A 72,089-nucleotide genomic window follows, 5' to 3' on the forward strand; every position below is an offset into this window, starting at 1 on the left:
ATCAACTCTATTAAAATGAACATTCTGCCCAGACTCTGGTTTCTTTTCCAGTCCCTTCCAATATTTTTGCCAAAATCATTTATTCGAATGTTAGACAAAACAATTTCACAGTTTATTTGGGCTGCCAGGAGTCCAAGGGCTCGTAGATCAGTGTTGCAGAGGGGTAAACGGGATGGGGGCCTTGCGTTGCCTAACCTTTTATTTTATTATTGGGCGGCCAACCTTCAAAAAAATTAATGCCTGGTGTAACTCTCACAACCTCGATTGGTGCATAATAGAGGATAACTCCTCCCGTCCTTCATCTCTGAGGGCTTTGGTCTGTGCCCCTCTGGCTTCTTGCTGTCCTAAATACATTAAAAATCCAATTGTACTCTACTTTGAAAATTTGGAAACAATTTAGGCACCATTTCAAACTTTCTGCCCCCACTCCATGCAGCCCCATTTGTAATAACCACTTGTTTCCTCCCTCTAATTTAGATACAGCTTTCAATCTGTGGAGAGAGAGAGGCCTGGCCCATTTCTCAGATTTATATTTAAAGGGCTCATTCAACACTTTTAATGATCTCTGTTTAAAGTACAATTTACCTCAGTCTCATTTGTTCCGGTATCTTCAAGCTTGTAATTACACTCGCACACATTTCACATCTTCCCCTCAGCTTCCAGTAGGCTCTCTTGTCTATAAGGTACTTTTTCTCCCTAGGGCACGTGGCAGGATCTCAATTTTATATGACCTTATATCATCCTCGGATTTGACTTCTCTAGCGGGGGTTAGGGGTAGTTGGGAACAGGAGCTAGAACGTGATGTGACAGATGAATGGTGGGACAGGGCACTAGCCAGGGTCAACTCTACATCCTCATGTTCCCGTTTAGGTTTAATGCAGTTTAAGGTCTTGCATAGGATTCATTTTACAAAAGCTAAGCTTTGTAGGCTGTTTCCATGTGTGAGTGATACCTGCGATAGACGTGGCTCATCACCAGCAAATCATAGTCACATGTTTTTCTCCTGTCCAAAATTAGTTGAGATCTGGTCCCTTTTCTTTAAGATAATAGGAGAAGCCCTCAAAATTACACTGGATCCCTGCCCCTTGATAGCCATCTTTGGGGTACCCCCTATGCCCACCAATCTTACCAAGGAAAATTCTAATGTTGTTGCCTTTGCCTCACTCATTGCCTCTAGACGCATTCTGTTACAGCGGAAAAGCCCAAATCCACCTTCCGCTACCTCCTGGTTAAAGGATTTAATGTCATTTCTCCCATTCGAGAAGCTGAAGTATTCATTAAGAGGCTCAACTGCTAAGTTCTACAAAAAATGGCAGCCTATTATCTCATATGTAAATTATCTTACCTCTCTGGACCCCAACTGATTGAATCCATTCCTCAGGGTGGGCATCCCAAGCATCCTTTTTATTGCACTGACCTCCCTACTTTATTTTATTTCATTTTATCAACCCTGTGTGTGTGTGCGTGTGTGTGTGTGTGTGTGTGTGTGTGTGTGTGTGTGTGTGTGTGTGTGTGTGTGTGTGTGTGTGTGTGTGTATGTGTGTCTTATTTACTTACTCAATTCTGTATGTGCATTATTTATTTTTTTCTTCCGTTTTCTTTAAGAATGTTGGATGGGTGGGGGGTTGGAACAAGGTGTTATTGTAGCTCTCTGTTCTAACACACCAAAAAAAAGGGGGAAAATGTTGTGAAAAACTGATCTGTTCTTTGTGTCTAACATGTATGTAACACTGGTTTCCAATAAAAAAAATAAAGAAAAAAACTTTCAGGGCATCTATAATGAAATTGAAGCAGATCTTGATAGATGGCCTTACCTCCCAAAATCACTACAAGCTCATATGTCAGTTCTTAAGATGGACAGACTACCATGGATAAATGTCTTCTTCTCCATGTTATCTGTTCCCCAACTGATTCCTGGGATAAAATTCACTCCTTGGTATCTACAACTGCCCATAAGGCTGAAAACTCCCCAGCGTCACAAATCAGAGGGTGGTGTTTGAGTTCATAATTTTAAATATAATTTTTGGTCATTTGTCTTGAGACCATTATCAGTTTGGCTTCTGTGTTGTGCCATCCTCGTCGCCAGCATCTGTTTGGTGTCTTCAGTCCATGTACTTCACATACAGGGGGCAGTACTACAGGCAGAAGCATGGGTGTGCTCTGGGTTTTCCATAGCACATGGGTTGCCTATGGGTTTCATAATCAGACTCACAAATGATTCATTCAAATGTGATTTATTTGTCCGTTCTGGCCACCATTATGAGGTGGTGGTACAGGGAATGTGGTTTATATGTGATGATGAAATGCATGGTGGTGGCCTTATGTTACAGAAAAGTAAGAGGTACAAAACATTCACTTTTAAATATAATTTATTGGCTTTATCCCCAAACACAGTGTTCCTCCATAAGACTTATTTAAGCAGACTAAATGCATCTATATCCAGCGATACAAAAGACCATGGGAACAGATAAGCAAGTGATGGTGTGACTTGAGAACAGTACTGAATAAGGTTTCACAGGAGTGAAATATATGAAACGCTTTTATCCCTCAGAATCCCTTATCTAAAGTCTCGTAACTTTCTGTGGAAATATGTAAAAAAATGTAAAAAAAAAAAAAGAAGCAAGGCTGTCCAATTCATTGTCTATTTCTGAGGACTTGTGATGTGTTTTTGGAGCAGATCGCAGATGCCATAGTTTCCAGTTGTTGACCTATTGTTTGTTTGTGTGTTTACTCTGTCTTTAGACCCTCTTTGATAAGATTGAGCTCATAACAGAGGGTCTCATAACGATATGCCATGCGGATCTGGGGAACGTTGGTCTTACAGATGTCATTGCCCTCTGGGCCCTCCTTCAGGTAGTTGGGACCCAGGAAGTGTTTCTTCTCCTGTTTCAGATGGGAATTAAAGGAGCATGTGTTGGTGCCACTTGTTGTACAAGGTCACTTCTTCATGGCATGTCATACACATTAGAATGGAATGTTACTTGTGTGGTCAGAAAGTTGTACAACATTTTGCTTAAATCTTTGTTCATGTTGTTGTATTGGGGAAAATGACATGAATCTGTCACCACGAGCTAATTAAAATGGCAAAGTAAATTAAATTAATTAAAAAAACTAATTAAAATGTTAGTCAGAACGTTGTTGTACGACCAGACATCTGTCATGCTGCATTACCTCGTCAGACAGACTGCTCTGCAGCACGCTGTTCTTTGAGATTTCACACATGTCACAGGTGCTGAGCTTGAACACTTGGGCTGCAATGGCATATTCCTCCATCAGAGGTTCCTGTGGACATAGTGACACATCGTCAAACAAATACGCGAGACACTGCACATCATTGGATTCTGATGAACTTTGTTCAGTTCTCCAATGGAGTACCTTCTCTTCCATGCAGCCAAAAGAGAATTCAGTGCTAGTGTGTTGCACTGTGTGTGAAGCAGGTAGGTGGACTGTGTGTGAAGCAGGTAGGTGGACTGTGTGTGAAGCAGGTAGGTGGACTGTGTGGTGGGTTGCGTGTGAAGCAGGTAGGTGGGTTGTGTGTGAAGCAGGTAGGTGGGTTGTGTGGTGGATTGTGTGTGAAGCAGGTAGGTGGATTGTGTGGGGGATTGTGTGTGAAGCAGGTAGGTGGGTTGTGTGGGGGATTGTGTGTGAAGCAGGTAGGTGTGTGTGAAGCAGGTAGGGCTAAGTTTGTTTTTTTGTTTTGCCTTAATTAGACAGGTATGTTGGTATAGGAATTATGCATATGCATATGTGATATACACCACGTCAAGTCAGTTTTATTTGTATAGCCCAATACCACAAATTACAAATGTGCCTCAAGGGACTTTACAGCAACACAACATCCTGTCCTTAGACCCTCACATCAGATAAGGAACAGCTCCCTAAAAAAAAACTTTAACAGGGAGAAAAATAAGATGAAAGTGGAGAAAGTGTCCAGTTTGTTTCTAAAGTGCCCTAGGAAGTGTGGTGTCCCTGTGCTCCGACCTTAGTGTAGTGGAACTGCATGGGATCGTCAGTAGACAGGGAGACCACCAGGCCTTTCTTGTGGAACTCCAGCAGTGGATTCTTGGCATACTCAAGGAACAGGCTGTTGTTGCTCAGAGGAGACATGGCAATGGGAATCTGGGCTAGGAAGTACAAGTACTGGAGGACAGGACTCTGGTGGTGAAAGATGGAAGGAAACAATAAATTCACAATTTCTTTGTTTTGATTTTTTCCTTTGAATGTTTTATTCATTTGCTCTTTAAACACTCACACAATCAATACAAAATTTGTGAATGTCAACCTCTGACATTACGTATCCCATCCATCCATTATCTGAACCGCTTATCCTGCTGTCAGGGTCGCGGGGATGCTGGAGCCTATCCCAGCAGTCACTGGGCGGCAGGCGGGGAGACACCCTGGACAGGCTGCCAGGCCATCACAGGGCATTACGTATCCCGTCCATTATTATTATTATTATTAATGAATGGGATACATAATGTCGAGGTTGACATTCACAATAATATCCAATATTCTGTTCATTCAGCCATTTTTTTCTGATGTCTGTTATTGACAGTTGCTAACAGATATACTACACTGAAACATTTAACATTTGTATGGATCACATAACCTAATAAATAACATCTGTGGCTTTTAGTTAGTCTTATAAAATGAACTCAAATGAAAGTGGTTGGAGCTGATGACACCACAGCCAGTATTTGTGTGCTAAGTTAAAAATGTTCTACTGTACCTATACCATTTGGACTAACTATGGCATTAAGGCAAGGAATGACTTTTTAGAGGATAAAACACAAGTGTTCTTAGTCTTAGAACATACTGAGAGGATAATTTCCCTTGGTTTTATGTATTTTATGAAAGTGTGTTTTATGCAACGTATGTCCACTTCATCTGGTAATCTTTTAAATTATGACAGTATTGGTCGGCCATTGTTGAAGAACTAAGAGCAATTTTGAAACATATATTAAGTAGGATGCAATGTGACTAATTCTGGGTTCTCTTCTGACCATATTATACAACACCATCACACAAAGCTTGTTCAACATTAAACATCTACTGCAAAGAAAAATAAACATGTCATGGCTTGATGAAAAGATATCTAGACAGAACTTCTCAACTTCTCATCCATTACTCTGATCTTGAACATTCTCACTTCTTCATTTCTCTTCCTATCTTTTCTAATCACTCCCAAGGACCAACACAGTATGTTCATCTCTGCTACCTGTCATGTCAAGTCTAGCCTCTCTGTTGCTGTCACTGCTTCCATACCATACAGCATGGCAGACCTAACCAGTGATTTGTATACCTTGCCCTTTTTCCTCAAGGCATTCTTTTGTCACAAAGTCCTCCCTTTCTCCACCCAGATCGTGTCCTTTTCTCGACTTCCTTCTCACCACCACCTTCTGTCTGTATTGTTGATCCTAAGTACTTGAATTCCTTAACTTCTGGGACATCTTCTCCTCCTAAGGTCAATCTTGGACTTTCTACTTGCTTATTTATACTCAGTCTTTGTTCTGCTGATCTTAAGTCCTCTGATCTCTAGTGCTTCTCTCCAGTCTTCAAGATCTCTCTCCAACCATTCCCTGTCCTCGTTTGCTAGCATGATGTCATCAGCAAACGTCATGCTCCATGGTGGCTCTTAAAATGCTCTGTGAGGCTGTCCATCAGTATCACAAACAGCAAAGGGCTCAACACCAATCCTTGAGGCAGTCCTACCTTTACCTCAAACTCGCTTGTTGTTCCCACTGCACATCAAACTATGGTCTTACAGTCCCTGTACATATCCTGAACTACACTGATGTAATTTTCTGCCACTCCTCTTGCTCTTAGGCAATACCACAACTCCTCTGTTGGTACTGTCACACGCCTTCTCCAAATCAATAAATACACAGTGCAAATCTTTTTGGCCTTCAATGTATTTTTCAGCTAAGGTCCTGAGTAAAAACATCGCATCTGTGGTGGTACTTCTTCCAGGCATGAATCCAAATTGTTCTTTCCATATAGTCACTTCCTAAATCTCACTTCAAGCACTCTCTCCCATAACTTCATTGTATGCGTATCAATTTACCCCTCCATAGTTGTTGCAACTTTGAGCATCACCTTTTTTCTTATAAACTGGTGACAATATGCTCTTTCTCCATTCATCTGGCATTTTCCCAGGCTGTATGATGTTGTTGAAGAGTCTAGTCAGGGACTCTATGCCAGTATAATCTAAGTATTTCCAGATTTCTGCTGGTATCTTGGCAGTCCCACAGCTTTGCCATTTTTGATTGGCTGCAACACTTTTATCACCTCATCCCTTGTGATCTCTGCCACATGCTCTTTGTTCCTAGGTGGTTCATCTGTCCTTCTTTCTCTGTTATTCTCTTGATTAATTTGGTGACTCAAATAATCCCCCAAACTCTATAAAATATATTCCATCTTTTGACAATACTCTTCCATCTGTGTCCTTGATCAGTTTTGTTCAGCATCCTTGCTTCTCCGTCTCTCTGTTTGTGTGTGTGTGTGTATAGTGTTATATTTTGTGCATTGTATGTCTGAGCCACTGACCAGTTTTGTTTGTGATGTTAAAAAGGGGTAAAACCTTAAGAGAAATATGTGTAAAGTTTTCTTCTTAAGTGAAATGTTGTATCCTAGTAGCCATTTTATTTTGGAAGGAAGCCTAACCTTCTTGAGGTTGAGGCCATGAGAAATATTATCAGCAGTCATGAAGGCGGCCAGCAAGTGGGTGACAGCACCAGCCTCACCACAGTGAGGCCTAAATGTGAAGGTATTCATCCCCCTCTGCCTATGAAAGAGGTCAGAAACAGGAGAGAGACTTTAACATGGGGTACAACCACTTCTAAAACACAAACAGAGGAAATATCAATCATTCACACTACTACCAGGAAGAACTTGTCATGAAAAGATAAGCTGAAATCATAGGAATACTATCAGGATCAGACACACAAACAGCTGAAAAAGAAATGAAAATGACTGGTGAACCCAAACACCCCTGAAATCCACCCAAACAACCCGATACCAGTACCCTTATCAAACACCCCTAAAATTCACCCAAACAACCCAATACCAGTACCCTTACCAAACACCCCTGAAATCCACCCAAACGACCCGATACCAGTACCCTTATCAAACACCCCGGAAATCCGTCCAAACACCTCGATACCAGTACCTTTAGGAAACACCCCTGAAATCCACCCAAACGACCCGATACCAGTACCCTTATCAAACACCCCAGAAATCCGTCCAAACACCTCGATACCAGTACCTTTATCAAACACCCCAGAAACCCGCCCAAACACCTCGATACCAGTACCCTTATCAAACACCCCGGAAATCCACTCAAACAACCCGATACCAGTACCCTTATCAAACACCCCGGAAATCCACTCAAACAACCCGATACCAGTACCCTTATCAAACACCCCGGAAATCCACCCAAACGACCCAATACCAGTACCCTTACCAAACACCCCTGAAATCCACCCAAACAACCCGATACCAATACCCTTATCAAACACCCCTGAAATCCACCCAAACAACCCGATACCAGTACCCTCATGTAGAAATACAAAAAAGAACAGCCTGCTGTGGCAGGAAAGACTCTGACCTGCGGAGCTGGTTGAGCATAGTGATGTTGGCATACATGTAGTAGATGTAGTAAGTGTAGGAGGGGTTTTTGACAATGTCCCACTCTTCTGGCTTGGGGCTCTTTGTTGAAAACATGTGCCCACTGTGCTTGGACTCATCATCCACGCTGTCGAAACCTGTAACCTGCACAACGGGAATAAAAGACAGTAAAGTGAAGCAACATATCAAGTTGTCTTTCTAAAACTTCTTCATTTTAAACATAAACCTGTTCATTTCTCAACATGTCTGGAGGACAAATGTAGAGAATTTTGTGGACCCCTTCTGTGAAGTCTCTGTTGACATGTCTCTGTCCTGTTGTACCCAGGCATGTGTGCTGTACTGACTCACATGCTTCAAGAAGATACTCAGTTCAGGGTTGGATTGTGGGTCAATGGTGGCTTGGAACACGGGCAGGAAGATGTTCTCCAGCATCTTTCCAAAGTGGGGCACAAAGTCCCTGCCTCTGAAGATGTCACTGAAGAAGAAGACAGAACAAATCAAACACCTACCAAAAGAAAACCTGACACCCCTTTCACACGTGACTACAAAGCTGAGTCGTTACTGGGACCTCTTTTGGGTTTAAGTATCTATGGTTGTCCATCCTAAGACGCTTGTCCTCGGTATGGCACAGCCGTTTCCTGGAATGCCTCGGTATGAAAACGTCTCAGCGTCTGCATGTCTGACCTACTGAATTTGACTCGGTAAATACAAACATGCGGTGCAAAGACAGCGGGGTCTGCATTCTAGTGACAGAACACCCACCCTCTTCTACTGCACTGGACACCTGATGCTATAACAACAGCAAAAAGAGGGGCATCTGGGTCACGTGGCGGGGTATTCCGTTGCCTACCAACATGAGGAACGCCGGTTTGAATCCCCATGTTACCTCTGGGTTGGTCGGGCGTCCCTAGAGACACAATTGGCTGTGTCTGCGGGTGGGAAGTCGGATGTGGGTATGTGTCCTGGTCGCTGCACTAGTGCCTCCTCTGGCCGGTCGGGGCACCTGTTCGGGGGGGAGGGGGAACTGGGGGGAATAGCGTGATCCTCCCACGCGCTACATCCCCCTGGTGAAACTCCTCACTGTCAGGTGAAAGGAAGTGGCTTGCGACTCCACATGTATCAGAGGAGGCATGGGGTAGTCCGCAGCCCTCTCTGGATCAGCAGAGGCGGTGGAGCAGCAACCAGGATGGATTGGAAGAGTAGAGTAATTGGCCAAGTACAATTTCAAAACAAAAAAAAACAAAAGCAGAAATTAACTACATGTTGTACAAATATTGGCAACATGTTGGAATAATCTGGTCCTGCTGCCAGGATGCAGTACATACAGGAAGTCTGAAGTAACTGGAATGCAGGGATTCATCAGCGGTGTGTGAAAGGGGGGTTTATCAATAATCCTAGTACTTGAAACCCAGGAACATAGCAGGAATTCGCTGTGAAATAGACTTGAATGTACTTGAATAAATTTGGAATGTATTGAATTTACAAGTATAGAGTGTGCAGGCGCTTTGTGTACACACATTGTGCTAATGAGTCACGTCCCGTGCCCTTCAGGAGACAGTGTCCTGTCCCTTGTCCTTCATGAGATAATATGTCCTGTCCCTTGTCCTTCATGAGACAATGTGTCCTGTCCCTTGCCCTTCACAAGACACTGTGTCCTGTCCCTTGCCCTTCATGAGACACTGTCCTGTCCCTTGCCCTTCACGAGACACTGCTGGTGGTGCTTAGAATTAGTTCTGACGTAACAGAGAAAGAAACTTACTAGATCCTCGGTATTTGAATCATCCACTTGAGGTTAGGGGAGAAGACCCTTTGCTTCACGAACCAGCCGGACAGTTTGCTCCACTCATCTGGCTTGCAGCCATAAATGGACAGACGTGGCTCAGCATACTGGTACTTAGCATCTTCCAGATCACTGGCAACCTCCTAGATATCACCCAGCACAATTTTACAAGTCTGCAGGTCAGCACTCGATCAGTGGTCACATGTGTAGTTACACACACAACACTGCATGGGTTAAGTTGGTTTACTGGTCTGGGACACTCCCACAGTGACACGTTTACATCGGGTCATGGTTATGAGTTGGCTGAACGCTCTCATAGTGACACGTTTACATCAGGTCATGGTTATGAGTTGGCTGAACGCTCTCATAGTGACACGTTCACATCAGGTCATGGTTATGAGTTGGTAGAATGCTCTCATAGTGACATGTTTACATCAGGTCATGGTTATGAGTTGGTAGAATGCTCTCATAGTGACACGTTTACATCAGGTCATGGTTATGAGTGGTTAAACGCTCTCATAGTTACTCGTTTACATCAGGTCATGGTTATGAGTTGGTTAAACGCTCTCATAGTGACACGTTTACATCAGGTCATGGTTATTAGTTGGCTGAACGCTCTCATAGTGACACGTTTACATCAGGTCATGGTTATGAGTTGGTTAAACGCTCTCGTAGTTACTCGTTTACATCAGGTCATGGTTATGAGTTGGTTAAACGCTCTCATAGTGACACGTTTACATCAGGTCATGGTTATGAGTTGGTAGAATGCTCTCATAGTGACATGTTTACATCAGGTCATGGTTATGGGTTGGTAGAATGCTCTCATAGTGACACGTTTACATCAGGTCATGGTTATGAGTTGGTTAAACGCTCTCATAATTACTCGTTTACATCAGGTCATGGTTATGAGTTGGTTAAACGCTCTCATAGTTACTCGTTTACATCAGGTCATGGTTATGAGTTGGTTAAACGCTCTCATAGTGACACGTTTACATCAGGTCATGGTTATGAGTTGGTTAAACGCTCTCATAGTGACACGTTTACATCAGGTCAAGGTTATTAGTTGGCTGCAGTGTAGAATAATACCTTGATGATGGTAGCAAAATACTCTCCACTGATATGGTTCTCTGTCTTCAGGTACAGGTCACGCAGCTCACTGGCTCCTACAGGGTTGTACTTGGCATTGAACTTATCAAAACGCTGAAATGTTTGTCTCCCCTTAACACACAAAGAAAAGGTGGGTAAATAGAGAAGACATTTAAAATGACTAATTATTGTTTATCATCACTTCAGTTATTTGTTGTATTATTCAGAATGCCAGAGGTTTGTCAGCGCTACATGATGACACCTTATGTCAGGGTGCTCGTGGAGCTCAGCTATGAGCCCAAAAGTCAGTCTGGGTCTGTGCTCAAACACGCCTTCGTGTAAGACAAGTGTCGGTTGCATGGAAGTCACGACATGTTTCTCAACAGTCGGCGGGTCTCCATTAAGCTGTTTCCATTGATGCACAATCTGAAATTGCAAACTAAAAAACAAGTAATGGAAACGTGTATTTTGAAAAAACTCAAACATGGCAAAAGAAAAAGTACACACTCGCATGAATGACCTGGGTTTTCACACGAGTCGACAAAGCAATATTTCACAAAACGGAAATGGAAACATTTTGGGACGCAAGTCAAGGTAGCCATACCCTAAAGGGGGACGGCCCACTTTTGCGACCTCCCATTATTCCGAAACCCCAGTAGCCCGAAAAATACCCCACTGGACCAAAAGCCCATGTGTCCGACAGCCCTCCATCCCGGAAACAAGGCCCGCCGCTCCGCAGGCCTGCTGTCTCGCCCGGCAGCGACGCAACCGAGCGCTCTCCCCGCCCGCTGCGGGACTTGAACCGGCGACGTCGCTAACCGCTCGACTAAAGGGAGCCGCCGCCCGACACCGTCGGCCAGTGAGGCTTCTGGTAGGTTACTGTCGTCACACGCTCCCGGAAGCGCGCCCTCACGCCTGCGCCCTCACGCCTGCGCGCTTCCGGACACTTCCGGATCCCACCGACGTAACCGCGCGTGATGAGTGCGCCTATGCTTATTAAAGGGAGAAAACAGCAACGCGGAGCTTTAAAGACTGAACCGGGACGGCATGTTTTATTTTTCTCACATTACACGTTTCATATTGACCGCTCCCCCCACATAACAGACACCACTTTCGTTTATACCCTTCGCAATAAGAGCCCCTAACTCTTATTGTGAAGCTTGTGTGACTCTTATTGTGGTAACTGACGTGGGTGTATTTTGACGTGCAGACGCGAACATACCATTTACTACCAGTTCGCATGAGTAGGAGGCGTGACATTAAAAGTAGAAAGTAATCTCTATTTCACCCGAAATTCAACTTTCTTGTATTTATCTCTGGCCAGTTCAGATCAGTGATTCACAACGGAGAGCTTGTATTTCCGGAGCAGTGGGCTTTAGTTTTTAGGATATCAGGCTGTCGGACAAATGGGCTTTCGGTCCAGTGGGGCATTTTTCGGACTATTGGGGTTTCGGACTAATGGGCTGTTGGATGTGGCATGGCACCTTATAAAGAGCGATGGCTATGTACTTCTCGGTTAGAACTGGCTCCTCCCTCGGGCATGATGTGGCAGGAGCCATGAGGGGTCTTATTGCAGACAATGACCTCCCACAACTCCCTGATACGTGGCCACTGCCAGGTATAATGGATTTGCCTTTCTGTCCTAGAAAGTTGAATCAGTTTATCTGGACACAGTGTTTAGTGGGAGAAAAGATTCATCACTCACTTCTTCAGTCTCAGCTGACTGCAGGTACCCCAACCTTATAAACACACACTGCGTCACAACCATAACCAGCTATCGATTGCATATGGAAATTGCTGTGGCCATTAATTAGAGTTAAAATGAGGATTCACAGAGGATTAGGGAATTAGGGAGGATTAGGGAATCAGAGGATTAGGGAATCGTTACAATCACAGCATTGTAAAATGGTTACAGGTGTACTCTTACCCCCCCCCCCTGAACTGGGGGGGCAGGTAAGGATGGTCGTTTCCTCTTCACATAGATGGCTTCTATGACTCCCCGTTCAAATCAGCATTCTTCTCTATCAAGGATGTGCACATCCTCATCCTCGAAGGAGTGGTCACTGGCCTGTAAATGGTGCAGACCATGGAGTCTTGGCTTGACAAAGTAGCTCTTCTGTGTTGTGCCATCCTCTTCGCCAGAGTCTGTTTGGTTCCCCGATGTACAATTCATGGTAATCCTCCTGGCACTTAACAGCTACACTATATTGCACTGTTTGTGGCGGGGGACCCAATCCTTGGGGTAGACCAATTTCTGGCGTGGTGTGTTTTGGGGTTTGAAAGTAACTGAGACGTGATGTTTGGAAAATACGCATCTAAACTGTTCCGAAACTCCTGCCACATACACCACTGGTTTATGCTTAGGCAGCTGTTGTCCTCCTCCTCTCTTCGATCACCTGGTGCACTGTTTAGGCCTCTGCCTGGCTTTGAAAAACACCCAGTTACGATAACCACACTTAACCAGGGCCTGTTTAATGTGGGATTTCCCCCCTTCCCCGGCCGCTGTGTCGGTGGGGATGCTGTCAGCTTGGTGGTCCAGCGTCCTGATGACTCCTAGTTTGTGCTCCAGTCAAACCTTAAGTACTGGATCAGTATGTGTTGGCTTACGGTAAACACCAATAATCAAATGCCTCCCACCCCATCAACTGCAATTTCAGTCTAAGAAGGTTAACCTGTCATGTTTCACATCCTCCCTGGTGAACATGATGTGGTGTCTACCAAGTTAATGTGGTCGGTGAAATGCGCTACATCCTGAGATTTAATTTTAACCCAGGTGTCGTCCACAAATCTGAGCCAGTGGCTAGGTGGTGTCCCTGGATAGGACATCAGAGCCTCTTTTCCACTTCCTCCATATACAAGTTGGCCACTATAGGTGAACCCAACCCATAGCGCACCCATATTTCTACGTACTGCCCCCTGTATGTGAAGTACGTGGATTGAAGACACACTTGGTCAGTGTTAAGGGTGGTTCTATTGCTAAGGGTGGGGTCGTTTTGTAATTTCATATGGACAACCTCCACTGCTTCATCAACAGGAATGCACATGGAGAGGGAAGTATCGTCATAAGAGACCGTTGTTTCATTCTCCTCCATAATGGTGTCCCTCACCTTGTCCACAACATCCACAGTGTTCTGAATGTGATGTTTATTACTACCTACCAGCGAGTTAAGAATAGATGCCAGAAACTTAGAGAGGTTATAGGTCACTGAGTTAATCATACAAACCATAAGCCATGATGGCACATCCTGTTTATGTATCTTGGGTAAACCATACAGACTAGGTATAGCGCCCTCTGGGTATAATCTGTGGTACAAAATTCTGTCCATAGCATTGTCCTGTTCTCACAGCTTCAGACAATCTGTCACCTTCTTGTCACCACTGCCTGGATCTCGTTTCAGGGGCTCATTTATGTCAATGAGTAAAAACACAACTTTCTGGCGGCACGGTGGCCCAGTGGTTAGCACTGCTGCCTCACAGCAAGAAGGTCAGAGGTTTGAACCCCAGGCCATCCCAGGTCCTTTCTGTGTGGAATTTGCATGTTCTCCCCATGTCTGTGTGGGTTTGCTCCGGGTACTCCGGTTTCCCCCACCATCAAAAAGACATGCATGTTAATACTCCTGTCTGTGGCGTAAGACTACAATTCGTTATAAGAATACAATGTTGAATAAAGTGACTTTCATTTCATTTGGTGGCACGTGGCAGCATGGTGGCCCAGTAGTTAGTGCTGTCGCCTCACAGCAAGAAGGTCCTGGGTTTGAACCCCAGGGTTGTCCAACTTTGGGGGTCATCCCACGGGGAGAACATGCAAACTCCACACAGAGGACGCTCTGTGTGGAGTTTGCATGTTGTCCCCGTGTCTGTGGTAGGTTTTCTCCGGGTTCTCCAGTTTCCCCCAACATCGAAAAGACATGCATGTTAGAGTTAATACTCCTGTCTGTGTCCCTGACCGAGGCATGGCAAGACCAACTGGAGTTGGTCCCCGGGCGCTGCACGGCAGCTGCCCACTGCTCCTAGCTCCACAGCTAAGATGGGTTGAATGCAGAGAAAGGATTTCCCAACGGAAATCAATAAATTAGTAAAAAACAAACAAACAAACAAAACATTTTCTCGCAATAGTCTGTCTGGTTCAACAAAACAGTGCATCTACCTTAATCTGGATGATGATGTAATTGTCTTTACTGTGGATCACGAGTGCATTCCTCTTGTCTCTGCTGACGTTGGACGGTGGTGTCTTTGCATTGCTGAGGCAGGATGAGACTTCTGTCCGCAGTTGCTCTGCCTCCGGGTCTGTGATGTAGTTGTCAGATTGCTGATTCCGTGGCTGTGATCAGTTCCGCTAGTGGGACTTCCCTCGGCGTGACAACAAAATTCAGCCTCTTGGCAAGGAAGTCTTTCTCCGTCTGGGTGAGTCGTTTATCAGAAAGATTCCTCACCTACTTGTCCACATCATTGGCGTGTGTCTCTCCACCTGCTGTTGAGGGCGCCTTCCGTTGTCTTTGGCAAGCATCAAGTAGGTTGAACTTCTTTTGCTGCCTGGTTTTCGACTTCCCATGTTGTGCTAGACAAGCCTTCTCCATGAACTCAAGTCACATGTTGGAAGCCGGTCTCACCTTGATGCAAAGTAAGTAAGGCGTAAGGGTGGGGACACCTGCAGTCAGCTGAGACTGACGAAGTCACTTATGTGAGTGATAAAACGTTTCTCCCACTAAACGTTGTGTCCAGATGACCTGACTAAACTTTCTGGAATTTCCTCACCTGGATTATTAAGCATGCATCAAGACACCTGCCTCCCCATAATTGTGTGCATCACATGTCCTCACTGCCTTCGATTAAACTCTACCATGGCAATTGCGGTGCAAGCAATGAAAATCACTGTGCCGACACTTATCAGGTCCTGGAGACTATTGCGAGAGGAGAAACCCCAGCTTTACCCACAAAACATCACTCAGTGGAAATACATACCAGTCGCAATTGTGTTTTGTCGACTTTTTAAAAAAAAAATGCTTCTATTTTGCGCAAAACTGCAAGTGAATATTCTGTACTTTCTTTCCCAATCAAATTCACTCGTTTCATGGCTGCTAATGATCCAACAGCTGGTTTGAACTTACGGCATGCACATCCAGAGAATCAACAGTGAGATCATAGGGGTGCAGGTTGAGAGACTGAAACAGCTCCTTCATGGTGACCTCCTTGCCCTTGAGGGTGTGCACAACACGGTCAGCATCCACTCGGTAAGACTTCTTGATGAAGCGCAGCAGATGCTTCTGGTTCATGCAGGCAGCTGCGTGGATGTGGGTGTCCACCTATGTATAGTTGGAGAGACATGTGCACAGGCTAACTGGGTTTATGTTGCTTGATGTTGCAGAAGCTGCACTTGGCCAAAGGAGAAAGTTGAATGCACACATGATGCTACCAGCTTGGTGTGTAGAACATGAATTGTCAGACAGCGCACCAACATGTCAGAAATGTGTATTCATAATTGATATTTTACTACTTGTAGGACAGTTCTTAAATTTGCACATTTAGAATGTGAAGCACACTATTTTTGTGCATATTCATTTGTTAAAAAATAGATCACAAATGTTAAGTTGTTCTATTTCCTTTGTTTGGTTTTAATTTTGTATCCATATTTTGTGTGTATGAAGGACAATGATGTATTTACTATAACAACTATGTGCGGCCTATCAACACTAAACTTTAAAGACAGAAGGTTTCATTATAGTTTTCATTGTAAATCTCTTTGCAATGCAGAATGCATATTGCATATCTACAACATGCAATATGCAACACTGCACATCTGTTTTTATTTCTGGCATACAAATTCAGGCCAGCCATCAGTCCCGGGAGTTGCATTACCTCCCAAAATTCACCAGAATCCAAGAGGTATTTCAAGAGACATGCTATAAATAATTTTAAAATGAGAGTATAAATAATTTTAAAGTTTATTTATCTCCATAATCTCACGTTTGTGGATAATGCAGCAATACCTTTAGTTGTGCATTACTGATATTGTCAGTACTGCACAACTAAAAGATACAGCAGAATTGTTGTTCTAACGTTGACTTTAAATTCACATGACCTGAAGCTGACTGACATTAATGGCATTGGCTGTGTTGACTTTATTTCAGCGGTCAGCCCACCTTCCTGCAGTTGTAGAAGTCCCTGTGGGGGTTTATCTTCAGTTCTTTCATCTCCTCCATCTCATTCAGCATCTCATGGACATTGAACTTGGACATGAGGAACTTCAGACGACGGTGTGTGTAAGTCTTGCTGTACAACAAACAGAAATGTACTCATAAACAAACTATATGGTCAGGTGCCATTTATTGTGTTAAAACACCATGGGTAATTATGTTTGAATGAACACAACACTTTGTTTGTGAAATATTTTAACAATCCATCTCAAATATTGGTATAAAATTTAAGGGACTTGCGTTGGGCCCTGTGCAATTAGAGCAATGAGGAAGTTCATGTCATCAATGAAAGTGTCGTAGTCGGGGCAGGGTAGATCTTTTGGCTGATGCTTGTCAGCAGCTGCAGCGTTGTTGTATACATAGATGACGCCATCCTTCATACGGGCAACATAGCCCAGGTTCTTAGGCAGATCCTTACTATCAAAGGGGTCTTCTCCATTCTTGGGTGGAGCTGTGAAAACTGAGAAAATACAATATACAGTTTGTGTTGTGAATTCATTGTATATTTAATTATTTTGCAAAAGAGCAATTTCTTTTTTTCCCTCCCCTATCCATCCCAGTTTGCCTTGTCCAAATCCTCATACTCCTAGGGCTCCACAATTCCTGCAGGAGTTTTTGTGGATATGTCCTCTTATACAACTGGAGCCAGCTGCAGTTTTCTGGTAGGGTGTAGCACATGCTGAGGCTCATGCCATTTCCCCCAAATCCACCCACCCCACCGCAAACAATGGTCTCTAATTGAAATGGTGGGACAGAATACCCTTACCAACTACCCACCCAAGGAGCCCTGTGACACCTGGCTGAGCTTGAGGGAACATCAGGGTCAAATCAGGAACCTGTGTTGGGACTAGGCCTGTTACAGTCATTTCATCATCGCCTGATCGTGATTATTTGACCTGACCTGACCTGACCGCGGTCCTTTTGCATAATGGTCAGAGTCGTTTCCATTCATTTGTATAAGAACAGCTGGATGAAGCGAAAAGAAAGGTCATGTTTCATCACTACTCCCACCTCGTTTTCCACCGTTTGCTGTTTGACCGGCGCTCTTTTAATGACGTCATCTTGTGGCGCCCCTGGCACGAGTGGTGAATTAGCGCCAACAAGCTGTTTATTTTAAGGCGATTATTCTCTAATATTCTCAAATATTGGACGACTGCATTTCAAGGAGTGTGTGTTGACATCAACGTCGTGGACGTAGTTGCAGAGCCAGACACCAAGCGCCGCTGGGGGACATGTTGGTTTTAAGCCGGATGAAGAAGGGGAGCACATTAACTTGGAGGAGACCGTTTGTCGGATTTGCAGCAAAAAGGTGGCGGTCAAAAGCGCGAATACCACACATTTAAAAACCATCTACGGATCCACCACCCCACCCAATTCGCCGACCTTGGAAAGACAGCCACCGCCGCAGCTCCATCCCGGCAACTGGCTGTTCCCAAAGCGCTCGGGCGAGTGTCTAACTAGAGATGCGACAGCATCAGATGGTGCGCGTTAACAGGCAGCGTAACGCCGTATACAGCCAAAGACAAGAAGGGTAATGGGCCAAATACAATTGGGGAGAAAAAGGGGGAGACACAAAAGAAAAAGACAAATCGTCAATCGCGATTATTTGTATGACAATTAACCGTCAGTTAAAATGTCGTGATCATGACGGCCCTGGTGGGGACACTAGAATATGAGTATGCTGCTCCACCCAGACGAAAACTTCACAACATGTCACGTTCAAACTGCATTCTCAGAGTTGGGGATGTGAAAGCTGTCCACCTGCTGAACACGTTTACCTGGCTGGATATGGTGTTCAGGGTTAAAGGTCTCTCCCTCAATGTCACGCAGGTACTTGGAGGCAGTCCAAGGGAAGCGCTGGTAAGCCAGTTTCATGTACTTCTCCCGGATGGTCATTGCACGGTACAGCCCTTTGCAGGACAGCTCAAAATCATCCATAGTCACCTAAATAGTCACATTATTGTTGGTTCACAAACAAAAGCCACCCAATTGAAAATGAGCTTCTCTGTGGCATGCTGAAAGTTCAGCAAGATAAGTATGTCTCATGTGGGCTTGGGCCCATTTTTCTCAGTTTTGAGAACAACTCAGAACCTTGGCTGTATCGTCTCTCCCTTTCACTGTATTTCTTGTCTTCCTCCACTAACCTATCTAATGAAGCAAAAATTGCCACAAAAAAAGGATAAATAAAAATTGAGATTTCCTGATTTCACTCATTACTACCACATTGCCAATTTAAAATTAAGTACACATAATTCAATAATAACAAGACAAAATTACCAGTTTTATAGTCAAGTAGACGCATTCTCAGTTTGTAGTGATGACAGTAACCAGGTGCTCGACCAGGATGACCGCATTATGGAACAAGCTAGCATCATGAACAGGCTAGCATTATAGAACAAGCTAGCATTATGGAACAAGCTAGCATCATGAACAGGCTAGCATTATGGAATAAGCTAGCATCATGGAACAGGCTAGCATTATAGAACAAGCTAGCATTATGGAATAAGCTAGCATCATGGAACAGGCTAGCATTATAGAACAAGCTAGCATTATGGAACAAGCTAGCATCATGAACAGGCTAGCATCATGGATCAGGCTAGCCTTATGGAACAGGCTAACTAAGCTGGTCAGGGTGGCCAGTAAGGAGATTGGGGTGGACCAGGCCCAGCTCCAAGATTTATTCTTTACACGGGTCACAAGGAGAGCCAACTCCATCTTGGACTGAGTGGATCACCCACTACTTAATGAGTTTGAGCTCCTCCTTTCAGGTCGCCATTATAGGGTACCTACATGGAAGACGTGGTGTCTTTGAGTCTGTCTTATTCTAGTGGCATTTAACAGTTTACACTCTAACGTAATGTGTGTGGATTATGTGACACTTGAATTTTATATTTTTAATTTTAATGTGTTAACAGTTTGAATTTTATTCTTTGAATCCTACATTTTGAATTTCAGTGTTTGTTATGTACATTCACTATTACACCAAGATGGCACCACAGATGGCAGCCTCGGTTCTGCATTGTCTGGTTTTTGCTTTTTTTAAAATTTTGTTAGGCTTCCAGCTCTCACTCTCCAATCACATTCAGCAGGGAAGAACTTTTAATCAGAATCAGAATCATGTTTATAGGCCATGAAGGTTTAGTCGCACATACATGGAATGTGGCTCTGGTTTCGTGGCTCTCTCAGTGTACTTCACATAGAATAAGAACACTACAATACAATAATCTTCACATATATAGACAAGGACTGACTTATACAGGTGAAAAAAGAGGCGATAAGGTGCAGTGGTGCAGAGAATATATGAGATGCTGAAATACATGTTAGCAGCTTACTGACATACATGTCTGAGGTAGATGGACATGACAAGAGTGTACCAGTATGTGTACAATGTACAGTACAGTATATACTACATGTACAGTACAGTATATACAACATGGTTGGATTTATTGACAGTGTTACGTGTTCATTTGAATGACAGCCCGTGGAAAGAAACTGCTTTTATATGTGGTTGTTTTGGTGTACAGTGCTCTGTAGCACCTACCAGAGGGGAGGAGTTGGAACAGGTTGTGACGGGTCTGCAGTGATGTTGCCTGCCCATTTCCTGACTTTGGATGTGTATAGTAAGTCCTGGATGGAGGGCAGATTGGCACCAATGATTTTCTCTGCAGACCTAACTGTCCGTCGTAGTCTGTCCCTGTCCTGTTTGGTGGCCGATCCAAACCAGACAGTGATGGATGTGCAAACCTCCGACTATCCACTGGTCAAATTTTTCATTATTTTTTCATTGAACCTGAACATTTTACTGAGCTTTTGATTAGAGAAGCAGCAGCTCTGTATGGGCTTCGCCGCAGCCAATGACAGGGGAAGCGAGCCTGAGCGCTTGTTAAACTGTGACAGCAGGGATTTCGAACTGCGCTCCTGTCAATCCACCTGGTGAATGTCCGCTTTCTGGCCAACAAGATGGATGAACTGCTACTCCTAAACAGAACAAATACAGACTTATCCATATCTGTCGTCTTGTGCCTCAACGAAACCTGGCTTGGTGAGCATATACCAGACAGCTCACTCCATCTGCCGCACTTCCAACTCCTCCGAGTGGGCCATGAAACAGCTAAAAAAACGGGGAGGCAGAATCTGCTTCTATATAAATGAAGATTGGTGTTACAGTGTTGAAGAAATCATACAGCCCTCACTTAGAGAACATTTTCATTTACTCTAAACCATTTTATTTACCGCGTGAGTTTTCATCATTTATTCTGGCTGGTGTTTACATCCCACCTCAGGCCTGTATTAGTGAGGCATTGCAACACATGACGGACCAGATGATAAACACGGAGCACAAACATCCACACTCCCTCCTCATTATCCTTGGGGATTTTAACAGAGCAAACCTCAGCCACAGGCTCCCAAAATAAAGTATCCCACTAGGGACAAAAACACTGGATCATTGCTACACAATATTAAAGGATGCCTATTGCTCTGCCCCCGTGCAGCTTTGGGACTTTCTGATCACAGTCTGGTTCATCATCTCCCAACCTATTGGCAGAAACTTAAAAGCAAAGCCTGTGGTTAAAACTGTGAGGAGATGGACCTACTGCTATGACTACCACTTTCGGCTGCTCCCATTAGGGGTCTCCACAGCGGATCATCCGTTTCCATTTCTTCCTGTCTTCTGCATCTTCCTCTGTCACACCAGCCACGTGCATGTCCTCCCTCACCACATCCATAAACCTCCTCTTTGGCCTTCCTCTTCTCCTCTTCCCTGGCAGCTCCATATTCAGCATCCTTCTCCCAATATACCCAGCATCTCTCCTCCACACATGTCCAAACCGTCTCAGTCTTGCCTCTCTTGCTTTGTCTCCAAACCGTCCAACCTGAGCGGTCCCTCTAATATACTCGTTCCTAATCCTGTCCTTCATCACTCCCAGTGAAAATCTTATCATCTTCAACTCTGCCACCTCCAGCTCCATCCCCTGTCTTTTCGTCAGTGCCACTGTCTCCAAACCATATAACATAGCTGGTCTCACAACCATCTTGTAAACCTTCCCTTAACTCTTGCTGGTACCCTTCTGTTGCAAATCACTCCTGAAACTCTTCTCCACTCACTCCACCCTGGACCAACAAGTTAAAACTGGAGCTTCAGGCCTGCTTTGATTTTATAGATTGGAGTGTTTTTGAGGCTGCATCTACAGACCTGGACAAACTTACTGACACTAAAATCTTATATCAGCTTCTGTGAGAACATGTGTATGCCCAACAAAATCCTCTGCATCTTCAACAACAGTAAGCCCTGGTTTACAGAAAAACTCAGGCAGCTTTGTCAGGCTAAGGAGGAGGCCTAAAGGGGTGGAGACAGGGCCCTGTACAATCAGGACAGAACCCCACTTACAAAGGAGATCAAAGTAGCCAAAAGGGGCTACACTGAAAAGCTGAAAAACAATGTTTCAGCTAACGACCCTGCGTCTGTGTGGGGAGACCTGCAGGACATCACCAACTACAGGAAATCCTCCACCCAAACTATAGAGACCCTTCAACTAGCTGACAATTTTAATGTGTTTTACTGCAGGTTTGATCAGCCTACTTCCACACCTCTCACCCACTCCAACTCAGACATTATACAACCAACTGCACCCCCTGCCATAACCCCTCCTCTCCCTCTTGACTCCTGACCAGAACTGATAGTCTGTGAAGAAGATGTGTGTCAGATATTCCAAAGACAGAAGATCAGAAAGACACCAGGCCTGGACAGTGTGTCACCCTCCTGTCTGAAAGTCTGCGCAGACCAGCTGGCCCCCCATCTTCGCACAGCTCTTCAACAAATTACTGCCGCTGTGTGAAGTCCCTCCCTACTTCAAGCGCTCCACTGTCATCCTGGTTCCCAAGAAATCCTCCATCAGTGGACTGAACAACTACAGGCCCATCGCCCTGATGTCTGTGGTCACCAAGTCCTTCAAGAGACTGGTGTTGACCCATCTGAAAAACATCACAGACCTCCTGCTGCACCCCCTGCAGTTTGCCTAATGGGCAATAGGTCAGTGAATGATGTGGTCAACATGGGACTGCACTACATCCAGCAACACCTTGACTCTCCAGGGACATATGCAAGGATCCTGTTTTTGGACTTCAGCTTGGCGTTCAACACCACCGTCTCAGAAATCTCACTCACCAAACTCACCGAGCTCACTGTGTCCGCCTCCACTTGTCAGTGTATCACAAACTTCCTGACAGACAGGAAGCAGCAGGTCAGGCAGGGGAGATTATATCCAGTACCCGAACAGTCAGTACTGACGCCCCCCAGGGATGTGCTCTCCCCACTGCTCTTCTCTCTATACACCAATAACTGCACCTCAGGACAACAATCTTTTTAATTCCTGAAATTTGCAGACGGGAGGTCAAACAGCTGGCCCTCTGGTGCGGTCAAAACAACCTGGAGCTGAACACGCTCAAAACTGTGGCGATGATAGTGGACTTCCGGATAAGCCTCCCATCACTGCCCCCCCCCCACCATACTCAACAGCACTGTGTCGGCTGTGGATTCCTTCTGGTTTCTAGGTTCTACAATCTCCCAAGGACCTGAAGTCATCAAAAAGGCCCCGCAGAGAATGTACTTCCTGCACAGGCTCAGGGAATACATCCTGCCTCAGGAGCTGTTGATCCAGTCTTATAGTGCAGTCACTGAGTTTGTTTTCTGCACTTCCATCACTGTCTGGTTTGGTTCGGCCACCAAACAGCACAGGAACGGACTACAACGGACATTTGGATTTGCAGAAAAGATTATCGGTGACAACCTGCCCACAATCCATGACCTGTCACCTCCAGAGTCAGGAAACAGGCAGGGAAAATCACTGCAGACTCTTCACACCCTGGACAAAACCTGTTCCAACTTCTCCCCTCTGGTAGGCGCTACAGAACAGTGAACACCAAAACCACCAGACACATGAACACTTTCTTCCATCTTGCCATCGCACTTATAAACAGTTAACTTACTGTGGTACTGTACAATAACCCTGGAACACTATAATACCCATTGTACCTACAAATGATATATATTTATTCCAGTCTAAAATTCAAATGTGAAATATATTTAACTCAGTACTGTATATCTGAACAGGCAGTATACTGTGCACAAAAAAAGAAGAAAAACCCCACCAACTATCAGAAATCAGAAACACTTTTTCATTTCACTTCGTGCACTTGCGTACATGAAATGAAACAAAATGCCATTTCCCCCAGCCCACAGCAGTACAACACAAAGACAAAAGCACTCCAAAAGCTACAAGAAAACACATATCCAAACTAACACATACACTCACTGGCCACTTTATTAGGTACACCTTGCTAGTACCGGGTTGGACCCCCTTTTGCCTTCAGAACTGCCTTAATCCTTCGTGGCATAGATTCAACAAGGTACTGGAAACATTCCTCAGAGAGTTTGGTCCATATTGACATGATAGCATCACGCAGTTGCTGCAGATTTGTCGGCTGCACATCCATGATGCGAATCTCCCGGTCCACCACATCCCAAAGGTGCTCTATTGGATTGAGATCTGGTGACTGTGGAGGCCATTTGAGTACAGTGAACTCATTGTCATGTTCAAGAAACCAGTCTGAAATGATTCGAGCTTTATGACATGGCGCGTTATCCTGCTGGAAGTAGCCATCAGAAGATGGGAACACTGTGGTCATAAAGGGATGGACATGGTCAGCAACAATACTCAGGTAGGCTGTGGCGTTGACACGATGCTCAATTGGTACTAAGGGGCCCAAAGTGTGCCAAGAAAATATCCCCCACACCATTACACCACCACCACCAGCCTGAACCGTTGATACAAGGCAGGATGGATCCATGCTTTCATGTTGTTGACGCCAAATTCTGACCCTACCATCCGAATGTCGCAGCAGAAATCGAGACTCATCAGACCAGGCAACGTTTTTCCAATCTTCTATTGTCCAATTCTGTGCGAATTGTAGCCTCAGTTTCCTGTTCTTAGCTGACAGGAGTGGCACCCGGTGTGGTCTTCTGCTGCTGTAGCCCATCTGCCTCAAGGTTCGACGTGTTGTGCGTTCAGAGATGCTCTTCTGCATACCTCGGTTGTAATGAGTGGTTATTTGAGTTACTGTTGCCTTTCTATCAGCTCGAACCAGTCTGGCCATTCTCCTCTGACCTCTGGCATCAACAAGGCATTTTCGCCCACAGAACTGCCGCTCACTGGATATTTTCTCTTTTTCGAACCATTCTCTGTAAACCCTAGAGATGGTTGTGCATGAAAATCCCAGTACATCAGCAGTTTCAGAAATACTCAGACCAGCCCGTCTGGCACCAACAACCATGCCACGTTCAAAGTCACTTAAATCACCTTTCTTCCCCATTCTGATGCTCGGTTTGAACTGCAGCAGATCGTCTTGACCATGTCTACATGCCTAAATGCATTGAGTTGCTTCCATGTGATTGGCTGATTAGAAATTTGCGTTAACGAGCAGTTGGACAGGTGTGCCTAATAAAGTGGCCGGTGAGTGTATATCCAAACTATATGTATATAAAGTAACTTTTTTAACAATTTCATATTTATCTCAGTACCCCTTGCACCCTTCACTTTGATGAGTGAAGAGTGCACTTTTTCCTGTTTACAGTTCAGAGAAACTGTTTCACCTTTATATAGCCATTCCTTGTATTTATTCGTGGAGATCTCTGTGTTGTTATTCTGTGTAAGTACACTGAGAGTCACTAAACCACAGTCAAATTCATTGGATATGCAAACATACTTGGCCAATAAAGACTATTCTGATTCTGATGTACCACGTATGTATTTGTGTCTTACTGTTTCTTGCACATTAGCTGCAAACCAATTAGAGTTTACTTCTCCTTTGAGACAATAAAGTTGAGTTGAGTTGTGTATCCTAAATCTCTTGCTGTGTTTGGTGATACTACAAAGCTGGCATGTATCAGACAGTAAACAATGAAAAGTCTGTTGTGTATGTTGTTAGTTTTGGGTATTAGATAAGGTATTAGATAAAGAAGCTCCTGTTAAAAAGATGTAAGGGATACCCCGGAGGCGTAGTCTCCAATGATGGCCACTCTCTGGAAATCAGGCACTTCAACATATGTGAGGGAATCCACCTTTGTTGCCCCAACAGGGGTAGCAGAAGCATGGGTAGTAGCCAGGTTGAGGCTGCGCTGATGTCTCTTCTTGCTGTGGATGAGAAATCATGACATATGTTGTGTTTAGTGGCTGCTCTAAACCATTCAGTCTCAGTATGAATAAAATGTTTGTTACTATTTTTTTGTTTGTTTGTTTGTTTGTTTGTTTTTATAGGACAATATAAGAAGGTATTGTCTCAGGTTTAGAAAAACATGAAACTAATGTGTTGCTTTTGGATTCCTAGCAGAACAATTGTGAAACCCCTGACCTTCGTTTGGCTTTTGAGATCCCAAAACAAACATTATGGAACAAAGTATAGTCAAGGGTTGAAGAGAAAAGAAAAAGAAAATACACTCACTGAAATTAAATTTACAATTTAATTGAGAGTAATGCCAGGCATAACAAAATCAGTACACACTGAAGTGTAGTTTAGCCATTATGCATAATATCATAATATAATAGCTGTGCCATGAGCCATCTCTACTTACAATACAGAAAATATTTTAGAAACTCCAAATTACTTTTGAATTACTCTGCAGGATTGTAATTGACATCTATAATGGCTTCCACACAATGTTACAAGACGGGTTAGGAATAGGATTGGGTTTTGTCTAAGGAAGTGTACCCCTATTTTTTATAGATACGCTGGTCTGAGATGCAACCCAGTCACTGAGGATGCACAAGCCAGTGCATTCTTAGTGCCGGTCCTAAGCCTGGATAAAGAGGAGCGTTGCATCAGGAAGGGCATCCGGTGTAAAACCTTTGCCAAATCAAACGCGCGGCTCATAAATCAGATTTCCATACCGGGTCAGTGGAGGCCTGGGTTACCAATGACCACCACTGGTGCTGTTGGCCAGCAGGGTGCTGGTGGAAACGATGCTACTGTTGGGCAAAGGAGAACGAGAGGGGGAAGGCATGTCCAGAGACAATAGGAGAGGAGGAAGGGTAGGAGTGTGGAGGTGAGAGTCAGAACTTGGACTGTTGGCACTATGACTGGTAAAGGGAGAGAGCTGGCTGATTGATGGAATAAAGAAAGGTAGGCATACTGTGTGTGCAAGAGACCAGGTGGAAGGGGAGTAAGGCCAGGAGTATCAGAGGTGGGTTCAAACTCTTCTACTATGGTGTGGCTAGGTGGAGAAATTGGATAGGGGTAATTCTAAAGGAAGTGTATGTCAAGAGTCTGTTGGAGGTGAAGACAGTGTCAGAGAGATGAGAATACCCCGCAAGTTGAGTGTGAGATGGAAGAGAAAGAAGAATTCTGGAGTGAGTTAGATGAAGTGGTGGAGAGTGTACCCAAGGAGGAGAGAGTGGTGATTGGAGTGGACTTCAGTGGACATATTGATGAAGGCAACAGAGCTGATGAGGAGGTGATGGGCAGGTATGGAGTCAAGGAGAGAAATATGGAAGGACAGATGGTGGTGGAGTTTGCAAAAATGATGGAAATGGCTGTGGTGAATACCTATTTATAGAAGAGGGAGGAACACAGGGTGACATAAGAGTGGAGTAAAGTGCAAACAGGTGGACTATATCTTATGCAGAAGGCGCAATCTGAAAGGGATTGGAGACTGCAAGGTGGTGACAGGAGAAGTTAGCTAGGCAGCATCGGATGGTGGTCTGTAGGATGACTTTGGAGACCAAGAAGAGGAAGCGAATGAAGGCAGAGCCGAAGATCAAATGGTGAAAGTTGAAGAAGGAAGACTGTTGTGTGGCGTTCAGGCAGGAGTTAAGACAGGCACTGGGTGTTAGTGAAGAGTTGCCGGGTGGCTGGGCAACCACTGCATAAATAGTGAGGGTGTTCTGGACTCTGTTAGTCATTGTTTAAGTTGAGACCTTTATTCTGGCGACGGACTTTTATTTTGAAGTACTTCCTTCACGACCGGCAAATTGCAATCAGGAAGTGTTATACCATCTTACCAGTGCATTGTGTGTGCTGCAAAAGGTTATCCGCCATCCTTGTTTCTTACGTCTTGATACACACAATGTTTGTAAGTATTTCAGTTTGTGTGGCCTATATTTACTACAGCATTACAAAGTCTATCCCATTCATTTTTTGTTTTAGCTGTAGTATGTTATGCCGTGTTGGTTTGTGCTAGCTTGCTATGTGTTAGCATGTTCCCTTTTGCTAGTCGTATGCTACGTTATACCTATCTGTATATTGGCTAGTCTACAGCTCTTATTTCATGCACTGAAGCACTCTTGTTTGTACTTTTGATAGGTCTTATGTGTTCATTTTGTGTACGTACTTTGTAGTACCTTCAATTTTGTAACTGTGGTGTTATATTGTGTTTGTATATTTCAGTTTCACCTTTTGGCAAGTAAACATCATAAACTTCACTCCGCCTCCTGAAATGATTGATTGCCGAATAGTTTAGCTGACTGAATAGTTGGGTTATTGCTCAGATCCTCCGAGACCAGCACAGAGAGAGACAGCTAGGAAGGTACTTGGTGTGTCATCAGGACAAGGGAAGGAGGACAAGGAGACTTGGTGGTGGAATGAGGAAGTACAACAAATTATACAGAGGAAGAGGTTGGCAATGAAGAAATGGGATAGTCAGAGAGATGAAGAAAGTAGATAGCAGTAAAAGGAGATGCAGCGTAAAGCGAAGAGAGAGGTGGCAAAGGCAAAGGAAAAGGCATCTGGTGAGTTGTATGAGAGGTTAGACACTAAGGAAAGAGAAAAGGACTTGTACCTATTAGCTAGACAGAGGGACCGAGCTGCGAAGGATGTGCAGCAAGTTAGGGCGATCAAGGATAGAGATGGAAATGTGCTGACAAGCGAGGAGAGTGTGCTAAGAAGGTGGAAGGAGTACTTTGGGGGGCTGATGAATGAAGAAAATGAGAGAGAGAGAAGGTTGGATGATGTGGGGATAGTGAATCAGGAAGTGCAGTGGATTAGCAAGGAGGAAGTGAGGGCAGCTATGAAGAAGATGAAGAGTGGAAAGGCAGTTGGTCCTAATGACATACCTGTGGAGGCATGGAGGTGTTTAGGAGAGATGGCAGTGGGGTTTTTAACTAGATTGTTTAACACAATCTTGGAAAGTGAGGGGATGCCTGAGGAGTGGAGAAGAAGCATACTGGTAACGATTTTCAAGAACAAGGGCGATGTGCGGAATTGTAGCAACTACAGAGGTATAAAGTTGATCAGCCACAGTATGAAGACATGGGAAAGAGTAATAGAAGCTAGGTTAAGAGGAGAGGTGATGATCAGCAGAAGCAGTATGGTTTCATGCCATGAAAGAGCACCACAGATGTGATGTTTGCTTTGAGAATGTTGATGGAGAAGTATTGAGAAGACCAGAAGAAGTTACATTGTGTCTTTGTAGTTTTAGAGAAAGCATATGACAGGGTGCTGAGAGAGGAGGTGTGGTATTGTATGAGGAAGTCGGGAGTTGCAGAGAAGTATGTAGGAGTGGTGCAGGAGATGTATAAGGGCAGTGTGACAGTGGTGAGGTGTGTGGTTGGAATGACAGATGGGTTCAAAGTGGAGGTGGGATTACATTGAGACCTTTCTTGTTTGCTATGGTGATGGACAGGTTGATCGACGAGATCACGGCCGCGATTATGGCGGCACAGTGTCGCAGTGGTTAGTGCTGTCGCCTCACAGCAAGAAGATACTGGGTTCAAACCCCGGGTTGTCCAACCTTGGGGGTTATCCCAGGTCGTCCTCTGTGTGGAGTTTGTATGTTCTTCCCATGTCTGGGTGCTCCCGTTTCCCCCACCATCAAAAAAGACATGCATGTTAGGGTTAGTACTCCTGCCTGTGCGCCTGACCAAGGCAACTGGAGTTGGTTCCCGGGCGCTGCACGGCGGCTGCCCACCGCTAGGGACACAACTAGGATGAGTTAAATGTAGAGTGTCATTTCCCTACGGGGATCAATAAAGTATCTCAAATCAGGCAGGAGTCTCTGTGGACTATGATGTTTGCAGATACCATTGTGATCTGTAGGGAGAGTAGGATGCAGGTGGAGGAGAGCCTGGAGAGGTGGAGGTATGCACTGGAGAGAAGAGGAATGAAAGTCAGTAAGAGCAAGACAGAATATCTATGCTTGAATGAGAGGAGGACAGTGGAATGATGCAGATGCAAGGAGTCGAGGTGGCGAAGGTGTATTAGTTTGAATACTTGGGGTCAACTGTCCAAAGTAATAGGGAGTGCAAGAGAGAGGTGAAGAAGAGAGTGCAGGCAGGGTAGAGTTGGTGGAGAAGAGTGTCAGGAGTGATTTGTGACAGAAGGGTACCAGCAAGAGTTAAAGGGAAGGTTTACGTGGTCCGCGGTGGTGTAGCGATCTAAGCATCGGCTTTGTGTCAATGCAGTTGCCCACTGGCGACTGGGGTTCGCATCTCGATCTCATCAGATCCAACTATGGCCAGACTCGATGAAGCAGCAATAATTGGCAACGCTGTCTTTGGGAGGGGGGCGGAGTCGGCTTGTGTTCATCACATGAATGCGTCTCTGTGTGTGTCGGAAAAAGCAGTGGTTCGGCCTGGATTCGCCTTGTCACAGAAGTGGCGAGGCGTCTCCTTCGAGACTGCCGGCCGGAGAGATGCAGTTGTCGAACGCATGCAGTAAGAGGGTGGTGTTTGAACTAGAATAGGGAGCGACTGGCCATTAAATTAGGAGAAAAAGGGAAAAATCAGAAATATATTAGAAAAAAAGGGAAGGTTTACAAGATGGTAGTGAGACCAGCTATGTTGTATGGTTTGGAGATGGTGGCACTGACAAATTGACAGGAGGCGGAGCTGGAGGTGGCAGAGTTGAAGATGCCCATCCATCCATTATCCAAACCGCTCATCCTGCTGTCAGGGTTGCAGGGATGCTGGAGCCTATCCCAGCAGTCATTGGGCAGCAGGCCGGGAGACACCCTAGACAGGCCACCAGGCCATTACAGGGCTGACACACGCACACGCACACGCACGCACACACACACACACACACACACACACACACATTCACACCTAGGGACAAGTTAGTACGGCTGATTCACCTGACCCTGTGATGGCCTGGTGGCCTGTCCAGGGTGTCTCCCCGCCTGCCGCCCAGTGACTGTTGGGGTAGGCTCCAGCATCCCCACGACCCTGAGTAGGATGAGCCGTTGTGATAATGGATGGATGATTCACCTAACCTGCATGTCTTTGGACTGTGGGAGGAAACCGGAGTCACTGGTCACCGGTTACCCGTTATATGTGTTCATTTTCAACCACTTCTGTGGGGCCCACTCACACTGGTCACTGAAAAACAACAATGTTGCATAAAGGCAGAGAAAAATTATGTTTTATATATTATTTGATGTCTCCCTGTGGCTCCATTATGAAGAACAACAGGATCTCCTGTTTTGTTCCCCCTGGTGGGAGTTTCGAAGCAGGACAGACCATATTGTCTGCTATTGCTTATTGTCATTTGTATGCTGCTTTGTTAAATCACAATAATTGTAAACGTGAGAGTAAATATTTGTTTTTCAAAAGGAGAATAATTTCCATTTTGGAGAGCTAAGTTCAATGATCAGACAAGTAAACGTTACTGACCACTTTTTGTCTTGAGACTGGGGAGATTGAGACTTGCGACTGGTGGTAGTGGCAGAGTTGAAGATGTTAAGATTTTAATTGGGAGTGACAAAGAAGGACAGAATTAGGAACGAGTATATCAGAGGGACAGCTCAGGTTGGACGGTTTGGAGACAAGGCAAGAGAGGCAAGATTGAGATGTTTTGGACATGTGTGGAGGAGAGATGCTGGGTATATTGGGAGATGGATGCTGCATATGAGGCTGCCAGGGAAGAGGAGAAGAGGAAGGCCAAAGAGGAGGTTTATGGATGTGTTGAGGGAGGACATGCACGTGGCTGGTGTGACAGAGGAAGATGCAGAGGACAGGAAGAGATGGAAACGGTTGATCCGCTGTGGAGAACCCTAACGGGTGTAGCCAACTATAGTAGTAGTAGTAGTAGTAGTAGTAGTAGTAGCAGAACTAGTAGTATTAGGGCTGGTATGAGACACAGAGTGTCACAACCCCTCTCCCTTGACGCCTGCTCACTCCTCCTCCTCCTTCACTCTGGCACACCTGTCCATGGTTTCAATCAACACGCCTGCTGGCCATCAAGCAATCACCCTCACCTTTAAGAAACCTCCACTGTGGACCAGTCTTCGCTGGAACGTAGCCATTCATGGGTTGTTGCCTAAAGGTTATTGCACGTCCAGTCCTAGTCTGCAGTCTCTGATGTTTATAGTTTTTGCATTTTTACCTGCCTGTCTGATTTTTTTTTTTTTTTTTTTTTTTTTTTTTGCTCTCTGCTCTCCGGGACTTCAGCCTGCCAGTCTCCCTGCCACTGAGCCAACTCCTGCTCTACTCCTGGGATCTGCCACTTCTATAAAGACTTGATTTCTTCCTTGCTTGTTTGTCCCGTCTGCTTTTGGGTCTTTCCAGATACGTGACAGTACGTTCCAGCTACAATGGACCCAGCAGACCAGTCCACCACAGACCTGGCCACGGTCTGCCAGGCTGTAGCCAACCAGGAATCGGTCCTCAGCCAGCACAGCCAGGGGCTACAGGGGATGGTTGACACCCTCCGTGAGCTCAGCTCAAGGATCTCCGGAATCCAGACCCAGCTTGGTGCCTCCGCTAGCCCGGATCCCGCCCCTCCAGCTCCGCCACCCTCAGCGCCATCAACTTCGGCTAAGGAACCACGGGTTGCCCCGCCCGATAAGTATGATGGAGATTTTGGACTTTGTCGCCCTTTTTTGATGCAGTGTGAGATTGTGTTTAACCAGCAGCCCCAGTCATATTCCACGGATGGAGCCAAAGTCGCATACATCATGGGTCTTCTCCGGGGAAGCGCTTGGGCTACAGCGGTGTGGGAGATGCGGGCCTCCACTTCCTCATCCTACGCTGAGTTCACCACTGCTTTTCGCCAGGTTTTTGATCATCCCGTGCGGGGAAAGGATGCTTCAAAAAGACTGATCTCTCTCCGCCAGGGTTCCCGCAGCGTCGCTGACTACTCGGTTGAGTTCCGTACGCTATCAGCGGAGAGCGGATGGAACAGCTAGTCCCTCCAGGCCGGGTTTGCCGACGGTCTAAGCGAATCCATAAAGGACGAATTGGTTTCCTACCCCCAGCCTGGAGGGTTGGAGGAATTGGTTACCCTGGCCATTTGTGTGGACAACCGTCTCTGGGAGCGGAGGGGAGAGAGGACGCGCCGCTTTCCTGGTCACGACAACTTTCCATGGGCCACACCTCCAAACTCTGGGGGCCGAGGTCGCTCGACTGAGGCTGACATCCTCCGAGAAAGCCCGAGGCGTGATTCTTCCCCCAGCTTCGGAGCTGATGCAACTCAGCCGCTTCCGGCTGGACTCGGAGGAGCGTCAACGCCGCATCACCCAGAACAGCTGCTTGTATTGTGGTCAGCCTGGTCACTTTCTCGCCTCCTGCCCTCACCGTCCGTCAAACTAGCAGGCTCACGAGGGAGGGGGAGGATCCTTGCGAGCCCAACTGTCTGCCCTCTTTCTCCTCGTCCACGTACCCAGTTGCAAGCTACCATCAGTTTTAAAGGTCAGTCCACTAAACTTTTGGCTTTAATTGACTCTGGAGCTGATGAAAGTTTTTTTTTTTGGATGCAAAGGTTGTGAAGCAGTTAGGTCTTGCCACTGTGAATCTGGACCAGCCTCTTGAAGCTAATGCCCTGGATGGACGTCTCCTGGCCCTGATAACTTCTGAGACCGAGCCTGTGCGCCTCCTGTTGTCGGGAAACCATCAAGAGGAGTTAAGTTTTTTTTGTTATCAATTATCCATTTGTTCCCATTATACTTGGTCATCCCTGGCTTGTTAAGCATAGTCCCCATATTGATTGGTCATCGGCCAGAATTTCAAGTTGGAGTCCCGTCTGTCATGCCACATGCCTCCAGTCTGCTCTGCCTCAGTCTGTCCCCTGTCAGGTGTCAAGCCCTGAGACCTCTGACCTGTCACTGGTGCCTCCTGAGTACCATGATCTCCAAGCCGTGTTCAACAAGCAGCAAGCTCTCTCCCTGCCTCCTCATCGCCCTTATGATTGTGCTATTGACCTGCTGCTGGGCACTCCCCTCCCCAGCAGCTGTCTCTATAGCCTCTCCAAGCCTGAGCGGGAGTCCATGGAGAAGTATATCAAGGACTCCTTGGCTGCTGGTCTTATTCCCCCTTCATCGTCACCCCTTGGTGCGGGGTTCTTTTTTGTGGCAAAGAAAGACAAGACCCTCCGGCCATGTCTTGACTATAGAGGCCTCAAGAATAAGTGCCCTCATGACTTCTGCTTTTGATTCTCTCCAGGGAGCCACAGTGTTGACTAAACTAGACCTCCGCAATGCTTACCCCCTGGTCCGGGTTCGAGACGGAGATGAATGGAAGACTGCCTTCAACTAGCCCCCTGGGGCATTTTGAATATCTGGTGATGCCGTTTGGTCTCACTAATGCCCCAGCTGTCTTCCAGAGTCTGGTCAACAACATCCTACGTGACATGTTGGATCGTTTTGTTTACCTGGATGATATCCTGATTTTTTTACCAGAGACCTGTCATGCACGTCCGCCAAGTCCTTCAACAGCTTCTGGAGAACCGCCTTTTCTTAAAAGCAGATAAGTGCGAATTCCATGCTCCTTCAGTCACCTTCCTGGGCTACATCGTGGCCGATGGGCAGGTGAGAATGGACCCCGCCAAGGTCAGAGAGGTTCTTGAGTTGCTAAGCCCGACCAGCTGTAAGCAGCTTCAGAGGTTCCTCGGTTTTGCCAAGTTCTACAGACGGTTCATCCGCAATTACAGCCGTGTTGCGGCCCCACTAACTGCTCTTACCTCCACCTCCAGACCGTTCCTGTGGACCCCTGTAGCAGAGGCAGCTTTCCAAGCCCTCAAGCACCGCTTCACCACAGCTCCTATCCTCATACAGCCAGACCCAACCAAGCAGTTCGTTGTGGAAGTGGATGCCTCTGAGATTGGGGTGGGGGCGGTCCTTCCTCAGCGATCCAGTGAAGATGGCAAGACACACCCCTGTGCCTTCCTGTTTCACCGTCTCTCCCCAGCTGAAAGGAACTACGATGTGGGGAATCGTGAGCTCCTGGCAGTGAAATTGGCACTGGAGGAATGGTGACATTTTCTGGAGGGCTCTTAGCTTCCTTTTACAGTGTGGACTGACCATAAGAACCTGGAATACATCCAGTCACCAAAGCGACTCAACGCACGCCAAGCCAGGTGGGCGCTCTTTTTTTTTTTGGTCGTTTTAATTTTTCTTTGACTTACAGACCTGGCTCCAGGAACGCCAAGCCCGATGCTCTGTCTCATGTGCATGGGAAGGAGTCTGAGCCCAAGCTCCAACCTGACACGATCATTCCCTCTACCCGTGTGGCTGCGGCTGTCACCTGGAACATTTAAAGGGAGGTCATGGCAGCACAACAGACTCAGCTTGACCCAGGTAACGGTCCCCCTGGGCGCTTGTTTGTTCCAGATGCGGTTAAATCTAGTGTGTTGCAGTGGGCTCACTCTTCCAAACTTACTTGCCATCCTGGAGTAACCCGTACCCTAGCCTTCCTCCGTAGGCGGTTCTGGTGGCCTTCCATGAAGGAGGATACTAGGTCTTTTGTTTCTGCCTGTCCTGTTTGTGCCCAGAATAAGCCCTCCACTCGGGCCAGTGCCAGTCTGCGCCCCCTGCCTGTTCCACACCGTCCCTGGTTGCATCTGTCCTTGGATTTCGTCTCTGGTCTGCCCGCCTCCGATGGTAATACCGTTGTACTGACTGTTGTTGATCGCTTCAGTAAATTTGTTAATTTTTTGCCCTTGTCTAAACTGCCTTTGGCCCGAGAGACTGCGGACCTGCTGGTCAGGGAGGTTTTCCGGGTCCATGGTCTTCCCCGTGATAGTGTCTGACCGTAGTCCCCAGTTCACTTCCGCTGTCTGGAAGGCTTTCTGCTCTGCCATCGGTGCCACCGTCAGCCTGTCATCGGGGTTCCATCCTCAGACCAACGGCCAGGCCGAGAGGGCCAACCAGGTATTCGAGACTGTTCTCTGGTGTCTGCCAACCCATCCTCTTGGTCTTCTCAACTTCCCTGGGTAGAATACGCCCATAACACCTTGCCATCGTCTGCTACTGGGTTGTCCCCTTTTGAATACCTTTACGGCTATCAGCCTCCCCTTTTTCCTTCTCAGGAGGTAGACATTCCATCTGTCCAGGCCCATGTCTATCGGTGCCGTAGGACCTGGCGGCAAGCCTGTGCTGCACTGCTCAGGGCCTCCGGCCGTTACCAGCGCTTAGCTGATCGTCATTGCACCCCTGCCCCGGACTACTCCCCCGGTGACCAGGTATGGCTCTCTACCAAGGACCTACCTTTGAAATCGGACGCTAAAAAACTGTCCCCCAGGTATATTGGTCCCTTTTCCATTGTCAAAGTCATTAACCCCTCTGTGGTCCGTCTGAAGCTGCCCCGCACTCTCCGGGTTCATCCTTCCTTCCATGTGTCCTGTCTCTACCAGCCCTCTAGTTCCTCCGGCCGCCCCCACCTCATCGTATGATCGACGATCATCCTGCTTACACTGTTCGTCGTCTCCTGGGCTCTCGTCGTTGCGGCCTGCAGTATCTCATTTACTGGGAGGGATATGGCCCGGAGGAAAGGTGTTGGGTCCCTCATCGCCTTGTCCTGGACGCAACCCTCGTCCGGGACTTCCACAGGACGCACCCTGACAGGCCTGGTGGGTCACCCGGTGGTGCCCCTTGGAGGGGGGGGGGGGTACTGTCACAACCCCTCTCCCTTGACGCCTGCTCATTCCTCCTCCTCCTCCTTCACTCTGGCACACCTGTCCATGGTTTCAATCAACACACCTGCTGGCCATCAAGCAATCACCCTCACCTTTAAGAAGCCTCCACTGTGGACCAGTCTTTGCTGGAACGTAGCCATTCATGGGTTGTTGCCTAAAGGTTATTGCACGTCCAGTCCTAGCCTGCATTCTCTGATGTTAATAGTTTTTGCATTTTTACCTGCTTGTCGGATTTTTTGCTCTCCGGGACTTCAGCCTGCCAGTCTCCGTGCCACTGAGCCAATTCCCGGGATCTGCCACTTCTATAAAGACTTGATTTCTTCCTTACCTGGTTGTCCCGTCTGCTTTTGGGTCTTTCCAGATACGTGACACAGAGCCATGCAGAGTTTTATGCAAGGTTTGCAAAATTTATCCCGCCACCCTTCTGCATCCAGGAGGATGAGGTGAGAGCTACGTTGAAGAAGCCGAACATCAGGCAAGCAGCAGGGCCAGACGGAATCAGTCCTGCTTTGCTGAGCCAACTTGCAGCTCAGTTGGCCCCAGTATTTACCACCATATTTAACACTTCTCTAAGCCAATGTACAGTGCTTCAATGTCTCTACCATAATTCCTCTGCCAAAGTTCACCTGCCTCAATGACTTCAGACCAGTTGCCCTAACTTCTGTGGCCAATAAAAGCATTTGAGTGCATCATTCTGTCGTATTTGAAATCTTGTATCTACCATCTTCGGAGCTTCCTGTGGAACATACCATGGAGTATGATGGTTAATAACCTAACCTTATATCCTCTTACCCTCAGTACAGGAGCTCCTCAGGGCTGTGTTCTCTGCCCATGGCTCTTCTTACTTTACACCATTCACTTAACATCCATGGACCGTTCTGTGAAAATAATAAATTATGCAAACGACACAACCCTTGTAAGCCTCATGTCTAACAGTGATGAAACCCAGTACCACATTGAAGTAGACCAAGCTGTCACTTAATGTGCATACAATGACCGCCTGCTTAATACAGCCAAAATCCAGGAACTCATTATTGATTTCCAATGCATGCTGAATCCCAAAATACCTATACAAATAAATGGAGATTCCATCAATACCACTGACTCTTTTAAATCCTTGGAACATACAACACATATAACCTGGCGTGGAAAACTAATACCGAAAAAAGCTCAGCAATGACTTTACTTCCTTGGGCAGCTTAAAAAGTACCGGATCAAGCATCAACTTGTCATTCTGTTCTACTCATCCATCATCGAGTCCATCATCACATCTATTATAGTATGATACGGCAGCGCGGACAGTCAGTCAAACGTGGAAAAAAACTACAGCGGACTGTCAACAAGGCAACCCCCCCCCCCCTCAGTTAAATCTCTATATACTTACCAGACTGTATAGCAAGCAAAGATCATCTCCAACCTCTCACATCCTGCTCATCACCTCTTCCAGCTCCTTCCCTCAGGGAGGAGGTACAGGTCACTGTCCACTAAGACTAAATGCTTAACAAACAGCCCCCCCCCAGCTATCAGGACTCTGAATTCCTCCCTCTAGTCCCCTCCTCACACACCACTGGCATATGTATGCATATGCATACGCACCATTCACCTAGTCTATATGGTTGTGTGTAATAAGTTCTGTATCATTGTTTTGTGATATGTCAAGTGTCTGCTGTTGTCCATATATGTACTGTGCTACAGAGTTTTTTTTCATATTGTATAGAAAACAAATTCGTGTGGCTAATAAACAATCTATGTTATGTAAAAGGGTTTGGGGGCATTGACCCTTGTGAAGAAAATTTTTACAATTCAACTGCCAACAGCTTTTGCAATATTGAAAATCTAATTTGACTTAAAAATGTTATCAAGTCAGGCATTCCTGCTAATAAATATGTGGACTGAATTGTGTTAAGATTAGAGTTAATTGAGGAACAAAATAAAAAAGGAAAAGCAAATTGCGCATCCAGTTGTTGGGCTTGGATAAAAATGTCAATTTAGGATAGAGTTCCGTTTCCTTATAGTCTTGGTCTTCCTGACCATTATGGTTCTCTTTACCATCAACCAAGAAAGAACATCAACTATGCTATCATTTATGAAACGTTAGCTGACATTAACACAAGACTACTTTGATCTGACAATGACCTGCCCCCTGCTTGAATAGTTTAACCAAGGACTCAGAGCAGGCATTTCTAAGGATTGTAAGGATTTCTAAGGATAAGCATTGCCACCATTGGTTCTCATTAGTGACAACGTTGTCAGAGACAAGTTTTAAAACACTGAAAATGGTTTTGAAAAAGGTTGAATTGACACTGACGGCACAGCATGTTCTACTTTTGCAAAAACAAAATGATTTGGAAAATATGTGTGGCTTGGTGGGTCATGCTATTTAAGAAAATGTCTTACTTATACAGAGGAGACGCAAGGAATACAACAGCTTCTTTTCTTAAACAAGTTAAAAACACGGCTCTACCAGAGGAGGAGACACTTGAGTTTGTTACGGCAGGTGCACCTCAGTGGGCATAGAGAGGGAGCGCTCCTCTAACAGCAGAAACTACATATTTCAAGTTAGAGAAGGGCGAGGTAGGGGCAAGCATGGGCTGTTTTAGGTGAAGTTAAGTAATGGGTTAAGATAATAAGCTTATGATACCCCTCATCATTTCCCCCTCCGTTGGTTTTCTAACCTTGCTCATGTTAGCTGGCTACTGCTGCACACGTATGTCATTAAAGAGGGATGGATCTCTAAAGTCAATCTTTTTTAGTGATTCATCCAACATGTATAGATGAAAACTGCTCTTGCCCAGCTCAATCAACCCCACACACACACATTCACACACACACACACCGAAAATTCAGTTCTCCTGCCGTGCCTCAATGGTTATGCAAGCCGGGAGTCAGGACCTTGGCTCAAAAGCGGGGTAGACACACGCTGATCCGGTCAGTGTGGCGCGCGTGCAGCCCCGGACATCTAAGGGCATCACAGACCTGTTATTGCTCCATCTCGCGTGGCTGAAAGCCACTTGTCCCTCTAAGAAGTTGGACGCCGACCGCATGGGGCCGCGTAACTAGTTAGCATGCCGGAGTCTCGTTCGTTATCGGAATTAACCAGACAAATCACTCCACCAACTAAGAACGGCCATGCACCACCACCCACAGAATGTAGAAAGAGCTATCAATCTGTCAATCCTTTCCGTGTCCGGGCCGGGTGAGATTTCCTGTGTTGAGTCAAATGAAGCCGCAGGCTCCACTCCTGGTGGTGCCCTTCCGTCAATTCCTTTAAGTTTCAGCTTTGCATCTTTTCAGCTTTTGGCACCGAAGAAGGTAGCCTCAGTTCTGCGTTCTCTTGTATTTTGTTTGTTTAGTTTCCAGCGCCCACTAACTGATCACAAACAGCAGGGAATAACTTTTAAGCCTCCAACTGTCCACTGGACAAACTGGACAGACTTTCTTTTTACTGACTTTAATTGAACATTTTAATGAAAGTCTTGCTGAGCTCTTGATTGGTACAGCCCTGTGCGGACTACTGAGGGTAAAAGTGAGCCGGAGCGCTCGTTAAACTGCCACAGCGGGGATTTAGAACCAACCACACTCCCGTCAAGTCACCTGGCGAATGTCCGCCCCTGGCCAACCACATGGACAGTTATTAGTGAGCATATCACGGACAGTACGCTTCATCTGCCGCAGTTCCAACTCCTCCGGGCGGACCGCAATACGGAGCTATCGGGAATGAAATGGGGTGGCAGCATATGCTTCTGCATAAACAAAGGTTGGTGAACGGACATCATAGTGTTGAAGAAACCATGCAGCCTTCACTTACAGACATTTATCACTGACCAGTTTCATTGAACATTCTATACGCCACGGGAATTTTCATCATTTATGCTGCTTGGTGTTGGCGTGATAGGTTAAGGTTTACAAGATGGTAGTGAGACCAGCTATGTTGTATGGTTTGGAGGCAGTGGCACTGACAAAAAGACAGGAGGTGGAGCTGGAGGTGGCAGAGTTGAAGATGATAAGATTTTCATTGGGGAGTGACGAAGAAGGACAGGATTAGGAACGAGTATCGAACTGCCAGCCCATGCAGACCGGCAGTTCCAACAGTCATCCTGTCATTCGCTCGGACAGAGGAAAAAAACATAATTTTTTTTGGACATGTTGGAAATATGTGTGTTTATAGTTTGGATATATATATATATATATATGTGTGTGTGTGTGTGTGTGTGTGTGTGTGTGTGTGTGTGTTCTTTTAGTTTTGATATGTGTTTTTGTCTTTGAGGGCTGGGGAAATGACATTTTGTTTCATTTCATGTACACAAGTGCATGAATTGAAGTGACAAATAAATGTTCCTGATTCCCGATTCCTGAGTATATTAGAGGGACAGCTCAGGTTGGACGGTTTGGAGACAAAGCAAGAGAGACAAGATTGAGATGGTTTGGACATGTTTGGAGGAGAGATGCTGGGTACATTGGGAGAAGGATGCTGAATATGGAGCTGCCAGGGAAGAGGAAAAGAGGAAGGCCAAAGAGGAGGTTTATGGATGTGTTGAGGGAGGACATGCAGGTGGCTGGTGCGACAGAGGAAGATGCAGAAGAAAGGAAGAGATGGAAACGGATGATCCGCTGTGGCGACCCCTAACGGGAGCAGCCGAAAGTAGTAGTAGTAGATTTTGGTTGGTGTCTACATCCACCCCAGGCCTGTGTGGTAAAGAGGCATTAAAACACCTGCTGATCAAATTACAAACATGGAGCGCAAATATCCAGACTCCCTACTCATTATCCTTGGGAATTTTAACAGAGCAAACCCCAGCCATGGACTGCCAAAATACAGACAGCATGTTAAATATCCCACCAGAGACAAAAACACTCTGGATCATTGACTAAACAATATTAAAGGACACTTATCACTCTGTCCCCCGTGCAGCCCTGAGCCTCTCTGATTACTGTCTGATTTATCTCATCCCAACCTACAGGCAGAAACTAAAATCTGCAAAGCCTGTGGCTAAAACTGAGAGGAAATGGACTAATGAGCCAAAACTGGAGCTCCAGGCCTGCCTCGACTGCACTGACTGGAGAGTTTTTGAGGCTGCTACTACAGACCTGGATGAACTTACTGACACTGACATCTTATATCAGCTTTTGTGAGAACGTGTGTGCCCACCAGATCTTCTGTACCTTTAAAAACAATAAGCCTTGGTTCACAGCAAAACTCAGGCAGCTTAGTCAGGCCAAAGAGGAAGCCTACAGGTGTGGAGGTAGGATCCGGTACAACAAAGCCAGAAATACACTCACAAAGGAGATCAGAGTGGGAAAAATGTGCTCCTCCAAAAAGTTGAAAAATAGGTTTCTGCCAATGACCCATCATTAGTTTAGAGAGGTTTGAAAGACATTACCAACTACAGGAGACCATCCCCCCACACTGCAGGGAACCATCAACTGGCTGATGACCTAAATGGGTTTTACTGCAGGTTTGAAAAGCAAACTTTCTTGCCCCTCACCCTCTCCAGCCACAACACACAACCAACTGCACTCCCTGCCAGCCACTCTGCCCTCCCCACCGAACCCCCACCCGCACTTAGGATCTGTGTTGAAGACATGCGTCAGCTCTTCTAGAGACAGAAGACCAGGAAGGCACCAGGCCTAGATGGCATGTCACCCCCCCCCCCCGTCTTAAAGTCTGTGCTGACCAGCAGTCCTCCATTTTCACACTGATCTTGAACAGATCACTCGAGCTGTGTGAAGTCCCCTCCTGCTTCAAGAGCTTCACTATCATCCCAGTTCCCAAGAAACCCCATATCACAGGATTAAATGACTATAGGCCCATTGCCCTAACATCTGTGGTCACGAAATCCTTCAAGAGACTGAAGGAAATCACTGGCCCCCTGCTCAACTCCCTGCAGTTTGCCTACCGAGCGAACAGGTCAGTGGAGGATGTGGTCAGCATGGGATTGCACTACATCTTCCAACACCTCGACTCCCCAGGGACATACGCAAGGGTCCTGTTTGTGGACTTCACCTCAGCGTTCAACATCATTGTCCCAGATAGCTTCCACTCCAAACTCACCCAGCTCACTGTACCAGCCCCCATCTGCCAGTGGATCAGAAAGTTTCTGACAGACAGGAGGTAGGTGGTGGGGCTGGGGAAAATCACATCCAGCACCTGGACAATTAGCACTGGCGCCCCCTAGGGATGTGTGTTCTCCCCTCTACTCTTCTCCCTCTAAACAAATGACTACACCTCAGGTGACCAATCTGTTAAACTCCTGAAGTTTGCGGACAACACAACCATCATTGGCCTTATCCAGGATGGTGATGAGTCTCTGTATAGACGGGAGGTTGATCAGCTGGCCCTCTGGTGCAACCATAACAACTTGGAGCTGAATACACTCAAAACAGTGGAGATGACAGTGGACTTCAGTGGAGTGTTACTGCTTGCTTAACCTCTTATTAGTTATGCTGAAAAGTCACTATGCATCTGTCTTACTTTTCACTAACAACAACAACAACAACAATAATAAATAAATAAATAAATAAATAAGTAATAAGTCTGAAGGAGGTCTGTGAGATAAGCAGGGGATAGATTATGAAGAGCTTTGAATGTTAATAAAATTGTAAAGTTAATCCGCTGTGACACAGGGACCCAGTGTAATTGAATCAGTAGGGGAGAGACATGGTCCGTGGACTTTGAACATGTAATAATCCATGCTGCAGAATTCTGGATGAGTTGAGGTCGGTGAGTAAGTTTGTTGGGGATGCCTGCCAGGATTTCATTGTAGTAGTCAATGCGTGATGTGACCAAAGCATTGACTAAAACTTCCATGGAGTGTTGTGTTAAATCAGTGCATGGTCTGGAGATGTTTGGCAGATGGAAAAAGACAATCCCAGAGACATTGTTTATGTGACTGGAAAAAGAAAGGGGACTATCGAGGATAACACCAAGGCTCTTAGCCTGAGAATAGACAGGTATGATGGCTCCAGCAATGGGGACTGAGCAAATACTAGTTTTTGAGAGTATAGATTTAGTGCCAATGAGATGTAGCTCAGTTTTACTACTGTTGATTTTTAGATAATTCCATCCATCCATTATCCAAGCTGCTTATCCTAATTAAGGTCACGGGATGCTGGAGTCTATCCCAGCAGTCACTGGGCGGCAGGTGGGGAGACACCCTGGACAGGCTGCCAGTCCATCACAGGGCCGGCACACACACCTAGGAACAATTTAGTATAGCTGATTCACCTGACCTACATATGTTTGGACTGTGGGAGGAAACCGAGGCAGCCGGAGGAAACCCACGCATACACAGGGAGAACATGCAAACTCCACACAGGACGACCTGGGATGACCCCAAGGTTGGACAATCCTAGGATTTGAACCCAGGACCTTCTTGCTGTGAAGCGACCGCGCTAACCACTGCGCCACCGTGCTCCCCTGATAATTCAGATAATTCCAGATGATGGTTAGTCAATATTCAGTGCAAGTATGTCAGGTTAACATTGTTTGTGGCATCTGATATAAAAAAGTGGATGTAAGTAATATTACTTGGGGTTTTGGCACTAACCTTATGTAGTCTTTAGATCGTTATTGTTCTGACTTGTTGAGGAAAGTTTAAATAAATGTTTAAATGTTCTATATTTTGCAGTAGGAATGGTATTATTGAGACAGAGAGAGACCAACAGATAGTAACAAGAGAGGAGAGAAGGAAGGACCCATGAGTTGACCATTTGATAGAGAGACAGGGAGAGACCGAAGTCATTTCGATGGGGTTATGTGTTTCATTGGTGGCCTTGCATTAAAAAAGGTCCCCCAGGGGAGGATGCCTCTAGACACCCCTATGAAGTCTTGGCTGAGCCCCTGATGTCCCAGCAACGCCCCAGCCGGAGACATTGTAACAGGGGTTATGATTAGGGTTTGGGTTAGGGTTAAACCTGTAGTTCTCTGTCATGGAAATAGCATGACTGGTATGATTGGTTGGATGCGCAGGTACAACGTGGAGCTTCTGTCCAATCTAAGCTGATGAACTAGTGACGACCACCTCATACCAGCGTGGACCTCGCTTTGCTTCCATTACCAGCATGAATCTTTGTAGCATTGGTTCAGCAAAGTACTGGAGACATTCCAGAGGAATCTTTGTCTATGCTTTCTCAATAACATCAGTCTTGTGGTGGGTGGTTTGTGCAGTTTAATTGAATCAGTAGATCAGAGTCATGATATCGAAATGAGTCATCAACTCATTTGACTCATGCAATACATTATACAGTCCAGTACAGAGCTCATGTCATCTCAGTGTTAGCTTGGCAGGATGGATATTTATAAAATTGTAAGGTTTGTAATAAGACATTATTTGCACTATGATCACTTTGTAAACTAATTACCTTGAGGGGCTGACAGTGCTGAAGAATTTATTCTAACAATCTTTTTTCAAACGGGTTTTAATGATTTTTTGTTGAATCTTTTTCTATACTTTGTCAATTGGAAATGAGAACAATTAGAATATATTTTTCGAGACAAAACTACTAAGCCAATGTGACAATTCAATGTGACAGTTAAAATTCTGATTTGAGAAAAAGAATTCAGTAGCATAATATTCACCATTCCCTACACATGTTGCTGAACTGGCTGCTTGAAGAACGCTCTACAAAGAGTTCAGTTCAGGTGTTGAGAACACAAAATTAGGTTTCGACTTATTGTTAAAAGAATCTTGAGTAAAATGGTGTCCAGTCTACTGAGGATGATATAAATTTGCTAAAGAATAACAAACTTAAAGGTTCTATAAGTGGACCCCAGGAAGGACAGCTGCTGGTCTCGAGATCGAACTAAACATAAACCAAGTTCAAAGTTGCTTAGGCCATGCGTCTTGACCATTTTAAGATTTTGTTGACTAGTCATCCCTTAAGTCTGTCTCTGTCAACTACAGTGCTGCTTGAAAGTATGTGAACCCCTTGAGCAGTTTAGATTTTTCTGTTGTTCTACCATGATTTTCTTATTCTATCATCACCAGTTTTTATGTATGAAATGTCAGATATATGTTTATCAGTTGCATGTACTTGTTTAGTGGGACTTGTTTAAGTAGCCCAAAAACTACATGAAACATGGAATTAGGGTATGTGCAAAAGTAAGTGAACCGCCAGCTGCATTGGTTAAGTCAAGCAGGTAACAGACTCGGGTGAAACACATTTGGCTGCTTAATTAATCATTTAAGCAGACCAATGAAATGAGACATCCTTGGGAAAGGGTTTGGCCTGCATGGATTAAAAGAGAGAGGAAACCAACCAAACCACTGTGGTCCCATACAAATCAACAATGCCGAGAGCAAAGGAGATATCCGAGGACATGAAGAAGAGGGTAGTGATAGCCCATCAGTCTGGGGAGGGATATAAGACCATCTCCAAAAGATTCCAGCTCCATCCATCCACTGTAAGACAAATAATTTACAAATGGAGGGCCTTCAACATGACAGCAACTCTGCCTAGAAGTGGACGCCCATCAATACTATCACCCAGAAGCACCAGAAAAATAATAAATCAGGTAAAGGCCAACCCACACATCACCTCTAGAGAGTTGCACACCTCTCTGGTAGCATCTGGGACTAATGTGCATGCGTCTACAATCAGACGAAAATTAAATAGCCATGACATTCATGGGAGGGTTGCTAGAAGGAAGCCTCTGCTCTCAAAAAAGAACAAAGCTGCCCGTTTCAACTTTGCCAGAGAGCACTTGGACAAACCAGAGGCCATCTGGAAGTCCATTCTCTGGACAGACGAGTCCAAAATAGAATTATTTGGTCACAATCAAAACCAACATGTTTGGAGAAAAGCCAACACTGTATATGAAGAAAAGAACCCCCTCCCAAAAGTGAAGCATGGTGGTGGAAATATGAAGGTCTGGGGCTGCTTTTCTGTTTCTGGACCTGGACAACTCCATATTATCCAAGGAACCATGACTTCTCCGGCATATCAACCAATTCTTGACCAGAATCTCCTGCCATCAGTCAGGGAGTTGAAGCTGGGACGAAAATGGATTATGCAACAAGACAATGACCCAAAGCATTCCAGCAAAACTACAAAGGAATGGCTTCAGAGGAAGAGGATTCGTACTCTGGATAGGCCCAGTCAAAGTCCGGATCTTAATCCAATTGAAATGTTGTGGCGAGACCTGAAGAAGTTGGTACATACCAGATGTCCCTCCAACCTCTCTCAACTGGCTGAGTTCTGCAAGGAGGAGTGGGCAAAAATCCCCATATAGTCCATGGGCCAGAGCCCAAAATTTCCTATTTTGGTACACTCAAGGTGGCAAAACTTACTTATAATTTTTGAAAGGATCCATGTCTGTAGATGATATTTTGGTATGATAACCATTCCTGAGTGGCAGCTGTATCACAGTTATCAGCTCATGAAGTTAACCACCCCCTAAAGTAAATTGCATTTTAGACGCTGGTGCATATCCTGGTTTAGCCTCATGGTCAGGGCATTTTTCAATGTTCTATAATATTGTCTTTGGTATCATTTTAAAGGGGACCTTCTTAGCTTTCATTCAAGCCCTGTTGTGGATATTTCTCACAAATATAGAGGTCACTTGAGCTCTTCAACCCGTCAATAACACACATCTTTCTGCAATGTTCGCCTAAACTATATAATTTCTTTTAGCCCTGTGGCATCTAGGAATATCAGGGACACAAAACACAAAAACTGGAATACTCACAGGACTGTAAAGATTCAGGAAATGTATAATATACCCATACTATTTCATTGTGTGAGGTGACTGTGAACCTTAAATTAGAAGGGCATTATTACTAAGAAACTAACTAGACCAAAGCCAGTTAGTCCATGGGTCAGACCAGATATCGATATCACCCAAGGTGACACAACTTCACTGGTGCCATTTTATTTGGTACACTAACAGAAGTAAAGTAATACATGATAACCTTTCCAAATGAGCAGCTATTTCATTTTTCTTTCAGGAAACCTGTTTCTGTGCCTCTCACGATTGTGTATTTGCCCAGATTTTTACAAATATAGCATTTCAACACCCCTGGTACTGATTAGCCTAGCTTAAACTCTGGGACAGTTCTTAGTTGGCCAACAACCAAGGATAACCAGTACTGTGTACTTCCATTCATTGTGCTAAGCTAGGCTAACGTGCAGCCAGATAGCTTTCTACTAAACACATATAGAGGAAACTGGTATCTATCTTCTTGTCTCACTCTGGAGAAGATTGTAAGCTAATTTCCCATAATGTTAGCATGTTCTTTTAATGTATATGTTAATATGATTAGTTAAAGTGGCTACGAGGAACTTTCATCTTGTGTTGATTTTAGCGGCCTCATGTGGACAAAATACAGCTGTTGCATAGCAACTAGGTAATGTATCTATTTGTGGCTATGTAAGATAAATAATGGTAATATGACGCTGGTGAAGCAAAGTAAACTTTGTTTTAGTAGTGTTCATACACCTAAGTTACGTGTATTTGTTTGTATGTGGCAGGTGAAAACTGACTGAATATGGCCACTGGTGAACAAGCAAGTTTTTACCCAATACCAAAGCGCCCACGGGTGGAGTGCATTATCCACTGTTCTGATGATACAGATAAGCTGGTTTCACTACAAAGTGTCGACTCATGGAGAACTCTGCTCAGGGCAGCTCAGATACGAAATCATGCACCAGTTTTGAAACTGGCAAAAGACATTCCTGAGGGACAGATTCCAGCAATCTACTACCACAGAAAGTGTCGCAGTATCTTCACTATGAAGCAAATTCTTGATGGCCTCCTTGCAAAAGAAAAGAAAAGTTGTGTCTCTGCTGAAGAGAAACAATCTAAGAGAGTAGCTCGACATGCTCCAAGTACATCTAGGACGTATGATGCAGAGTGCATATTTTGTCAGAAAAACAGCAAATATTCCAAGAGACAGAATACGAGAGAAGTACTGGTGCAGTGTCGAGAACTGCGAGCTGATGCAAAGATCAGGAGTGCAGCCACAAAGAAAAGGGACAGCAGAATCCTTGCCATTGTGAGTAGAGACCTTGTAGCAGCTGAAGGGCACTACCACAGGTCATGCTATAGACTTTACACCAAAGAAGAGGTTTCCAAAGGAGAGGTTGCCAGCAATGAAGATGATGATGCTGCAGCCCAGTATGAAGCTGCTGTGAATAAGGCATACAATGAGCTGTTCCTCTTCATCAGGATGGAGCTTTTTGGCAATCCTCAAGTGATGACAATGACTGATCTCTCTTCTAGACTGGTAGCTTCAATGAACTCCCAAGGCATTGCCCAAGTCAAGGAATCAACCAAGAAGCACATAAGGCGAAACCTGGAGAGTGAGTTTGCTGGAGCCTTGCAGATATTCCCTGATGAGAAAGGAAAATTCCTCCTCTATCCCGATAACTTGTCCATGAGGGAACTTGCCAAAGAAAATCAGTCTCTCAAAAGGGAGCTGCAGACCCTGAAAAGTGTCAGTGCACAAGATGTTATAGCCAAAGCAGCCATCAAATTGAGAGCAGACATTAAAAGTCAAGATGTTCCTCAAACCTGGCCGCCTGAAGTCAAACCAGAAGCAGAATGTCCTACCATTCCAGAGTCGCTCATTATCTTCCTGTACTCTCTACTCACAGGCTCAAATGATCCTGATCATGCATCCCAGAGAGTGCAGTGCCTTCTGCAGTCATTTGGCCATGACATAGTATATGCAGTGACATGTGGAAATACCAAGCCTTCCAAGCACATTGTTCTGTCATTCAGTGTCAAATCGTTGACAGGAAATGTAGAGTTGATAAACATCCTCAACCGACTTGGTCACAGTGTGTCCTACTCACAGATGGAAGAGATCAACACTGCCCTGTGTCTCCAGAAACTCTCATCATCAGGGAGTGGCATTGCCCTTCCAGCTAACATCCATCCTGGCATATTCACAACTTTAGCCTGGGACAATATCGACCGTCTTGAAGAAACTGTCAGTGGTGAGGGAACATCTCACAGAGTCAATGGGATTGCTGTGCAAGCAAAGCCAGTCAACCCACTTCCTGTCCAACCCATGCCCACTGTTCCCAAAACAAAGAAGAGAAGCATTGATGGACCCCCACCAATGTTACCAACTTACAATGCTGGACAACGGGTAGGGCCACCACAAAGCAAAAAGTCAGATGCCGATACTGCAGCCAATACTAAACTTGCCAGAGAGAAAAACCTTCTTTGGGTCCTAGCACGCATGTCACAACAAGAAGAACAGTCAGTCAGCAGCTGGACAGGCTTCAACATCCTGACTCGAGGAGAGATGACGGTCATCCCCGACAATATAGGCTATCTGCCTACCATCAATGCTCCAGCGACACAAATGTCTACTGTCAACGAGGTGCTTAACCAGTCACTGAGCATCATGCAGTGCTTAGGCCTGAGGAAGATTGTCTGTGTCTTTGACCAAGCCCTGTATGCGAAGGCTGTCGAGATCACATGGAAACACCATGACAAGTTCCATGATATCATTGTTAGGCTTGGGGTATTCCACACCATCTGCACACTGCTGGCAATAATAGGAAAGCGTTTCCAAGATGCTGGACTCAAAGACCTCTGCATTGAGTCTGGCATGATTGCAGAAGGCTCAATTGCTGGTGTTATGGATGGCCGCAAGTACAACAGGGCAGTGCGACTACACAAGCTCCTTTATGAGGCTCTCATGCGACTGACCTTGAATGGTTTCCTGTCCTGGTTGGAAGAAACTCACAGGAATGACATGGTTCACCTGAATGAGACACTGAAGACCATTGACAGCCTTGGGAAAGAAGTCTCACAGCATGCTTTGAAGGAGGTCCTCGAGAACAGCTCTTGTACACGCATCATGGATCTATTTGAAGTCTACCATGAGTTCCTTAGAGGTGGAAACGGCAGCCTCTCGAACTTCTGGATGTCCTATTTGGACATGGTTGAAATCTTGTTGGGGCTCATCCGAGCATCCAGAGAGGGAGACTGGATGCTACACTTGGCTAGCATTCGAGCAATGATCCCATGGTGCTTTGCTTATGACAGGATGAATTATGCACGCTACCTCCCCTACTACTACGCCCAGATGTCTGAGCTGCCCATCACACACCCAGATGTGTACACAGAATTCATGGAAGGAGGCTTCTCAGTCCAACTGGGCTCCACCAATCCCTTTGGCCGAATCCCTGTTGACCAAGCTATAGAAGAAACGGTGAACAAAGACACCCAAACAGCTGGAGGGACAAAGGGATTCAGCTTGAAGCCAGGAGCTGTGACCAAATATTATCTCACAGCTGAGTATAGAAGCATGTACCTCAGACAGCTGAGAGACCTGACAGGTCAAGGCAGGTGCAAATGGTCTCATCCAGATCTACAGAGTCCAAGGATCAAGAGAGATGAAGCAGATGTCCAGTTTCTCATGGACCTTATGGAGAATAACTGGCTCAATCCTATGTCCCCTGATGAGATTGATTTGGTTAGCCTCTCCACTGGCAACATGGCTCCACCTGATGTGACCATAGATCTCTTGAGAGCTCTTGAGAAAGGAGAAGAGGCCTACCAAGCATTCCAGCAAACAAGGTTAGATGCAGACCCACCACCTGTGAAATTCCACGACAAGATGACCAAGCAAAGTCTGAAAACATTCTCCAATGTCAGCACAAAACAAGCTCATGGAAAGAAAGCACAGGATGTGGTTCTGAAGGCAGATAGAAACCTTTTCAGTCACATGATCCTGGTGGCTGAAAGCAGGAAGGTGAATCTGAAGGATGTCCTTGCCTACCCATTGGGCCCACTACCATGGGCACTGGCAAATGCTGATGGGTCCTTACGAAAAACAAACAAGGCTGCACTTGCCAGAGAGCTTGAAAAGAATGTATCTCCTGCAGAAGACATCCCAATCCCATCTACTTCCATCATTGATGGGATGAGCCTGGTCCAAAAAATGAATGGCAACAACAAAACCTTTGCACAGGTGGCAGAGTCAGCCTTGACCCAGGTCCTCCATGAGGGAGCACAGAGTGGGAGGATTGATGTTGTTTTTGATGTCTATCACCAGACTTCGATCAAAGATGCTGAACGACTGAACCGGGGTGGAGACATCACTCTCCAGTACAAGAATCTTGCAGGGGAACACCACGTCCAGCAGTGGAGAAAATTTCTGTGCAGTTCCTCCAACAAGACCAGTCTCACCAAGATTCTGGTGGAAGAGTGGAAACTCCCACGATACAGAGCTATGCTGCATGGCAAGGTGTTGTACATGACCTGTGAGGAAACCTGCTACAAGTTGACAGAAGATGGGTGTGAGGAAGCAGCAGAACTGCACTCCACACATGAAGAAGCTGACACCCGTCTGCTCCTGCATGCATTGCATGCAGCAAATGCGGGCTCAAAGTCAGTTATCATCACAGCTGAGGACACTGATGTCATGGTGCTTTGTCTTGGCTTCCAGAAGGACATCACCTGTCCCATCTACCAGAAGTGTGGGACTCAGAACCGCACACGGTTTGTCGACATCACCAAACTGGCAAGTTCACTTGGAGACAGCATCTGTGACAGCCTAATTGGCTTACATGCCTTCACAGGCTGCGACACTGTCAGTGCATTCGCTGGTCGAGGGAAGCTGAATGCCCTGAAGATAGTGAGAAAGCACACTTCCTGCCAAGAGACTTTTAGTCAACTGGGACAGACATGGAATGTGAGTGATGAGCTGTTCCAGAAAATTGAGCAGTTCACCTGTCGGATGTATGTTGCTAATAGCAGCACTGTTGAGGTGAACAAACTGCGTTACCAGCTCTTCTGCACCAAAAGGGGAGAGGTTGAGTCCAGCCAGCTGCCACCATGTAGAGACTGTCTCTTTATGCATGTTCAACGAGCCACCTATCAGGCAGCAATATGGAAGTGCTGTCTGCAGGCTAACCCTGTGGTGCCAAGCCCTACTGAGTATGGATGGACAGACGATGAAGGCAAGCTGGCCATTTACTGGATGCGCTCCCCACCTGCACCAGATGTGGTCTTGGAAATGCTAACATGCAAGTGTGTGCATTCATGCAAAATGCCAAGCTGCATGTGCCTGTCAAATGGACTTCCATGCACAGACATGTGCAGGTTACAGACCTGCAGTAACCAAAAACAGCAGGATGGTCCAGAACTGGACTTTGAACTTGGGGAGTCAGATGATGAGAGAAACGAGCAGTTTGATGAATGACAGTGTGATGATTCTGATGGTATTACTGTGGTAGTAGTCTATTGATGCACAGGATGTTGATTCTGGACTTGGTTACCCAGAGCTTGATAACAATAATGTAACCATATTCACATATACCCATTACCCTACCCATTACCATTACATATACCCACTAATGATATGGGATTACATGTATCATTGACTAAGTATATGTAAATGTCAATGTTGTTTAAAATATTAAAATAGTTCATTACCTCACTATGGTATTCCTTTTTATCATGTATTTTGATTGTGTATTTAAACAAATGTATAGAGACCAGTTTGTGACCTAACTGGCTTTGGTCTAGTTCTCATTTAAGGCTCACAATCACCTCACACAATGAAATAGTATGGGTATATTATACATTTTCTGAATCTTTACAGTCCTGTGAGTATTCCAGTTTTTGTGTTTTGTGTCCCTGATATTCCTAGATGCCACAGGGCTAAAAGAAAGTATATAGTTTAGGCGAACATTGCAGAAAGATGTGTGTTATTGACGGGTTGAAGAGCTCAAGTGACCTCTATATTTGTGAGAAATATCCACAACAGGGCTTGAATGAAAGCTAAGAAGGTCCCCTTTAAAATGATACCAAAGACAATATTATAGAACATTGAAAAATGCCCTGACCATGAGGCTAAACCAGGATATGCACCAGCGTCTAAAATGCAATTTAGTTTAGCGGGTGGTTAACTTCATGAGCTGATAACTGTGATACAGCTGCCACTCAGGAATGGTTATCATACCAAAATATCATCTACAGACATGGATCCTTTCAAAAATTATAAGTAAGTTTTGCCACCTTGAGTGTACCGAAATATCGTCTGGCCCATGGACTAATAAGCAGATGCGAGAGACTGGTTAGTGGTTACAGAAGACGTTTGGTTGAAGTAATGGCTGCAAAAGGAGGAGTCGCAAGCTACTAATACAAGGGTTCACATACTTTTGCACATGTTAAATTTTCAGTTTTTGTGAAATAAACTACCTTTGTTGAATTAAATAATGAAAATATATCTCTTTTTGTGTGTGTGTCCATTATTTGGAAGGTGTGCTTTACAAATTGGGATTTGGATGTATGTGTAATAAGCTTATTCTAAGGTTTTTTACAAAAACAGTGACCATGTCTGGAGGGTTCACAAACTTTCAAGCAGCACTGTATATGTTGCGAATGTAGCGAATTTGGGGGGCAGCCCGGGTACCACCACAACCGGGACGCGAATCCAGGTCTCCCGCACCACGGGCGACAACGTTAACCAGTTGACTAAAGGGTCTGACTCGTTAGACAAGGGCTAACGAGTCTATTTATCCGTGCACGCTACACTACCTGCCTCCTTCGGGACGCGTCTCCGTACTTCAGCATGTCAGCTCCCTCACGCCTCTGGGCGCACGTGCTTCCAATGGCCTCATGGTCTCATCAACCCCGTTCTGACACAAATGTAGCGAATTCCGGGGGGGGGGGCAGCAGCCCGGGAACCACCACAGCCAGGACGCAAACCCGGATCTCCAGCACCACGGGCGACAACGTTAACCAGTCGACTAAAGGGTCCAACCCTTTAGTCGACTGGTAATGACTGGACAGTTGTGGTCATTTGCTGTCTTGAGATGTAAACCGTGAGAGGTTTGCGTTACTGGGCATGTGTACCTATAATGTGGCTATAATGTGAGTATAAAGTCAAACAAAAACCTACAGAGGCAAGTATGTCAACCAACGACACTAGTAAGCCAACCATCTCACCGTTTTTCAGCATCGTCATCAGCGTGAAGGTGATGGGCCATCTCATGGTGGAGGATGGGACAGTCGTCAGCCACGTCAAACATGGAGATCTCATCACGGACCGTTTCGTCTTTGGTCTCAGAAGCAAAAACTTGCTCTGCGAAGGCCCGCATCTTATCATCGGTCTCTGTCTCACACAAACAGATAACTGTATTATTGACTTTGCATTTTGCAGAAAGTAAGTGAAACTTTTTATTAGGACTGTTTTGTATCAAGTGAAGCACGTTTGAAAGGGATATTAACATACAGGACTAACATGAATAAGGTTATATCCACAGGGCAAGCTACTAAACAACATTTCAGCATTACCAATCTCAGATGGAGGAATTATACAAGATATTCTATATTTGGTATATGTTGAATTCATGGTGACTTAAACCATTAACGAGTACAGACTTCTACATCTTGGGAAAACAATGGTAACAGGCATTACAGAAAAAAATGAATACAAACCTCTGCATGCATTCTGTTCATTAACACAACAAAGAAGCTTGATCCAGGGCAAAGGTCAATCTAACTCAGCATCTTTAAAGAGCATCAAAATGGTACACTATTTTAGTGAGTTTGCTGACATTTCCAGGTTAAAAACCATGTACACGTTAAAAACATGCCAGGCTAGACTTGGTACACTGTGAAGTTAGGGTAACCTACAAACACCCCCACTGGCCGATCGCCAGGGGGCCAGCCCCCTTTAGTCGAGTGGTTAGCGATGTCGTCTCGTGGTGCAGTACAACCACGGATCGAATCCTACAGTGGGCGGAAATATGCTCGGTTACATGAGCATAGCAGGATAAACACAGCTGCAGCTAGTAGTATTAATGATAGGTTCATCTGACTTAGGTATTCCAGCGCACCTGTCAGCATTGGTGGACAGACAGACAGAGCCAGGACTAAGTAGTCAATAGTATGGTTCTTTGGCACCCTTAGATCAAATGGGCTCATTATTAATCTTATTAAGCCCAGCTATGTTTACCCTGTTATGATTACTTTACAGCGTTCAAACACCAGCCTGGCATGTTTTGAACCTTTAGATAGATTTTAGCCTGTAGATGTCAGCAAACTCACTAAAACTGGTCTGGGATTTGGCTGCAAACAGTCTCATGCATAGGCACTAACTGCAGTGGAAAAACGTGCACACAAAGGGCTTTACTGATCAAGACAGGTGACAGTGAAGTCCTGAGTTTATCTCAGCAACCAATTGTTTCAGACATTTAAGCTGCATCAGAGTACTAATGCTATGTTGCTATGTAGTATTAGTACTCTAGTACTCTGCTAATGCTATGTTGCTATGTAGTATTAGTACTCTAGAACTCTGCTAATGCTATGTTGCTATGTAGTATTAGTACTCTGGTACTCTGCTAATGCTATGTTGCTATGCAGCATTAGTACTCTGGTACTCTGCTAATGCTATGTTGCTAAGCAGCATTAGTACTCTGGTACTCTGCTAATGCTATGTTGCTACGCAGCATTAGTACTCTGGTACTCTGCTAACGCTATGTTGCTACGCAGCATTAACAGCAGCTGGCCTTGACATCCTCTTGTAGTTAGACGTCCATACACCACCAAAGCACAGGGAGGAAGAGCACCTATCTTGCACAGCTTTTCTGATCCATACGTTCGCTGATTGATTGATTTGCCATTCCCGGTACACAGTGACCAGAGGAAACGTCACAGCTTTATGCGTCAAGATTTAACTACATCAAACATGACCTGTATGAGTTTTGGTTTCCAAAACTCACTTTCCATACTTACTCTGTTGACCACCTGATCATTTCCCCCCCGTCAGAAAGCAGAACAACCCAGAATGGAAGCCAGAAGGAGAAGGTTAGATTAAGAAAGCACTGGTTAATTGGTATTAAAAGGAAGTGTCATGTGTTCCAGATGAAGGCATATAAACCACACAGAATTATGTTTTCAACACTTCATATTTCAGTTTTGAGTTGCAACATTTAAACATTTATCAAGACATTGTTAATTTAGAAATGTGTAACTGTGACAATATAAAAAAAAGCTGAACATAGTATTCCCCAGTTACTTATATGTGACATATACACCATGTTCTATTTCTGATATTAAGTATTCAGCCTTGTAATGGCACATGATCAGATAGTGAGTCTGATACCCCCAGCATGCATGAAGTTAACACGCAGGACAAACTCACACACTTTCAACTGGTTAAGTAAGTGTAAGAGATACAAAATACAATGTTAATGGAAAATTAGAAGAGAGGGCATTATAGATTTGAAAGTTGCTTCTCAACATGAGCACACAAAGAAGTTGGACAAAGTCACAAGTGTTGTGTCACTTCAGAGACACAACAGGGATTATTTCATGGCCTGAATTTTCTCAAAACTCTTGCCAGAAACCACAAGTTTTAGAGAAAATCCATGTAGGGGTAAAAATGCAGGTAGATTGGACATGTCATCACAACTGCATTTTTATCCCTTTTTTACATCTCAACATGTATGAAGATGCTTCTGCTGTGTGTCCTTGGTGTTCAGAGAGGATTAACATATGTTTACCCCACTCCTGATGGCTCACACAAGTTGGAGGGACAGGCGACTTGTTTCTGCACCACTCTGCTGATGTCAAGAACTCACGTTACGTTTCTATTCATTCTCATGCCTTTACACGTGGACTAGACCCTGCATCCTGAGGGAGGACTCGGATAGGCGGACTGCATTCAAATTCCCTTTGCACACTGATGCAGAAAACGTATACTGTGATGTGAACATCCTCCATTCAGACAGAGAACCATGCATTTGAAAGGCTCCCCATCTTACACCCCATAGGTAATTTCTTAACTCCATACTTACTTTGTCCCTCTGTCGAGTTGGTAAATTGTCCCGGTGATTTAGGGACACGCCGGGTAAAAAGGAAACAAAAGAAGTGGGGGTTATCTTAAAGAGAGCAGGAATAGAAGAAGGGCAAGAGAGCTGCCAAGATCTCCTTAAAAAGCAGTTAAACTTGTAAAAAAAAAAGAAGAAGCTTGGGTCACTAATAATAAATGTCTTTTATGACACTTCTTTTTGACTTCAATGTGAACACTGAGGAAATAATCACTGCATTGTTCTGTCACATGTATTTTTGTATTTTTCGCTCTAAAATGTGACAACATATGTGCGGAAACTGGCAGTATTTGCAATATATTGCAATATTATGCTGATGATATAGGTTTCTTGCAAGCTAACTTGAACTGTTGTTGTTAATTAAATACACATACCATTAAATTCACCTTGAGTTTGTGAACCAGAGCCTGTCACAATACACTATCTTGCACTGGCCATAACATACGCCTACATTATATGTTGTACAGTGTACTCAGATCTTTTTCTCAACGCAACCACACGGTTTCCCTGGAACCACAGTCCCTGATATCCTGGATAAGCTCCCGGGGCTGCTGCGCTTACTCCCACTCTCCACCAATCGATTCATTGTTCATGTTGGGGCAAGCGATGCAGCTCATCAGCAGTCTGAGTTAACCAAAAAGGATTTTAATGACCTGTTCAGTTTTCTAAGTACTTGTGGAAAGTCTGTTTTTATTTCAGGTCCTATTCCGACACTGGCCCATGGAGCAGGGTGTTTTAGCAGAATCCTCAGCCTGCACACATGGCTCATCTCCACCTGCAGAGATCACAATATAGGCTTTATTGACAATGTTACTCTGTTTCTCCCGCTTCAGTACTGACAGAGTCCACCCAAACAGGCTGGGCAGCTGAATGCTAGTGACTAACCTGCAGCACGCTGTAGAGTCTTCTCCATGTGACTGACTGTTTACATCCCACTGTTCCCTCCCGGAACCTCCGTGTCCACCTACGATGGCACCCCACAGTACTGTTTTGCCTGCTAGCTCCTCACACTGGCCTCATCTGTCACTAACACTCACTGGGAGCTTTCCCCTTACAGACCGTTATTAGGCACCGGGCCTCTCACCCACACAACATTACAACCAGCATGTAGACCATAGTGTGCTAACTCTGCTAGTTATATCAGCTGTGTATATGCGCACAACCTGTCATAACTTTGCCCTACAATATCCAATCTATCACCAACAAAGCCTCTCTAGTCAATGACTTGATCACAGAACACAAACTGGACCATTTATGTCTCACAGAAACCTGGCAGTCACAGAATGACCTTCTACAGCTAAATTCAGTAACTCCACCAGAATTTGTTAAGATACGCAAAACCTCGGTCTTTGGGCAGAGGAGGTGGCCTTGTGCTGATCTATCACGATAGTATGAAACTAACACCACTCTCTCTACCTGATCAATCTTCCTCTGAATTGCTGGCTGTTACGCTCTATGGACCTACACCCATCATTGTTGCTGCTCTGTACAGACCACCTAAGGCACTGAATATTTTTGTTACTGAACTCTCGACAGTTTTAACCACCCTTAGTGCAATGTCTCCGAATATAATTCTAATGGGGGATTTAAATGTTCAGTTTGATAACACTGACAATATGTTCACTAACGATTTTAAAGCAATGTTAGATTGCTTTGCTCTAACACAATATGTCAACTTTACAACCCACACCAAGAGTCACTGACTTAGTTTGCTGTTCTGGCATCGCACCATATAACATCACCTCTGCTGACCTACCCATCTCTAACCATAAAGCTGGGTTATTCAACACCAACCTACAGCTCAGTAAATCAAGGGTGCATCATACCATATCATACCACAACATTAGTTATCTTACTCCAGATGATCAAAGCAGTTTCATTACCTCCAATCCCATTCCTGCTCCCACCTCCTCACTCCCTGATCTTATGGACTACTACAATAATATTTTATCTTCTGGACTTGATACTTTAGCCCCCTGAAAACACAGGCTGTCTCATTTTCCCATACTGCTCCCTGGTACACACCTGAATTATGTCAGCTCAAGGCTATACGTCAGTGCCTTGAGAGGCTTTGCACCAAGACTGGACTTGCTATTCACAAATAAATGTATTCAGATCCTATACTCTCTTACAAAAGTACTGTTTAAACAGCTAAAACATCCTATTATGCAAATATCATTTGTACAGTTGAAGGGAATACTGGGACTCTCTTATCCACAGTTAAAATGTTACTAAATCCACCTGAAACCAATATGAATCTTTCTAACTAACAATGCTGATATTTTTTTGATAAGTTTTTCAACTCCAAAATTTGCACCATTCATGAACAGCTAGCCTCTGCTAACATCATGCAGACTGACTTACCATCAGCAAGTGCCATGAAACTGTTCCCATCCACTGTCCTATGTGACTTCAGTCTTCCAACTGAAAATCACATTTCTGAACTCATTACTAAGTAGCACCTCCACATGTCACCTGGATCCAATTCCCACAACCCTAGTTAAAATATAACTGCCCTGTATCATCTCCCTGATAACCTTCAACATCAACTCCTCTCTGTCCATTGGTACAGTTCCCCCTTCACTGAAGGTTGCCATAATCAGACCAACTCTGACAAAACTTAATTTAGATTCTACTGACCAAAACAACTACTGGCCTATTTTCAATTTACCATTCATCTCCAAAATCCTTGAGAGGGTAGTTGAATCTCAACTCCAGGTCTACGTTGATAACAATAATCTCTTTGAACAATTCCAATCTGGCTTTCGCCTCAAACGTAGCACAGAAATAGCTCTGGTTAATATCACTAATGATCTCCTTTGTGCAGCTGACTCCATTCTACTCTATCCTCATCCTTCTTGATCTCACCGCAACCTTTGACACTATATCCCATCAGCTCCTCATGGATTGTCTGGCTAGCATTTGAGTTGGGGGCACTGTGTGTCAGTGGTTTGCTTCCTACCTTACAGACAGGACACATTTTGTACAAATCTAGAATTACTGTTCAGAAAGTGTGATAGTTCCTCATGTTGTTCCACAGGGTTCAGTGTTGGGGCCACTCCTGTTTATTATTTGCCTTCTCCCTCTTGGCAACATCTTCTAGCACTACAGTAGCCATTTCCACTGCTATGCTGATGTTACACACCTTAATGCTTGTCTCCATGATATACAGATATGGATGACTAACAATTATCTGAGATTCACCAGTAGTAAAACTGAGCTACTCCTAATTGGCACTAAATCTACACTCTCAAAAACTAATATTTGTTCAACGCCCCATTGCTGGAGCCATCATACATGTCTCCGCTGAGGCTGAGAGCCTTGGTGTTATCATGGACAGTACCCTTTCCTTTTCCAGTCTCCCAAATTGCCTTTTTCCCATCTGAGAGAAATCTCCAGACTTACACCCTGCTGTAACACAACACTCCATGGAAGTCTTAGTCAATGCTTTGGTCACATCACACATTGACTACTGCAGTGCGATCCTGGCAGGCACCCCCAACAAACCTATTCACCGACTTTAATTCATCCAGAATTCTGCACCATGGATTATTACACATTGCATACAAAGTCCACTGACCATGTCTCTCTCCTGCTGATTCAATTACACTGGCTTCCCGTGTCAAAGCAGATTAACTTTACAATTTTGTTAACATTCGAAGTTCTTCATAATCTATCTCATGCTTATCTCACAGACCTCCTTCAGACTTACACTCAATCTCGCTTCTTGTGGTCTTCACCAGCAGGTCTATTGGCACCAGCCATCAACCTCAGCACAATGGGTGCCAGGGCTTTCTCCTATGCTGCACCCAAACTCTGGAACTTCATTCCCCATCACATTCGCTGACTGGATTCCATTACAGAATTCAAAATTGCTCTTAAAATCCACCTTATTAAAACTAGCATACTCACTTTAACAGCATTAAATTAATCTTTTTTTAACTCCTGTATGTATGCTCTAACCTGATGAACAATCAGTCTTAATAAACATTGGCTTGCAAGTGACCTACTTCATCAGAAGAGAAAATAAAGCAAAATGTAAACCATCCATTACTGTGCTTCAGTCACATGATTGACGTGATTGACGTATGGAGTGAAGGAAATCTACATGTGAAGCGGGTGCCCCAAACGGCAACGAGAGTGCATGAATGGTGTCTGCTACACGAGTGTTCACAATACATTGTGGCTTATTAAAAAAACAGACTTGATGGTTCAAAACTTGAGCATTCAAAGATTTGTTTATGTACTTGTGCAATGCCTGAAATATGTTTTAGATGTTATACAGGCCTTTCTTTTTCACTGTACAAATTAAAGGGATGACAAATGAAAGAAAAAATCTGAACGTTTGACCCCTGCAGGGAGAGGGTCCAGGGGCTCTGTTTTGTTGTGGGTGGCATTGTCCCCTTAGAGCAGGGGTCTCAAACTCAAATTACCTGGGGGCCACTTGACAGGTGGGCTTATGGAGGAGGGCTGGTGCAATAGGGATGAAGAAAAAACTGTTCAACTATATGACCTTTACATAATTCCTTGAAAATATTATTTCACGTTTTTTCATAGTTTTGACATGAAGAGGTAAGTATGTACATAGTGTGGCCTGGCCTGGGCCTACATATTAAGCCTACTTCTTGCCAGAAACCTGGCACTTCTTCTGATGACACAGCATGTCACGGTACGTTTGCTTCCAGGGACTGGGCAGTGGACAACCTGAGGACAGCCTGGAGATGTTCATTGGTCAGTCTGGACCTATGCTTTGATTCAGTTCATAGTTGAGAACAGTTTCTCACACAGATAAGTTCTGCTGAAAAGTCATATGACCTGCCTGAACAGTTTGGACAACTGTGTGAATATTTTGGGAAGCTCTCTGTCCAAGCATCTCCTGCTTTCGTTGTGCCTCTGAACTTTGCCTTGAGCTCAGTGTTGCACTGCAAGTCTATGAACTCCATTTGAAATGTGTTGGAGCACTGTCCACATCAGAGGAGAAGGGGTCTGCAAATACCTGGAAAGTGCTGCTGTGATTCTTAACACCAGAAAAGCAATGCTCAAACTCCTGCTGCAGATTGTCAATGGCAGTCACATCCTCATCAGCATTGATTCTGGCACCATCATCAATAATTGACTGACATGTTGGGAAGTGGACACATCTTTTCTCTGTGAGCTTGCTCACATAATCTGAGTTTCACAGAGAAGGCTTTCACACTATCAAATGCTACAGTGACAAGTTGGTCTGTCCCCTGCAGTTTTAATGTAAGAGTGTTAAGTGCCTGTGTGATATCAACTAAGAAACCTAAACCCATGAGCCATTTGGGATCATCAAGCTCAGGAACATGTAGCCTGCCTTCTGTCATGATTCTATGATCACCTCCCCCAATTCAAAACACCTTTTCAGGACACTGCCCCTGCTCAACCAGCGCACTTCTGTGAAGTACATCATATCTCCATATGTTGCATCTGTTTCCTCCAGAAACACACAGAACTGACGGCGTTGTAAACCTCTTGACCTGATGTGATTCATGCATTTCACCACAACAGTCACAACACTGCCAAATTTCAAGCATCTGCTGCAGACTGCCTGCTGGTGAATGATGCAGTGCAATGCAACTGCAGGATCTACATTCTCTTCCTCCAGCTTTCTTTGAACCAGTGCTACAAGCCCATTTTTTTCTTCCCGTTACTGACGGGGCACCATCAGTGGTGATTCCAGCCAATTTATTCCAGGATAGACCAGCACCCTCAACTGTATTGCTCAGCCCCTGAAATATATCTTTAGCTGTAGTCTTTCCCTGCATTGGGAAGTTAGCAGTTCTTCTGTTAACTCAAAACGGTCATTAATACCCCTTACAAACATAGCGAGCTGAGCATTGTCATTTACATGTGCTTTCATCAAGTGCCAAACAATAGTGTGTGAAATGGTTTGCTTTAGTCCAAACTGTGTAAATATCGCCTGACAACTTGCTGATCCGTTCTACCATTGTATTTGGGCTGAGACTGATGTAACTGACTGGACATAACTGTTCCGACTTACATACAAATTCGACTTGTGAACAGGCTCAAAAACGGAGCTCGTTCATAATCCGGGGACTTCCTGTACTTAGAACTAGAAACACAGAAATGTTTAACAAAAAAAACAAAACAAACCACTAAAGTAGTATGCAAACTGGATACGCGGTCTGGATCGCTTAATAAATCTAAAATATAGTGCGGGCTGCACAAAACTGCCTCTGGCCCATGGGCCAGTAGTTTGAGACCCCTACCTTAGAGGGAAGGGTCACTGCAAGTCAATTCAAAGTTATTCTGAATGATAACCGTTATCCTATGATGAAGACACTTCTATCCTGATGGGAGTGGTCTCTTCCAGGATGACAATGCCCCCATTCACTGGGCACAAAGGGTCAGTGAATGGTTTGATGGGGATCAGCGGTTCAGCCTGGAGTCGCCTTGTCACAAAAGTGGGGAGGCCAGCCGGAGAGATGCAATTGGCAAAGGCATGCAGTATGAGGGTGGGTGTTTGAACTAAAATAGGGATCGATTGGCCTTGACAGTCACCGGATCTCAACCCAATTGAACGCCTATGGGAGATTTTGGACCAAGATGTTATAGAGGTCTCCACCACCATCATCAAAACACGAAATGAGGGTATATTCTTTTGGAAGAATGGTGTTCTATCCCTCCAGTAGAGGTCCAGAAACTTGTAGAAGCTTGTATGCCAAGGTGCATTCATCTAGACTGATGAGACATAACAGCTACTCCTCAATGAGCGGCACATATGACTGCAAGCTGATGAGGAGCGGTTGCTCAGTTGACTGTGGTGACAAGATGGCACTTCTCATGTTGCTCACCGAGTTCTATATATACATACACCATACATACACCATATATACACCAGCCATGTGCGCCACTCATTCAGGGGGAGCCGTTATGTCTCATCACTCTTGTTTCTTTCAAGCAGGTTTTCAGTTTGAAGGGACATTTTGATGTATTGAACATTTTAAATTTAAAGCATATTGAGAATAACATTATACCCTCTAAATATATATATATATATATATATTTAGAGTGTGTGTGTGTGTATACATATATATAGTAACTATATATTTAAAACAACATATATACAACATATATATGGTAACTATACATAACATATTATATAATAACTATATATATATTTAAAACATATAACACATATAGTATAGCATATATAACACATATATGGTAACTAAATATATAACATATTATATATATAGTAACTATAACTTTTAATTGTACCCTGCACCCAGTAGCAGTCTAGACCAGCTGATAGACCAGCTGATAGGGGGGACTATGAGATTTTGCAGAAGGCTTGCAGTCTCTAAGCTTGGCGAAAGAAAACACTTTCATAGACAAGGTGTCTTGACTGTGTTGTCACACTATGTATGAAACTCTGTGTTATAGTCTCTAAGTTGTTACTTACTGCATTACTGTTGACAATAATAATAACTCGCCAACAAAAACATATAACATGGAATTGATTCACTTCTTAAGTCTTCTTGTTTGCTTACTTACTTCAGTTTTTGGACCTGATAAATGAAATAGGATCTGAAATGCCATTTGGTTATGACCAGCGTAGAGTTGGACGTGGGCTAATTTAAAGGCGATAAAAGCTGCTGACAATTATTTCTATACAAAATCCTGTACATTTGTCCACAATATTATTTCTGATACGTTAATAACTTTGAAAGTTCCCAGTCAGTGTGAAGCAGCACCATGCTGTAGAATGAGAAGGAAGCTGGCTGGGCAGGGCAGGCCTGACAGCTGAGGGTCTGGCTGGGCAGGGCAGGCCTGACAGCCTGAACAAGTCTAGCAGCTCTGCCAGTCAGGGTTTGGTCTCACTACCCAGTGCCTATTCCTTATGTTTTAGTGCTGGCCACGCGTTTAGACAACAGGATTACGTGCAAAACACAATATTTTTTTATCGCCATGCATCCACTATCAACCAAGTACAAAACCACTTCACAGGAACAACGTTGCTGTAATAAAGAGATTCGCTGAAAATATATTTTTACATGCACGGATTACCAACCACAATACAGACTCACACCACCTCCATGAGTATCACTTTGGCATTTCTTGGTTATACAGAGCAGGTACAGCTCTTTGCAGGCAGTACGCATAGGAGTGAGGGCAAAGCCCCGGTCAGGAGCAGTTATAAGAGAGACCGACTGACCGACCGACCGACCGACCGACCGACTGACCGACCGACCGACCGACAGTGCAGCATTGTGATCCTTACAGCTCCATGTTCTTGCAGGAGTGGCTGTGATTAGTGGTCCCTCTTTATAATCAAACCGGCACAAGCACCTTACAGGTAGGCCTATTGAATACTACCAGAGGACTTGCCACAAGTAAGTCAACAGTGAAAAGGGAAAGGAGCCTTGAGGATCGAGCGCTCCTGCTGACTGTTAAAAACGTAGGCCTTTACAGTCATCCCTCAAGAGAAAACTGTAAGAGCATCAGACAGATAAAAATGTAGGCCTTTACAGTAATCCCTCACAAGGAAAACTATAAGAGCATCAGGCAAATAAAAATGTAGGCCTTTACAGTAATCCCTCACAAGGAAAACTGTAAGAGCATCTGACAAATAAAAATGTAGGCCTTTACCGTAATCCCTCACAAGGAAAACTGTAAGAGCATCAGGCAAATAAAAGTGTAGGCCTTTACAGTAATCCCTCAAGAGTCATCCCTCAAGAGAAAGACTGTAAGAGCATCAGGCAGATAAAAATGTAGGCCTTTACAGTAATCCCTCAAGAGTCATCCCTCAAGAGAAAGACTGTAAGAGCATCAGGCAGATACAAATGTAGGCCTTTACAGTCATCCCTCAAGAGAAAGACTGTAAGGGCATCAGGCAGATAAAAATGTAGGCCTTTACAGTCATCCCTCACAAGGAAAACCGTAAGAGCATCAGGCAAATAAAAATGTAGGCCTTTACAGTCATCCCTCACAAGGAAAACTGTAAGAGCATCAGGCAAATAAAAGTGTAGGCCTTTGCAGTAATCCCTCAAGAGTCATTCCTCAAGAGAAAGACTGTAAGAGCATCAGGCAGATAAAAATGTAGGCCTTTACAGTAATCCCTCAAGAGTCATCCCTCAAGAGAAAGACTGTAAGAGCATCAGGCAGATAAAGATGTAGGCCTTTACAGGCATCCCTCACAAGGAAAACTGTAAGAGCATCAGGCAGATAAAAGTATAGGCCTTTACAGTCATCCCTCAAGAGTCATTCCTCAAGAGAAAGACTGTAAGAACATCAGGCAGATAAAAATGTAGGCCTTTACAGTCATCCCTCAAGTGGAAAACTGTAAGAGCATCAGGCAGACAAGGCAGCCTGAGAAGCTCTGGGTGCAAAAATGGGTATGAGTGGACAGGTTACATGAAATTACGCCGAGAGCTGATCCAAAACATATCACACCTATTCATGGCTTCTATAAGGCTTCCACGGATCTAAGTATGAATTCCGCCCCCGAATTTGCAATTAATGACAAGTACATTGGTACCTCAAAAGATCAATTCTTTATTTCCCAAGGAGATAAACAGTGATCATGCAATGGAATCCGTGATAGTCTAAAATTATTTTATAAAGGAGGGACTGGTTTCTGAACATGGGATAATGTCTACCGATTTATTTTTTCCTTCCCTTTTTCTCCCCAATTGCATCAGGCCAATTACCCCACTTCTCTGTTCCACCTCCTCTGCCGATCCGGGGAGGGCTGCAGACTACCACATGCCTCCTCCAATATATGTGGAGTCACCAGCCGCTTCTTTTCACCTGACAGTGAGGAGTTTCACCAGGGGGACATAGCATGTGGGAGGATCACGCTATTCCCCCCAGTTCCCCCTCCCCCCCGAACAGGCGCCCCAGCCGACCAGAGGAGGCGCTAGTGCAGCGACCAGAACACATACCCATGACAAGGCCAAGCCAGAGGCAACACGGGGATTGGAACTGGCAATCCCTGTGTTGATAGGCAACAGTATGCTACCCGGACACCCCGTCTACTGGTTTTTTGTGGTGGCTATATAACAGTCAGCACTGCTGTTATATTGTGACAATGTGCATTTTGATTCCAGCATGAACCTTTAAATGGTCAGGCCACTTCTCAATGCCTTTCATTCAAATATCAAAATGGACTGGCCAAGAGGTGAGAATGTATTACCCGGGAGTTTACTGATGATGCATTTGACTAGATACAGTATGATTCAGGTAATATACTTAATGATATCAGAAAACAAAGTGAAGGTATTAAATCAGAACTGTAACCATTACTCTCTCGAAATTCCACTTATTTTGTGCAACGGGTTTGGAGCTTTGTAAATTATTTACCTCTGCCAAACAGCATCCTAAACCCACTAAACAGACGTATGAAGGTGGCGTCAGGGCAGGAAGGACAATATTTTGGAAAATTCACCATGGATTTAGCAAACACAAACTACACCAGAGCATGAGCAAAATGAATTGGAATAGACTTTTAGTTGAAGTCTCACCTTATTCATGTCAATATTTAACAGCTGTTAACAAAAACAGATAAAAAGTAGTGTAATGCAAGCGCTTTGAAGAACCGCTATTTCAGTGGAACCATCATCAACAATCTCCTCCAGAGAGACAGTCCACCTTCAACAATGTCACAGCCAAGTGTGCCGATACTCACCTGGCACTAAGACTTTAGGCATGATGACGTTCTTCCACGTAAACGCTCCCTGAGGACTAGCAAATATTGGCCAACTACAAGACTACTGTAGCATGCAAGTGTGGAGTCCCCTGCCCGGTCCTTGCAATATTAAGCTCTCTTTGCCCTGTGTAACCAGAGCCTGCTCTGCCCACACTGGACACGCCTGCATGCAACAGGGGATTCATGTGTGCACAGCTCTATTTTAAGTTGTTAACGTGCCCTGAGAAGCCCCTGCCGGGCGGGCACGCTGTACAGAAGAGCATGATGGGGGCAGGAGGGTGAGGGGCATCATATTATGTAAGACTGATAGCTGTACACATGGTGCTTGGGTTTCCAGTTGGCTGCGGCCATGAAAAGATGAATATAAAGGTGTCTTGATGCATGCTCAATAATCCAGGTACGAAAATCACAGGAAGTTATCTATTCATTTGGACACAACGTTCACTGAGAGGGACACATTTCATCACTCATCTGATAATACCACTCATCTAGGTGGCGTCTTCCGCCTCAGCTGACTGCAGGTGTCCCCGTCCTTATAAACAAGACAGCTTGGTGGTGATGCCACTGTATTGTTTGTAAGAGTGGGGACACCTGCAATGTTTCTCTCTCAATACACACCGTATCCATGTGAACTGATTCAACTTTCTGTGATTAATAACAAATATGTTTGTAGCCTATAAAAACACGAAAATTACATTTTCTTCTGTGACAAAAAGGCTTTGATAAACACAATCTGTTACCAATATTTCTAGGAAAATACAAGAATTTTCATTTAAAAAGAGTTCTCAAAAGGATATCAGACTGATCACATCTTGAGTCCTCCACCACAAAGTGAGCCCGTAGGTGGTTTGTACAAGCAGCTTATTACGACCTGTAGTGAGAGTTTAGGCTACTTCCTCGCAGTCCTCTGTCCTTATAATACGTTACTTCCCCTGTAACAATAAGTCATCTGCTTCCATAAGCTGTCGTGAGAAGGAATATTAATAAAAGCAAAGTTTAATGTCACATAGCGGTTATAATGTCCACGCTAGCTGACTTTCTAACTTGTGGACCTTATCCCTTATTTTAATGACAATAAACTGAACTGAATTGAATTATTCATAGTAAACATACTGCCAACAGCAATCTTAGTTACTATACTAGACGAAACAACACGAAAATGCACTGACTACATATTCTATTGTTCTCACATTTTTTAAAAAACCCACAATGCACGGAGGTCAAAGTATCTGTGGCATATCTCCTGCCGCCGCTAGGGGTGCTAATTTAGGAAATCTCCCGTGGGTCGTATTAGAGGACAAACGACCTATGTGGTCGCATGGGTTGGAGGACTTGTTGACTGCCGTTGTCTTAAGGGTCATTTATGAGCCGCCTTCATTAGACCTCTAAATTAAAGCAACTTAATTTAATTTTAAACCCCAAATCTATTTTGCAGGACGAAAAAACCTGTCATTCATCACAAACTGTGCGACTATCTGGGTTTTCCCTCCTCACAGTGCAGAAAGACTGCATTTAATCACTGGACACCACTCGTTTCTATAGGGTCACACATGACCCTCAAACATGACCCCAAGACAATCTTAGGACCCTAGTGGTGTACAGCTTTCATGTAAATATGAACAAAACAATGTTTCACTTTTTCTAATGCTGGGTTCACTCTAGGAAAAGTCATCACATGTTTCTAATGCTGGGGTCCCTCCAGGAAAAGTCATCACATGTTTCTAATGTTGGGGTCCCTCTAGGAAAAGTCACGACATGTTTCTAATGTTGGGGTCCCTCCAGGAAAAGTCATCACATGTTTCTAATGTTGGGGTCCCTCTAGGAAAAGTCATGATATGTTTCTAATGTTGGGGTCACTCTAGGAAAAGTCACGACATGTTTCTAATGTTGGAGTCCCTCTAGGAAAAGTCACGACATGTTTCTAATGCTGGGGTCCCTCCAGGAAAAGTCATCACATGTTTCTAATGTTGGGGTCCCTCTAGGAAAAGTCACGACATGTTTCTAATGCTGGGGTCCCTCCAGGAAAAGTCATCACAGGTTTCTAATGTTGGGGTCCCTCTAGGAAAAGTCACGACATGTTTCTAATGCTGGGGTCCCTCCAGGAAAAGTCATCACATGTTTCTAATGTTGGGGTCCCTCCAGGAAAAGTCACGACATGTTTCTAATGCTGGGGGTCCCCCCAGGAAAAGTCATCACATGTTTCTAATGTTGGGGTCCCTCCAGGAAAAGTCATGACATGTTTCTAATGTTGGGGTCACTCCAGGAAAAGTCATCACATGTTTCTAATGTTGGGGTCCCTCCAGGAAAAGTCATGATATGTTTCTAATGTTGGGGTCACTCTAGGAAAAGTCACGACATGTTTCTAATGTTGGGGTCCCTCTAGGAAAAGTCACGACATGTTTCTAATGCTGGGGTCCCTCCAGGAAAAGTCATCACATGTTTCTAATGTTGGGGTCCCTCTAGGAAAAGTCACGACATGTTTCTAATGCTGGGGTCCCTCCAGGAAAAGTCATGACATGTTTCTAATGTTGGGGTCCCTCCAGGAAAAGTCACGACATGTTTCTAATGCTGGGGTCCCTCCAAGAAAAGTCATCACATGTTTCTAATGCTGGGGTCCCTCCAGGAAAAGTCATCACATGTTTCTAATGTTGGGGTCCCTCTAGGAAAAGTCACGACATGTTTCTAATGTTGGGGTCCCTCTAGGAAAAGTCATGATATGTTTCTAATGTTGGGGTCACTCTAGGAAAAGTCACGACATGTTTCTAATGTTGGAGTCCCTCTAGGAAAAGTCACGACATGTTTTTAATGCTGGGGTCCCTCCAGGAAAAGTCATCACATGTTTCTAATGTTGGGGTCCCTCTAGGAAAAGTCACGACATGTTTCTAATGCTGGGGTCCCTCCGGGAAAAGTCATGACATGTTTCTAATGTTGGGGTCCCTCTAGGAAAAGTCACGACATGTTTCTAATGCTGGGGTCCCTCCAGGAAAAGTCATCACATGTTTCTAATGTTGGGGTCCCTCCAGGAAAAGTCACGACATGTTTCTAATGCTGGGGTCCCTCCAGGAAAAGTCATCACATGTTTCTAATGTTGGGGTCCCTCTAGGAAAAGTCACGACATGTTTCTAATGCTGGGGTCCCTCCAGGAAAAGTCATCACAGGTTTCTAATGTTGGGGTCCCTCTAGGAAAAGTCAAGACATGTTTCGAATGCTGGGGTCCCTCCAGGAAAAGTCATCACATGTTTCTAATGTTGGGGTCACTCTAGGAAAAGTCATGACGTGTTTCTAATGTTGGGGTCCCTCTAGGAAAAGTCATCACGTTTCTAATGCTGGGGTCCCTCTAGCAAAAGTCGTCACATGTTTCTAATGTTGGTGTCACTCTAGGAAAAGTTATCACGTGTTTTCAATGTTGGGGTCCCTCTAGGAAAAGTCATCACATGTTTCTAATGTTGGGGTCACTCTAGGAAAAGTCATCACGTGTTTCTAATGTTGGGGTCCCTCTAGGAAAAGTCATCACATGTTTCTAATGTTGGGGTCACTCTAGGAAAAGTCATCACATGTTTCTAATGTTGGGGTCACTCTAGGAAACGTTATCACGTGTTTCTAATGTTGGGGTCCCTCTAGGAAAAGTCATCACATGTTTCTAATTCAGACGGAAGCAAACTTGAGTCTTGTTAAAAGAGAAAGAGTAAAGATTAAGTGAGAGAATTAAATAAGGAAGAACTGATAAGAACTGATAAAGGGCAGTCCACAATACAATAGTACAATGCACACTCTCCAATCCACAAAGCACAGAGCGTTAAAAACTTGGAAAAAACATCAGTGTTTATCCTGCTGAGAAGAGGGATTAATAGTTAGACTCTCAAGCACGTCACATCAAACTGCTTGCTTATCTCAACGCCACCTGAAGACCACTGCCAGACGATCACACCAATCAACGCCACCTGAAGACCGCTGCCAGAAGATCACACCAATCAACGCCACCTGAAGACCGCTGCCAGAAGATCACACCAAT

At 44.8% G+C, this 72,089-nt stretch overlaps 1 protein-coding gene across 1 annotated transcript; it reads right to left on the bottom strand.

Moving 5' to 3' along the window:
- Nucleotides 1–2,351: 2,351 nt before the first annotated feature.
- On the bottom strand, nucleotides 2,352–56,293 carry ampd1 (adenosine monophosphate deaminase 1 (isoform M)). Its single transcript, XM_056302192.1, has 15 exons — nucleotides 56,288–56,293; nucleotides 54,497–54,662; nucleotides 25,733–25,877; nucleotides 18,465–18,630; nucleotides 16,927–17,146; nucleotides 16,633–16,762; nucleotides 15,601–15,795; nucleotides 10,493–10,624; nucleotides 9,386–9,549; nucleotides 7,975–8,101; nucleotides 7,607–7,770; nucleotides 6,664–6,784; nucleotides 3,982–4,155; nucleotides 3,172–3,282; nucleotides 2,352–2,883 (listed from the first exon to the last, which is right to left on the bottom strand). Exons 2-15 carry the CDS (start codon nucleotides 54,646–54,648, stop codon nucleotides 2,728–2,730), a joined length of 2,157 nt encoding a protein of 718 aa, XP_056158167.1. The 5' UTR covers nucleotides 54,649–54,662; nucleotides 56,288–56,293; the 3' UTR covers nucleotides 2,352–2,727.
- Nucleotides 56,294–72,089: the final 15,796 nt, after the last annotated feature.

This window comes from Lampris incognitus, chromosome 2, assembly GCF_029633865.1.
Source record: "Lampris incognitus isolate fLamInc1 chromosome 2, fLamInc1.hap2, whole genome shotgun sequence".
NCBI lineage: Eukaryota > Metazoa > Chordata > Actinopteri > Lampriformes > Lampridae > Lampris > Lampris incognitus.

Bases quoted from the DNA above. Each gene is read 5' to 3' on its own strand.
- ampd1 (XM_056302192.1), bottom strand. From the start codon at position 54,648: ATGCGGGCCTTCGCAGAGCAAGTTTTTGCTTCTGAGACCAAAGACGAA. The intron at 7,771-7,974 runs GTGAGTCAGTAC...CCCGTTGTGCAG, and splicing joins TGAGTATCTTCTTGAAGCAT to GTTACAGGTTTCGACAGCGT. The intron at 3,283-3,981 runs GTCGGAGCACAG...CTATGTCCACAG, and splicing joins TGCAGTTCCACTACACTAAG to GAACCTCTGATGGAGGAATA.